Here is a 72,089-nt window from a genome sequence, read left to right on the forward strand (position 1 = left end):
GTGACTCTGTTTCTTTCTTTAATGTACCTGTTTTTAACCATAACCAAGTTTGTTCACTGTCCACTTTATCTTTTATTTTTTCCAGAAATTGACCATGCAGTGCTTTGTTCTGCCAACTCTCCATTCTTGATTTTATCACATCTTTTCTGTATTCTTGTTTTGTCTGTTGGGCCTTCAGTAGATTTTTGTTCTTTACTTCGATTAATAGATGTTCTTGAGTGTCTTTTAAATAATCAGCCAGTGCATGTTTTTCTTCTTCAACTGTTTGCTTCACTTGTAATAATCCTCTGCCACCTGATTTTCGGGGCAGATACAGTCTATCAGTATCACCACGTGAATGTAAACTGTAGTGCATTGTCATTAGTTTCCTGGTTTTTCGGTCCAAAAGGTCCAAATCAGCTTGTGTCCAGTTAACTATGCCAGCTGTGTATCTTATAACTGGTATTGCCCAGGTATTTATGGCCTTGATTGTATTTCCACCATTCAATTTAGATTTCAAAATTTTCCTAACTCTGTTGGTGTACTCTCGCCTGACAATAGTTTTTACTTCTCCATGCTTGATGTTATCCAACTGCAGAATGCCTAAGTATTTGTAGGCTTCATTTTCTTTGCATTTAATTAGTTGGCCATTGGGCATTTCAATTCCCTCAGATGCAGTGATTTTGCCCCTTTTTATGGATACAGTGGCGCATTTTTCCATGCCAAACTGCATTGAAATATCGGTGCTGAATACTCGGACTGTATTTGTCAATGACTGGAAATCATTGAAAACATAAAGATATATTATTATTATTATTATTATTATTATTATTATTATTATTATTATTATTATTATTATTATTATACAATTGTATCACAGCGGCCAGTTGTTTCGTCGGATTTGGCATTGGTTACTAGTCGGGCCCCACCCAGGGGCCTAGGACATCGTAACGTATTTTCGTAATATGCGTGCAGATCCAAGCAGTGCGGCTTTTTGCATTTGACTGATGGTGATTTTGTCAATTTTAAACTGTTTTAAATGTAATTCCAGTGCTTTTGGAATAGTACCCAGTGTGCCAATTACCACTGGAATTACCACTGCTGGTTTGTGCCATAGTCGTTGAATTTCGATTTTTAAGTCCTGGTATCTTGCGATTTTTTCATGTTCCTTCTCGGCGACCCTGCTATCACCTGGTATTGCGATGTCTATGATTGTGACCTTATTTTTCTCAACCAGTGTGATGTCTGGTGTATTATGCGCCAGTATTTTGTCGGTTTGTATACGGAAATCCCACAAGATCTTGACCATCTGATTTTCTGTGACTTTTTCAGGCTGATGTTCCCACCAGTTTGTTGCTGTTTTAATATTATAATTTTTGCACAAATTCCAATGGATCATTTGTGCTACTGAATTGTGCCGCAATTTATAATCAGTCTGCGCGATTTTTTTACAGCAGCTGAGTATGTGATCAACAGTTTCGTCAGCTTCTTTGCAAAGTCTGCATTTGGCATCATCAGAGGATTTTTCGATTTTGGCCTTAATGGCATTTGTGCGGATAGCTTGTTCTTGTGCAGCCAGGATTAGTGACTCTGTTTCTTTCTTTAATGTACCTGTTTTTAACCATAACCAAGTTTGTTCCCTGTCCACTTTATCTTTTATTTTTTCCAGAAATTGACCATGCAGTGCTTTGTTCTGCCAACTCTCCATTCTTGATTTTATCACATCTTTTCTGTATTCTTGTTTTGTCTGTTGGGCCTTCAGTAGATTTTTGTTCTTTACTTCGATTAATAGATGTTCTTGACTTTCTTTTAAATAATCAGCCAGTGCATGTTTTTCTTCTTCAACTGTTTGCTTCACTTGTAATAATCCTCTGCCACCTGATTTTCGGGGCAGATATAGTCTATCAGTATCACAACGTGGATGTAAACTGTAGTGCATTGTCATTAGTTTTCTGGTTTTTCGGTCCAAAAGGTCCAAATCAGTTTGTGTCCAGTTAACTATGCCAGCTGTGTATCTTATAACTGGTATTGCCCAGGTATTTATGGCCTTGATTGTATTTCCACCATTCAATTTAGATTTCAAAATTTTCCTAACTCTGTTGGTGTACTCTCGCCTGACAATAGTTTTTACTTCTCCATGCTTGATGTTATCCAACTGCAGAATGCCTAAGTATTTGTAGGCTTCATTTTCTTTGCATTTAATTAGTTGGCCATTGGGCATTTCAATTCCCTCAGATGCAGTGATTTTGCCCCTTTTTATGGATACAGTGGCACATTTTTCCATGCCAAACTGCATTGAAATATCGGTGCTGAATACTCGGACTGTATTTGTCAATGATTGGATTTCTATTTCTGACTTTCCATAGAGTTTCAAATCATCCATATATAGTAAATGCGAAATTTTTTCAGCTTTTTTGGCTGTTTGGTAGCCTAATTTCATTTTTTTTAAGATTACTGATAGTGGGATCATTGCAATGATGAAGAGAAGAGGTGAAAGTGAATCACCCTGGAAAATTCCTCGCTTGATGTTAACCATTCCGTAGCTCTCATTCCCTACTGCCAACTCAGTTCTCCATTGTTTCATTGCCTTTTCAGTAAAGGATGTAATATTTTTGCTAATGCCAGTTGTTTCTAAGCATTTTATGATCCAACTATGTGGCAGTGAGTCAAATGCCTTTTTGTAATCAATCCAGACCATATTCAAGTTCGTTTTTCTGTTCTTACAATTTTCTAATATCATTTTATCAATTAGAAGCTGATCTTTTGTGCCCCTGCTCCTTCTTTTGTTGCCTTTTTGCTCTACTGGCAAGATGTTGTTTGTTTCCAAATAATCCATCATGTTATCTGCAATAATGCCTGTGAGTAATTTGAAGGTTGTTGGCAAGCATGTTATTGGTCTATAGTTTTCAGGTGTTGTTCCTTTAGTTGGATCTTTCTGAATCAAGTATGTTTTTCCAGTTGTCAACCATTCATCAATTTGGCCCTTTTGTAAAATTTCATTCAGTTGCCTGGCCAATATTGCATGTAAACTGGTCAGATATTTGAACCAGAAACCATGTAATTGGTCCTTTCCAGGTGATGTCCAATTCTTTACCTTTTTAACTCGATTTTTGACCATCTCAGTTATTATTTCTAATACTTGCATTTGTTTGTTGCCAATGCTTTTCTCAAAGTCATGTATCCACTTTGCTTCCTTGTTGTAGTCCTTTGCATTTTCCCACAATTCTTTCCAGAATTCAACTGTGGCCTGTTTTTCTGGTTTTTCACTTTTGGTGTCACCATTTACATTAAGACTTTGATAAAAACGCCGTTGGTCTGATCGAAATTGCTGATTTTGTTTATATTGGATGATTCGTGCCTCATATCTTTCAATTTTTCTAGCTGTTGCTGTTATCTGCTGTTTTACAATCTCTACAGCTTCATTGATGTTTCTTGTATCCAATCTATATCTCCTGATTAGCCGATCTATGATTTTGTTGTTTTTAAGCCGTTGCTCATGCATGTTCTTTAAGTTACTAGCATCTGCCCTTAATTTTTTTATTTTTTGTTCTAAACGGATTTTCCACTTTGGCTTTGATGCTTTTTCTGTTGTATGACTAGGTACTTTAATTTTAATGCCTAGTTCATTAGTGACTATTACAGCTGCGCTGTACATTAACTGGTTTATTTCCAAGATGGATCCCGGTTCAATTGTTGAAAACACTGCATTAACCATTTTCATGATAGGGGCTAAAATTTTCTTCGGCACAGTTTTTAGTGATGGTAAACGTTGCCTTTCCTCATTAAGCAGAAAATGCTCCATGATCTTATCCTTCAATTCTTTTTGTTTTTGAGTTAGTTCATCAGTTGGTTCAGTGATAGCTGGTTCTAGTGGTGGTGATGTTATTTCCTCCCCAAGAGCTTCTTCTGGGAGTTCTACTATAATGTCTTTAGTTGTGTCTTGAATATCAGTTATTTCCGCTTGTGATATTGTTTTTTGGGTTTTGCAATTTGCCTGAATTTCCTCATGTTCAACTTCACTAAACACTTTATTCCGTATAATAAATCGCCTTTGATCTGCTAGTCGTTGTTCACTAACATTTGAATCTGGATATTGTTGTTTCCATAATTCATACATTCGCTTTAAATAACCTCTTTTTTCTGGCTCTGAGTTGTAGTAACAGGTCATTATGGCACGGTTTTCATCTGCACTATATTTTTGTCGTTTTGTTGGCTGGTCCACTTGTAGCCCACTTGTCGACGGATGTCCAGGGACGCCAACATCCGCCGCGGCCCTTGTTAACCCGCGCGACGACCGATGCGGTATGGAATTCTTATTTGTTTTTTTCACCATATTGTATGGGTTGGCGGGGGTTTTTTTACGGGACCAGATGCCAACCTGATCCCAACCGTCCTCCTTTCTCATCCGGGCTTGGGACCGGCAATGGCGGAGTTGTTGTTGTTGTTGTTGTTGTTGTTGTTGTTATTATTATTATTATTATTATTATTATTATTATTATTATTAGATAGATTTAAGATGATATAATGAATTGTTATAATATAAATGAATCCAATACTTAGAATATCTCATTTAAATGAAGGAATAATAGTGATAGTCAAATAAATGAGGTACAATGATAATAATGTATACAAATATATTTGATTTGATAATATGTGATTTCATATAAATTATAAATGATGACTATGGAAAGGATGCACAAATACCTTGTAACCAATCGACACCCTGTATGTAATTGAAGATGGCTTTATGTTTTATGTTTTGTTTGTCTATGTCTGTCTAAAAATAAAAACTTTCTTTAAAAAAAATTATTGGGGCATCCACTATATACATTTTGAAAGTATAAAGCTCTAAAGCTTTCTCTTTTGTTTCTGCAATACTCTAGAATTATGAACTTCGAGGCTATCTTGCCTTTAGAATTTATTCTGTAGCAAAATTGCAGAAATATCCACAGTCCTTGTAACCTTTTGAATGCAAAATAGTTTAGTAGAATAAGGTTGGTGCTCAGAGAGCAGCTTCCCCCCCCCCGGTCAAAATAGCTTTGTATTCCATTCTTATTCTCCCCCTTCCCCGCATTCTCAGGGGTCAAGATAATGTGAGAAAACATACGTTATTGTGACTATTGAAATTAATTGTGCTCTAGAATTGGGCAGAATTTGTTTTGGTTCTTGTATGTTGCCATCTCAGACAGTATTTTCTTTGTGCAGTATTTACAGTCTATCTTTTATTTCTGAATATTTAATTGTTTGCATTGCTGGCGCACACACACACACACACACACACACACACACACACACACACCCCTTGACTTTAAAGTTGGTGCCTGCAATTTTCTGCAACACCTCTAGGGCACAGTGTTTGACTTTCTATAAGTCATCAATTCATTCCCTGAGAAATGCAGATGCTATTTTATTTCTAAATTATTCAACTTCCTGTAATTGGTGTATTACATTACATTTCTCTCTTTCTCAACGTCTGCTTTTCACCTCTTCACATTTCTTATGTGGTTTTCTATGTTTTTGTTCCTAATAATTCCAGTATTTATATGTTGCTTATGTACTAAGTGGAAAAATAATGGATATAATAAATGTATAGCAGCCTGGCCAAGAGAATGCAGCCAAAGGTGGCAGAAGAAACTAACAGATTGGAGTATGACTTAAATTATACTACAGCTTTTAACATTTACATTGATGATGATGCAAAAGGAAAAGCTATTTTTATTTTTAGATGTCAAATCAAATCTTGTGATACTGCCTGAATAAGCACTTTCAATTTTATTTCAACTTGGTAAGGACTTCTGGAACACACCACTTTTGTTTTTCTGTTACCAGTACACTGAGAAGTACTGGTACACTTCTGAAACAAAATCCTGCAAAACCTTATAAAGGCATTTTAAAAACAGATTACTGCAAAGTCAACAGACCACAAAGTGAAGTCTAACAAAACTTAATGCAACTTGAGTAAGATGAGGTCTAAGATGAAAACCATATTTTTCAGCTTAGCATTTCCTAACTAGTGATCTTAACATATTTCATTCTTTGCTGTACTGATACCAACATCTTATCCCATGTTTCCTTGTTATCCTGGATAACAAAATATATTGACTTATGGTAACTGATAACATGGAACGTTTTTGAGAAATGATTGTGAACAACCTGAGTTACAAGGAATCCCTCAAGGACTGAATAAGGTTTGTCTAGCCACATGAGCAGATTTCACTAAAAGAAGGATGGATGCAAGGAAGTTTATTCACCATTGCTTTGTGTTAACTTAAAGAAAAACAACAATTCCCACAGTAGTTAAGTATGTGTAGCACTACCCCCGGAAGGGCTGCTGGGTTCTCCTGGCCCTTTTTGGTATAGCTCCCAGTCCACCCTGGTCCCTCTCTGATGTACTTCTACTTGCCAGGGTCACGAGATGGGGTGGTGATCAGCCTCCTCTCAGCAGGCTGGTCATGTGATGGGGTAATATTCAGGTGGCTGGTTGGACCTTTTTCCTCTTTCTCGCTTTTTACTCTCTCTTGAACTGGCTGCTGGGCTCTCCTTCCACAGCTTCTGCTCCTTTGTTGTTTCCTCTGCTTGCCTCCTTTCACTCAAACTCTTCCTCAGCTTGCCCCAAGGATACCTCTCCTATCCTATCCCCTTATTTCTCTCAGGCTTGCCCCACAGAAGCCTCCCATATCCTAGCCCCTTATCTCCCTCAGGCTTGGCCCATAGAAGCCTCTACTATCCTATTCCTTTATTCCTCCTTTTTTCTAGGTATATCCCACTCCTCTCTCCCAGCTTCCTGCTCCTCCACCCCTTTTCTCCAGCCAAACTCCTCTTTCCTTCTCTTGCACTCCATCTCCTCCCCTCTTGATTGTTTAAATCAGTGATAGTCAACCTGGTCCCTACCACCCACTAGTGGGCGTTCCAGCTTTCATGGTGGGCGGTAGGGGTTTGCTATAACTCTGCTTTATAAATTTTATAAAGTAAAGTTACTTCCCTACTTTATAAATCACCATTAATATGGAACCGGTGGGTGGTTAGAAAATTTTAGTACTAACACAGATATAAAAGTAGGCGGTAGGTATAAAAAGGTTGACTACCCCTGGTTTAAATCAAGGATTGGGAATGAGATCTGGTCTGTACTGTGTTCAAGGGAGAAATCTTGAAATTGCCAGGGTTTTTTTCCTAGCATTGCTACGAACAGGGTCATGCTACTGAAAGACAAAAACAAATTTAGAGAGTTCTTGTGCAGGCCTGGCATCATGTTGATGTGAGACTGCATTTGCAAGAATTGTAGTTGGATGCTGAATCCAGGCCTGCATAATCTCTCCAGAGGTAGGAGATCACTGAGATTACCTATGATTGTGACAATATGGACAGCTGTTCCTTGTGGGTAGATCACAGCATCTGCCTGTTTTGCAGTTGTCTTCTGAATTGAGAGGCTAGAGGTTGGAATTGCATTGTTCACACTGAAAAAAACAGCCTTTTATTGACATTTAAGCTTGACTGACTCTTCATTTCTTGAACAATTTTGGGATTTTTTATTGTACTGGAGAAATTAAAATCCTTCAGACTGGCAAGGTTTTGTTCTATTTATCAGGTGAGTCTTAGAGGAAGGTGGTGCAAATTTGAATTTAAAAGTTTTGGAAATATATTTTTTGGATATGCAGCATAAGGGTGCTTAGAATATAGATTTTGGAAAGTTAACAGCAGAATCTGGAAGAGTCCAGATAAATTTGAAATTATAGCTTTGAATTAATTAGAAGAATTTTTCCCCCCGCCAGAAAATGGTGATTGTTTGCAGTTTTTTTATAATAAGGAAGATTAACATCAGAGAGAGAGATGGACACCAGAGGGAGCTAGAAGATAAAGAAGAATGAAATGGATATCTGTAATAGGTTTTTGAACCCTGGACTGCCAACCTTGTTAACTAGATACATTTCTTGAAAAGTTGGACAGCATATGTAATGAAATTACAGAACACCAAGTTGTAATGGATAATTTTTTTTAATTATTTTGAATATTAAACTTATTGAGAAGGATAGGGGCATTAGAAATAGCACTGATGGTTTTCATTCCCGGAAGAAATTATCAAAACTATTATTACAGGAAATCAAGGAGTTGGGGTAAGGTTTTGAAGGATTTCAATATTAAAAAGGTAAAAGGTAAAAGAGGTAAAAAAAAGGTTCCCTTTGCACATATGTGCTAGTCGTTCCTGACTCTAGGAGGCAGTAATCATCTCCGTTACAAAGTCAAAGAGACAGCGCTGTCCAAACACTTTTCCGTGGTCATGTGGTTGGCATAACTTAATGCCGAAGGCGCACAGAGTGCTGTTACCTTCCCACCAAAGGTGGTTTCTATTTTTCTACTTGCATTTTTACATGCTTTCAAACTGGAAGGTTGGCAGAAGCTGGGACATGTAACGGGAGCTCACTCTGTTATGCGGCACTAGGGATTCGTATTAGTGGCAAACAAAAAGTCAAACTATTCAATTGGATATACTAAAGGTATCTGCAAAACTTCTGAAACATTTCTAGCTTAAAAGACAGGCATTATAAAAAAAAGGCAGAAGAAACTTACTTCAACTTACAAATATTTTTTTCTAAAATTTGAATTAAACCACACGTAAGAAAAAGGAAAATGAGACTCACACAACTCTTTTAATAAAGTAAGATGAGTAGTGTAAAACTTTTAATAAAAGCAGATGTGAGTATCCCATCTATACCTAAATATTTTAAAAGGGTGTGTTTTGAAAAAATGTCCTTCTGGGTTCAGTTCCAGGGGGGGGGGGAGAAACTGGACATTTCTTCCAACAGGCGTGTGCATAGTCATATAGAGAAACACTTATCAGATTTTTGCTCTACAATCTATGGGCAGTGTGGATTCCGATAGAAGAGAATATTTGAAGCAAAGAGTTGAACTGTGAGGTCCTTGGTGCTCTTGGATATTGGTTCTAAAGCAAGAACTGCAGCGTGGACTGGATGATACCAGTGGGCTGATTAAGGGTCACTGGTGCCCTAACCACTAACAAATCTTGGTGATCCCCTCCTTTACAAACACTGTAAAAATCTTTTTTTATACAGTTTTTTTTTTCTTTTTCAACTTTGTGATGCCCTCTTTGAGCTTGATGCCCTTAACACATGCTTAGTCTGCTTAACGGTCAACACACACACTGAAGCAGCCACGCGGTTGGCTGAAGCCAGGGCAATAGACGTTTCCTTCGTCACCTCGGAGAGGATAAAGCGGCGCGTCACATGACGCAGCCCCAGTTCTTCTCCTTTCCATTAATGAAGAAGTGAGGAACCGCTTATTAAATTGGGTGGAACAGCGACAACCGTAAAAGGCAGAAACTAAGCCATCCAACTCGCTTTCCCCCCCCTCCAAGTTGCAACTTCGGAATTCAGGCGGGGGTCGGCCAACACACACAGCCGCCTCAGTTAGTCAGCGGAGCCCCCATCCCTCAGCCCAGCTTTCTTCCCGCCTCCCCCCCCCCTCAGCCTCAAAAATTCCTCGCCTCCCGACCGCCGAATTAGCCTCAATGAGGCGCATGCGCTCTGCTGCTCCTAACGGTACCGAAGGGGGTGAGGAAAGGGGCGTCGGCTTTGACCTCCTCTCTCGGGAAGCTAGATGGGCGGGGACTGGCCAGGTCCCACCCCCTCGTTCGCTACCGCCTTTTTTCCCCTCGCGCCGGCGGCGGCAGTCGAGGCATTCTGGTGGCGGCCGCCGCTGCTGGAAAGAGCAGGAGCCCGGGCAGGCGGGCGGGCGCCGGGTGTGTGCATGTGGGGGTGGGCTGGTGGGAAAATGGCGGTCGTGGCAGCCTGGTTTTGGAACGAGCGCTTCTGGTTTCCGGGCAACGTGACTTGGGCCGAGTTGGAGCGAGAGACCTCCGAGGGATACCGCGCCGGTCACCTTCTAGCGGCGATCCCGCTCGCCGCCGGCCTTTTGGTCCTAAGGCACTTCTTCGAGAGGTAACGACAAGCGGGGAGGTGGTGTCCGGCGGCTCCTCAGAGGACGCAAGGCCGGGTGTGGGATGAGGAACAGGGGCGGCCGTGGCCGACCCGCCCCGTGCGGTGGTGACGATTTGGGTCGGGGGGCCAGGCTTCCGCCCGACAGACCGCTCCTCCCGGATCCGGTTATGGGGCGGGGGCGGCGGCGGCGGCTCACTCTTGACTTCCTCCTCTTGAGCTGTCAGAGGCTCCAGGCGAGGCTGGGGTTTTCCCCCCTTCCTTCCTTCCTTCCCGGGGTTGTGGAGCGATCGTCCGTTCTGGCCTGGCATGAGATTGTCGGGTCTGCGGTTAGCAAAGCACCCCGGCGAGTCTTCCGAATGACTAGCTTCCCTAATGGTTTCGATGAGACGTCCGTAAACGCGGTCGTGCTACCGGATTCCCTTCTGAGGGTGTCGGTCCGAGTGTTCAGCCCGGTCTGCAAATATGAACCTGGCTTCATTTTACTTAGTTTCGATATCCCAAAGGAAGGCGGGGGTGGGGGTGAAGGTTCGCATCTAGCTGGCATCTTTTATCTTACCCTGCACCAATCCTGGAGGGTGAAGATGGGCTGAGAGAAAGAAGGCTTGGAGATGACCTTAGGCCAGTGGGTCTCAACCTTATTTTGGCCATGCTCCATCTAAGCATCTCTAAAATCCTGGAACACGCCCCCCCCCTTATAATTCTTATTTTACTCAAAAAGTGAACTCTACTCACAGCTGAGGAAGCCTAAAAAGCCATTAACTTGGTTTAAACAAAGTTCAACTTGACCCCATTAAAAATCAAATTGCCCCCCTGTGGGACGATGGGTCCACTGCCTTAGACCTTCATGGGGGGAGTTGGAATTTGAACTCGAGTGCCCCCCCCCCCCAGTCATACTTTGCAACTGAATCTGCCTGTAGATGTCTGTAGACTTATTTCTGTTTGTCTCAACATTCATTATTGATGAAGGTGAAGTCAATTTAAAAAAAAATGTTTTATATACTTTGCAGACCAGAAGATGTGCTTTCTTTCTTTCTCTCTTTCTTCATTGAACTTAGTGTTTTAAGATTAGATATGTGCCGAAAAATCCGTGTGGAAAGGAAATGATTAAACAGGATAGATATATAAAACAGGAATGTAAAGATGGTGGGGAAGAGAGAGAGCCCTCTAATTTATGAAATGATTTGTTAAAGCCCAAGTTTTAAAGCCCAAGTTTAACTAAAACTGTGCAGCTCATAGATATATTTTGGTGAGAGCATTTGATGCACTGTTTTGGGTTAAGCATTCTAGTAATTAAATCCTCAAGATATGGGTGCGTGCTGTTCTGGGCCAAGACAGTCGTGGGCCTTAATGACCCACTTTGTGTCTGCAAGGAAGCAATGAAGAGATCACAATTGAACTCATTTCTGTTCTTCTTCTCAGTCTGAATGTTTGGTTTATGAGATCTGAGATACTGCCAAACCTTTATGTTCTTTCCTGTGTTCGATTTTTTTTTTTTTTGATGTAGGAATTATTTTTTGTTGAAAATGCTCTGTTCCCGAAATACGCCTGGAATAAAATGTTCATAACTATTTGAAATAGTGATTTACATGAGAACATTTATTGGCAAATAGTTATCTGCTATAATGATTCATAAACAATGGCTATAAGTGGACTGTTAACTGTAGTTTAAACTGGATTGGCAATCCCTTCATTTTCTAGTCTGGGACTGAACATGCATTTTTCTCATATAAATTATTTGTGTTTTATGTTATTTTTATTAATGTAAATCAAGCTATACTTTTAGAAATGGAGTAATAAATATATAGGCAGTCCTCGACTTACAATATGTTTAGTGACCCTTCGAAGTTACAATGGCACTGAAAAAAATAACATGACCGCTTTTCACACTACTGTTGCAGCATCCCTATGGTCATGTGATTAAAGTTTAGACACTTGGCAACTGACTCTATTTATGATGGTTTCAGTATCCCATATGATCACCTTTTACGACCTTCTGACAAGGAAAGTCAATAGGGAAGCCAGATTCACTTAACCATGTTACTAACTTAACTACTGCAGTAATTCATTGAACAACTGCAGCAAGAAAGGTATATGGGGCAAAACTCATTTTACAAATGTTTCACTTAGCAACAGAAATGTTGGGCTCAATTTTAATCATAAGTCAAGGACTACCTGTATTGTAATAACACTTTCATAATACAGCTGTTTCAGCTTTTACAGTCTTATTTTTATTCATATCAAAAATTTAGTATGTATATATAGAAAATTGGCATGCCAGGAGAAAGATTAGAATTCAATTTTGTAGTTTTCTGTTTCCAATGATTTTTTCCCACTCATAAGAATGATCTATGGTCGTGATGGCGAACCTATGGCACATGTGCCACAGTTGGCACGTGGAGCCATTTAGGACGACATGCAAGGCATTATTACCCTGTCAGCTCCGCTGATTTCTGCCATGATTTTCTGCCATTTTTCGCCCTTCTCTGAAGCCTCTGGAGGGTGAAAAACAGCTCAACGGACAAACCAGAAGTTGGAAAATGGGCCGTTTCTGTCCTCTGGAGGGCCTCTGGGTGGGGGGGTTGCTCTCCCCAGGCTCCTAGAAAGCCTCTGGAGCCTGGGGAGAGCAAAAAACGGGTCCACTATGCCATTGCACGGCAAGAGCAGGGGGTGATGTCGCGCAAGCATGCACAGAGGAGAGTGCATAGAATTATAGGTGTGGGCATGCGCACGCACGACCCTCCCCCCCGCTCCCCTTGCTTTTGGCATGCCATAGCAAAAAGGTTAGCCATCACTGATCTATGGCATGAATGGCAACTCCCAGCAATCCTAGCCACATCATGGCAAATAATAACTCCTGGGAGTCGTAGTTTAGCAACATCCAAAGGGCTAAAGAGATTCCTCTATGAGGAATACTGAAAATTTTGAAGCCAGTTTTCTTTTGAAAAGTACATTTATTACTAAAAATTTATAGTTATTTGTATCCAGCTGAATTTTTCAAATATGAACATCTTATTTATCCTGAAACTAATTTCAATACATTTTAGGAAAGGCTTTTATCAAGTAACAACATAAAACAGAGATACTATACTTAAATCAACTAATACCTAACAACTTTGCTGAGCTGTATTGTTTCCTTCCATTGTTTTCGGTCATCAGACTGAAATCTTGGGAAAGCAACTTCAGCACTTTGGTTGGAATAGAAGGGTGTGGAAACATGTAGCGAATGGTGTTGGTGTACAGTAAGTTCAGTATTTTCTTTGTTTCTAGCTTATGATTTGAATTTCTTCTCACTATTTCTTATTATACTTTTTGTTGCATTTACATAGTGTTGCTTATATTGAAGGAATAATATGAAATTGTTATGAAACTTCAATTTTTGAGGTTTTACTAATCTGCTGGTAAGGTAACTCAGAGTGACAAAAGATTCCCCCCCCCCCCTCTTAGGACAATGGAGATTTTGTTATTTTATTATGACACATACTCAATATTTTTGGTGTAGGAAAAAACTTCACCGAAATATTTTCTAAAGCTGCAGGAAGATCCCTTAATGCACAAACATAATTATAAATGTAGGGGAATGCTACAAAACTTGCAATTATTTTATTCTTCATGTCCCATGACCTCCTCTTGCTTTTTGGAATTATTTTCCCCTAAGTTTCTTTCCTGCTTGGGAAAGAGTATTTCTTATTTATTTACATTTTTAAATGTATATATTGTAGTTTTTTTAAGTTTAATGATTAAATTGTTATCCTGCCTTTTTAGGAGAGAGAGAGAGAGACTGGCCCAAAGTCACCCAGATGGCTTTCATGCCTAAAGCAGGCATAGAAATTGGCTTTCTGGTTTCTAGGTCACTACTTTAGCCAGTGCACCAAACTGCTTCTTGTTTTTATTTACAGCTAATTGGAAGTTCTCTATTGAGATACAATATTATGTCTTTACTAAAATCTGTTTGGTGGAAAGTGTTAAGATTTCTTTTCTATTTCCATTTTGTTTAAACAGAAGAAGAAAAGTAGCAAATATTTACCTCATTAAATTAGATCTTGTCCACTAAGGAAGAATGCAAAATGTTAATCGTTCTTAACTTATTATGGAGAACAGGGAGCATTGCCCAACTGGGAGCAAAACACTACATCTGCATGTTGACCTTAACTTCCTTAGGAAATTAGAAAACCATAATTTCTGTGGGGCAGTTAATACAGACTGGGATTTTCATAAGCAACTGTGCTGATCATGATACACTATTGGTGCTATGAAGTGTATTGCTATTATAGTATGGGTTTTTTAAAAAAATCAGTTAAGATATTCAGTTATTGATCAGCCTTCATTTCAGCCTATAATGTTAAAAGTTTAAATTTGATTGTAAAAAAATCATTTTTTGTCTCAGCTACTGACTTTCACAGTTTTAATTCAACTTCTGTGGACCTCACATTTAATTTAAAAAATTAAAGAAATTCCTAAGAGGATGTGTGTAAGTGCACTAAAGTGCCTATCACATTGTATTTTTTTTCATTTTGCTCATTTGAATTTGTAATTTTTGTTGAAGAATAATAAAAATCAAAACAAAACACTCAAACACACACACACACACTAACTTAAAGCACCCATTACAGGTAGTCCTTGACTTACAATGGTTTGTTTAATGACCATTCATAGTTACAACAGCGTTGAAAAAGTGACTTATGACTGTTTTTTACACTTATAACTATTGTGGCGTTCCATGGTCATGTGATCAAAATTAAGATGCTTGAGAGTTGCAAGTCACATGTCCCAAGGTCACATGTCCCAGGATCATGAGATCACCTTTTGCAACCTTTGGGCAAGCAAAGTCAAGATTTGGAGAAGCCAGATTCACTTAACTGTGTTACTAACTTAACAGCTCCAATGATTCATTTAATAACTGGCAAGAAGGGTTCTAAAATGGGGAAAATTCACTTGGCAAATGTCTCACTTAGCAACAGAAATTTGAGGCTCGACTATGGTCATAAATCAAGGATTACCCGAAATAGCTTTTTAAAAATCCAAAACTGCAAGACAGGCCAAGATTTATACCAGCTGCCAAAAAGAAAAGAAAGCAAATGCCATGAAAACCTCTTCAAGGAAAAAAATTCTGAAGACAGAGCATTATTTAAAAGGCCCCGATTCCTCTCTCTGATTGGTCTCTGTTTTTCTTTCTTTTCTCCTCTCCTCCCACACATTCACACAAAGGGAAAGATGCCCTTGAGAGAATCCCTGCCTTGGAAATTAACACTGAATATTCATTTAGTCTTTTTGATAACATACCGTCTCAGAATAAGATGCATTTGAAGCAGTTCCTCAGAGTGGAATCTCATTTGTAGAACATGTTCTTAGACCTTTACATATCAGAACCAGAATTTTAACCTCTATTGATTCGTAAGGGTACACATGGAATAAATGAATAAATCTTAGAAACGTACTGCAAACTGTTTGGAACCCCATGATAATAGCTGTTTTAAATGCAATGACAAATTCAGTGTAATTCCCAGTTGCCAGATAATTGTCAAAGACACAAAACCTTAATAACTTAATAGAAGAAACCTGCTGCAGTGGTCTCTGTGACATATTTCTGCTGTATATGTTGTTGTAGTTAGCAATAAGTGATGTTGTTAAACTCAGATTGTGAAAATTACTCTGTCTCGTTAAGGATTCTGAAAAAGAACAGTTACAGTTTTCTCTTGACTGCAGAAGGCTTTATGAGGCTAGGTACTATACATACACTATGTATAAATGTTAATTTATAGGCTGTGAGTGATATAACATTTGTTTCCTTTCTTAAAGGAGAGCTAAAGGTGGTAATTTGTCTGGATTTCCTACTAGAAACTTCAGATCTAGAGTTGTATAATTTTTAACATTATACAGTGATCATCACTACTGATCACTAGGAGGCATTAGATACCGTATATACTTGAGTATAGGCCGACCCGAATATAAGCCGAGGCACCTAATTTTACCACAAAAAACTGGAAAAGTTATTGACTCGAGTATAAGCCTAGGGTGGGAAATGCAGCAGCTACCAGTAAATTTCAAAAATAAAAATAGATACCAATAATGTGTTTGAATATTTATTTCAAAGAAAAACAGTAAACTAGCTCTGTAAGTGGAAAAGAGGGTCAATAAAAACAATATGGTATCAACAATAACTTTAAAAGTACAAAAACCTTAGCTCATTCAGCAACCAAGCTAAAACACAAGAGTTAAAATCCTTCAAAACTGGATTCCTCCTCATCATCCGTATGTCCAAACAGAGCTTCAGCATTAGCTGGTGTGAGGTTATCAGCATAGACATTGTCATCATCACTGAGTTCGCAGTCATCACCATCACAGCTGTCGTTCTCATACAAAGCGCTGTCTTCACTGCCATCCATAGCATTACTAATGTAACTGTGTTAGGGCTCATAATATACATTCTACCAGTGTCCACCACATTTCTTGAAGGCGTGTTGCACCATGTCCTCCGGAATCTCTTCCCATGCATCACAAACCCACTTTGCTATCAATTCTATGTCGGGCTTCATCAGATTTCCACCTTTTGTCAGTCGGGCTTGACCAGATGACATCCATTCATGCCACATCTTTCTCACATGGTCTTTAAAAGGTTTATTTAAACACACATCTAGCGGTTGCAATACAGATGTAAGCCCACCTGGAATAACGGCCAAAGAAACTTGAGAAGATTTTGCCATTTTTTTTATGTCATCAGATGTGTGGGCTCTGAACATATCCCAAACTAGCAATGATGGTTTTTTCTTTAAGGCTGCTCCTGGTCGTTCTTTCCAAATTTCTTCCAGCCATTTTTTTGTTCCGTCTTCATCCATCCAGCCTTTCATATGTGCGCGCACTGTAATTCGTGGTGGGAATTTGACCTTTTTAGGCAAGGTCTTTCTTTTAAAAATAATGACAGGCCGCAGCTTAGTTCCATTAGCCAAACATGATAGAACAACTGTGAAATGTTTTTTTTCATTTCCTGTGGTTCTGAGAAAAATAGTTTTGTCTCCCAAACTTGCCACAGTTTTGTTGCTTGGAAGATCAAAGGTCATAGGTGTTTCATCCATATTTCCAATATCTCCCAGGTCATAGTTATGGATCCTTCTTTGTTTTATGATGAATGAATGGAATGACATCACTTTTTCATCAAGGTCTTTTGGCAACTTCTGTGAAATCTTTGTTCTTTGCCGCAAACATAGGGCAAACCTATTCATGAAGCGGGTACACCATCCTGCTGACGCAACAAATTTTTCAATGCCTGGTGCTTTTAATTTGTCATCTTGTGCCATTTGAAGGGCACGTAAGCGAATTCCCATGCGTGTTACGCAGTAACCATTTCGACGACACTCTATAACCCATTCATACAATTCAGTCTCTAGAGCCCCATATGAAGTTGTTAAACCACGTTGAGCTTTTTTTGACTTTGGAATCTTTTCCAAGTCAGCTTTCTTTTTCCGCCATTCCCTCACTTGTTTTTCATCAACACAAAATTCCCTACTTGCAATACTGTTATTGCTTTCTTCTGCTCTTGACACAACCTTAAGTTTGAAACCAGCTTCGAATGACCTGCGTTTTTCTTTTGGCCGAGGATTACCGGTAGAAGTATTGGGATCCATTTCTAACAGGATTAAAAAAAAAAAAGACTTGTTCGGGTACCGTACCTTTTGAGGCCTAATGCAGGCTGATATTACAGAAAGTGATGACATGACTGTTTGCATAGAGCAGCCTGTGTTAGGGCTCATAATATACATTCTACCAGTGTCCTGCCTGTGCCCATTAAATATACAGCCTGCCTGTGCCCATTGAATATACAACCTGCCCTGTGTCCATTAATTATACAGCCTGCCTATCTGTCTATCTAGTTATGGTCTCGCTTTCTCTCTCTCCCTCTCCCTCCCTCATCTCATCATCTATCTCAGTGTTTCTCCACCTTGAAGACTTGAAAGTATGTGGACTTCAACTCCCAGAATTCTGGGAGTTGAAGTCCACACACATTCAAGTCTCCAAGGTGGAGAAACACTGATCTATCTAATTAATATAATTATTTCTCCCTCTCTTTTTCACTCTCTCTCCAGCGCACACATGCAAATGCATAGGGCAGCCCAACTGAGTCAATAAAATCATATGCCATGCCAAAACTATTTTAAATAAAGATATGAAATTAATCAAGTATTGCATTTATTTTTCAAAATGAATGTACAATTTTTTTATTATTTAAGTTTTGTACCCCATCAAGGTATTCAAAGCAGTTAACGGATTTTTTTAAAATTGAAATCTACTTAAAAACTGGTGTTAATTTAATTCAAAAAGCCTGGCTAAAAAGGGAATTATCCTTTTCTAAAACCAAAAAAGAAAGAACTGCCACAGGATTGTATTCCGTAGTATTTAATCAATGCATAGCTTTCAAATGTAATCCAAATTATATATCTAAACAAATTATAAATCATTTAAATATCAGAAGATTCGAGCATTGTTTTTTCTGATCTCTTGGCAGAAAGAATTTGTACTGGCATTTTATAGAATTTAAAATGATTAAGTCCATGACACAAATTGCACAATAGGAAATCCAGGCCAGAATTCATTTAACTCATTGTATCACCAGGGACTAGAATTTAGCAGGCCCAGGAAAAAAAAGTAGGTAAAGCCACTTTATAGCTAAATTTGATACCATTAAAAATTAAATAGGATTAAAATCTGTGGTTTATAATTTACCAGTTGTGTCCACCTCACTCCTTTCACCGGCGTTAGCCCGCTGCACCAAGGGGAGCATATAAAAGGAAGGGGAAAAAACAAGAGGAGATATGGCCACAGCTAAGCACGCAGCAATCTCGACGTCTAAGTGGGCGAGTCCACAGCATGCGCGCCCGCACGTCTGAGACAGGGCATAAAAAGGGAAGAAAAGGCGTGATGATTGGACCCAGCTCTGTTTGGGGCGCCGGCGTGGCGCGGAGGACTTTCTTCCAACCAGCGGAACCCCCTGGCGCAATTGGGCTGCGATCGGCGGCCGTCCTTGCTACAATCCGCACTGCCTGCCACATCAGCGGAATCTAATTCAAGAGATCTTAATCTTGATAGCGTTGGGATCTGCGGTGAAGAAATTACTTTAATCAGTGGGGTAAAGTTCTTTCTTTCGCTCGCCCGAGCTCTGATGAGGGGGAAAGAGAGGACTTTTCTTGCGCCTGCATCAGAGCTGGGGGGGGGGGGGAGAAAGGACTTTACCCCACTGATTAAAGTAATTTCACCGCAGATCCCAACAATGCTGTCAAGATTAAGATCTCTTGAATTACGGTAGATTCCGGCTGATGCGGCAGGGGCTGCGCTGGCGGGGACGGGCGGAGGGGATGGGACTTGGAGTCCTACGATCTTGGCGAGTGGGGAGTCCCATCCCACCCCGCCCCGCCCGTCCCCGCCAGCGCAGCCAGGCTGCAATCGGTGGTCATCCCTGCTACAATCCGCGCCGCCCGCCTCATCAGCGGAATCTAATTCAAGAGATCTTAATCTTGACAGCGTTGTTGGGATCTGCGGGTGAAATTACTTTAATCAATGGGGTAAAGTCCTTTCTCCCACCCCCCCACCCCCCAGCTCTGATGCGGGCGTAAGGAAAGTCCTCTCTTTCCCCCTCATCAGAGCACAAGCCTGGGAAGCGAGTGGAAGTTCTCTGCGCGACTGAAACGGAAGCCGCGGCAGGAGAGCGAGGCTGCTGCCGGCCGTTTCACCTCGTGCAGAGAACTTCCACTGGGTCTTGTGTATAAGCCGAGGCGGCTTTTTTCAGCCCAAAAAGTGGGCTGAAAAACTCGGCCTATACTCGAGTATATACAGTAACAGATTTTGGTGGGTTTTTTGGTAACTTGTGAGGCATAAGAAGCCCTCATTTAAAAAGAAGAAAAAATTGGGTTGTACATACAATGCATATAACACCTAATCAGGGCTGCAAGATCCAACATGAATGAAACTGCCCATCTAGTCTGTCCCAGTGGTGAATATTTATATTGCTGTAATACAAAATACATATCTATTTTATTTCCCAGATACTTCTATGAACATTTTTCTCTCTTGGGTCTGGAAGAAATATGCAGTATATTTGTATTTTTTTTTTTAAATCTTTCAAATACATGTAACTTTGCTGAAGAAATTTGTTTAACCTTAAAAATAATGTGTGGTCATATCACTAAATACAGTTTGTCTTCATACTGAAGTGAATATAAGCAATAGCTGAAATTATAGATTTTTGATAAAGCATTTCTCTCGTTGACAATATATTGTTACATTAAGGCATATGTGCTTTTAATAAGAGATCCTAGTAGGAGATTCCATTTACAATGGGGCAAAAAAGTATTTAGTCAGCCACCAATTGTGCAAGTTCTCCCACTTAAAAAGATGAGAAAGGCTTGTAATTGACATCATAGATAGAACTCAACTTTGAGAGAGAAAATGAGGAAACAAATCCAGACAATCACATTTGGAAAGATATTTTTTTTTCAAATTATGGTGGAAAATAAGTATTTGGTCAAGATCAAAAGTTCATCTCAATACTTTGTTATATATCCTTTGTTGGCAATGACAGAGGTCAAACATTTTCTGTAAGTCTTCACAAGGTTGGCACACCCTGTTGCTGGTATGTTGGCCCATTCCTCCATGCAGATCTCCTCTAGAGCAGTGATGTTTGGGGGCTATCGCTGGGCAACACGGACTTTCAACTCCCTCCAAAGGTTTTCTATGGGGTTGAGATCTGGAGACTGGCTAGGCCACTCCAGGACCTTGAAATGCCTCTTACGAAGCCACTCCTTCATTGCCCGGGCAGTGTGTTTGGGATCATTGTCATGCTGAAAGACCCAGCCACGTTTCATCTTTATTGCCCTTGCTGATGGAAGGAGGTTTGCGCTCAAAATCTCACGATACATGGCCCCATTCATTCTTTCCTATACACGGATAAGTCATCCTGGTCCCTTTGCAGAGAAACAGCCCCAAAGCATGATGTTGCCACCCCTGTGCTTCATAGTAGATATGGTGTTCTTTGGATGCAACTCAGCATTCTCGCTCCTCCAAACACAACGAGTTTTGTTTCTACCAAACAGTTCTACTTTGGTTTCATCTGACCATATGACATTCTCCCAATCCTCTTCTGGATCATCCAAATGCTCTCTAGCAAACTTCAGACGGGCCCGGACATGTACTGGCTTAAGCAGGGGGCCACGTCTGGCACTGCAGGATCTGAGTCCCTGGCGGTGTAGTGTGTTACTGATGGTAGCCTTTGTTACGTAGTCCCAGCAGGTCATTCACTAGGTCCCCCGTCCCCCCCCCCCCGTGATTCTGGGATTTTTGCTCACTGTTCTTGTGATCATTTTGACCCCACGGGGTGAGATCTTGCATGAAGCCCCAGATCGAGGAAGATTATCAGTGGTCTTGTATGTCTTCCATTTTCTAATTATTGCTCCCACAGTTGATTTCTTCACACCAGGTTGCTTGCCTATTGCAGATTCAGTCTTCCCAGCCTGGTGCAGGTCTACAATTTTGTTTCTGGTGTTCTTTGACAGCTCTTTGGTTTTCACCATAGTGGAGTTTGGAGTGTGACACTTTGAGGTTGTGGACAGGTGTCTTTTATACTGCTAACAAGTTCAAACAAGTGCCATTAATACAGGTAATGAGTGGAGGTCAGAGGAGCCTCTTAAAGAAGAAGTTACAGGTCTGTGAGAGCCAGAAATCTTGCTTGTTTGTAGGTGACCAAATACTTATTTTCCACCATAATTTGCAAAAAAAATAATTCTTTCCAAATCAGACAATGTGATTGTCTGGATTGGTTTCTCATTTTGTCTCTCATAGCTGAGGTCTACCTATGATGTCAATTACAGGCCTCTCTCATCTTTTTAAGTGGGAGAACTTCCACAATTGGTGGCTGACTAAATACTTTTTTGCTCCACTGTATGCACTGTACATATGCATCAAAGACAAATTCCTTGTGTGTCCAATTACACTTGGCCAATAAATAATTACGTTCTATTTTATTCTTATTAGCAGTACATACATTGGCTACATTTGGCTGTGGAAAATAAATACATGTACAGATGAGGCATGGCAACTGGATTTCTTTTCTTGTTGGTTCAAAAAGTTTCACTGCTTATTTAAGTAGCTTCTTCAATTTTAAATAAGCAGCAAAACCCTTCACACCAACAAGAAAATAAGTGCAGTTGCCATTATTCAACTTCCAGACAACTCTACCTGGATGACTGAGAAACTTCATTAATACACGTACAGATACTCCTTCAGCAGTGACAGCTTGAAACAGCTTTTGTAGTGGCCGGGACCCTTATAAAACATGCTGCAGTCCATTCTTTTACAGGTCAATGCAGAGAAAATCGAAAGTGTAGACCTGCTGATAGAACTTTGTATGATTAGTGTCCAATGGGTAAATATTTCTGATTCCCTGTGGTAAACAACAACCTAGTGACTTTGCAGATGGGATGAAAACTAAGGAGTTTATTTTCAGGACAACAAGCTCAATTGTGATACTAAAAATGAGTATTTTCATATACGTACGTACGTACATACATACATACATACATAACTCTAATTAAAAAAGATTACTAAACCAGATATCTGTCCAACTATAGTTGGATGCTGGTCTGTAGTGCATGAAGATTGTCTCAGTAACTATTTCTTTGAGTTCTTGTAAGGTTATGATTGTGTTGTGAATGGTAATAGCAAACCATCTTACTTCCTGTCAGCCAGTTTCCTGAATACTTTCATTTTTTCCAACTATGCTTAAGACACTTTAGACTTTTGCTTTCACATTATATATCCCAAACATATAAGCTTTGCTGTAGTATTTCTCTTTCACCACAATAAAAAGGAACATAAACAGGAAGCTTCTTTTTATTTAATCTTTTGTGGTGGTGCCCATTTTTTGTCAAATATTCCAACTGGGAATAACCTTGGCCTTGATGATGTATAGCTGTGTTGACCTTGTAATGATTCTGCACTTTAATGTTTTCACTAACTCTGTCTTTCACTAAAGTCTATCTTTTACCAAAGAAACAAACTTCTCTTTATTTCATGGCTAGAGTCACCATATAATTTTTTGAGCCTATGAAGACAAAGTTCATTGTTACTTCTTTACTTATATGCGTTGGATTGGCCTGCCTGTTAACATACTCTTATTTTTTTATATTGAGCAATAGGACAGGTTTTGCACTTCTTTCTTCCTTAAGTCTTTCTTGCCCCCAGCCATCACTGTGGTATCATTAATATATCTGAGGTTGTTGAAATTTGTTCTAGGAGTTTTAACCAAAATTCTAACCAAAAGATTACAAATATAATCTCAAATATGTCCCTTCCATCATGCTTCTCCCTTTTTGGTTAAGAAATGTTATATAAATCATAGTAAGAAATAGTATATCAAAAATTAAGGCATAACAAAAGAAAATGAACTAAATGGAAATAATAGGAACAAACTTTGCTATATCTCTCCATACCTTTTATCCTTGCAAAGAATCTTTGCTCTCATTACACTGATATACTGCTTTATACAGGGACTTCCAGGGAAGAAATTGTAAACTGAAAACAGAGCCAGGGAAGACAGAACCAATAAAGCCACAGCAGAATGAAGAGCTGGCAAATAGCTCACCTTTTTGTAATTAATGAGGGCATCTTTTGGAAACCTCACACCTTTCTGGACAAGGAGACTACTTGAGGTCGCCCACAAGTACTCCATATAGTTGGTCCTCCTGAAGAAACTGCAAGACAACAGTCCCTGATAGATTTAGATTACTGAGAGATGAGGGAAAGCATATTTCATTCAAATTGCAGTTGGCACCTTTCAGAAGGTCAATGGGTTTGCACAGTTGACAGTTTCTTTTCTAATCACTTTTGGAAATTACTGGTTAAATTCTTTTCAGATTTTAGAAATCTGTTTATTGACAAGTTTGAATCACTGAGTGAGTTTCCTTCAATCCTTATGAAGGGAAGTTTTAAATGCAAGTTTAAGGACTTAAATTCTTTTGAAATAAACAGCAAAAGTGTAATTAGAACTTTGATTTTGGAATGTGACAAGCAGACAACAGGTTGAGACAGATTTGAAATAAAATTTTGGAATTAATTATAATAAAACGTTTCCATGTCAAAGGAGAATTCCATGGTAGGATGATATTTTGAAGGTTAGACATGAGAGGGAACCAGAAGGAACTAAGGTTACAACTAAAGGAGAACAACACTTGAATTTGACTTACAAAATAGAATGGAGCAAAATATCATAACCTTCAACTTACTAAATGATATTTTGGGGCAACCAGAAGTTAATCTTAATTGTGACTGCCTCTATAGATAGACTATGTTTAAAAGATGTTATAGAAAGAAGACTAATCTGAAAGTGGATTTAAAAATGACAGGTTACAAGAATGATATGGAAAAGGATGCTACACTGGATAAATGAAACTAGTTGATTTCTTAATACCATATTTTTGGGAGTATAAGAAGCACCTATATTTTGGGGAGGAAAACAAGGGGGGGAAATCTGCCTCTGCCTCCCAACAATTTGCCTCCTTGCAAAAACAGCAAACAGTACAGATAATATACACTGTTTGTTGTGTATTTGTGTGCATGTGTGCCTAACCCATAGAAATAGCAAAGAATTGGAGAAATGTACATTATGGCAGTATATTAATACCAGAAAGTTTTCTTAAATGTAGTCACATAACTGCTCTCAATTATTTAAATAGATCTACTCCAAACATGACTAAGTCAGGGTCTAATTAGACAACAGGACACTGTTACATTTCAGACTATACTTGTACAGAAACTGTTAAAATTGATGTGGCTTTCTGGAAGTATATGTTATTCTCTGCTGTTTAAAAGACGATAAATAGCACTGGGCCTTTTCAGATCAAGCATTTATTTTAAAAAGCTTTTTCATTTTGTTAAGTTGTCTAGAACAATAATAAAGAAGTCTTTAAAAAATAAGTCTAAAAATTGAACCTTCTATAGGCATTTATAGTTATTGACTTACCTCCTTGCAGCAAACAGCCTGATTAGCATAGGGAAAAAAATCGACATTTGCCTCCCTGCAGCAAATAGCAAGTTTCACTTTCAATTTCAGCATGGGCCTCCTGATCATCAGCTGTTTCAGGCTGCAGGGATTGCCATAGCCTATTGCCGCCTTTGCAAGCCCCATTTTCCCCATTTGCTGGGAGGCAGAGGCCAAAGGGTGGGGGCCAATGGGCGTGGGGGCCTACATTCAGTATATAAGACGCACCCAAATTTTCACCCTCTTTTAGGGGGGAATAAGGTGCATCTTATATTCTGAAAAATATGGTAATTAAAATAAACCAAAAGAGTGACTTGGATAACTTTCCTATATTGGGATTACAAAAGAAACTTATTAAAGGTTTGAAGAATTTTATGAGAAGTAACAAAACATGAAAAAAACCAAGTTCTAGATCCAGAACACTTTTGAAAGATTTAAGGATTAAAATTTTTAAAAGTAAAAACAAGGAATATAAACTTGGCTTATTTGATCAAAGTTAAAAAAGATGTTTCACTATTTTTCTTCTATTTTTTTGAAATTTTTTCTTTTCAATTGCAATTTTTAGTAATATTACTATTAAAAAGATGTACTGATTCATAAATTGGCTTTTATTCTTTAAACTTTTCATTGCTTTTTTTGAGGATTTCATCAGCCCCATCCAGCTGCAATTTTCTTGGCCTTCCCCTTCCTCCCTTCATATTTCCTGCATATATTTGTTTGGAATTCAGTCCATTGTCTCTGTTTAATCAACATATCATATTTTTGGTGTATAAGATGCACCTTTCTCCCCCCCCAAAAAGAGGGTGAAAATCTGGGTGTGTTTTATATACTGAATACAGCATTTTTGGCCTCCCGAACCCACCCACCCCTTCACAAAAATGGACGTGCATAGGCTTGGGGAGGCCTGCAAAGTGATCCTGAAGGCTGGGGAGGGCAAAAACGAGTGAAAAACGGGCCACGTTTTGCTTGTTTTTGCCACCCCAGAAGCACTCTACAAGCCTCCCAAAGCCTATGCAATGCCCTGGTTATTTTTGCAAAAAAATGGGCCCATTTTTGCGTAAAACTGGCCTCTTTTATTTTTGCTCTATCTAGCCCCTAAGAGCACTTTGCAGGCCTCTCAAACTTTCAGCATGCCCAGTTTTTCACAGAAAACACGTGCAGAGGGTTACGGAGGCCTACAGAGTACAAAAACGTTTAAAAAAAAATTTCCTCTTCAAAATCTTGGTGTATCTTATATTCTGATGCATCTTATAGTCCAAAAATACGGTACTTCTTCATGCTGGTCATTTTTTATCTAATCCATTTTCATTCATTGGCCATTCATATTCTTGCTTTAACACACACACTGCTAAAATACCATATATCCACTGCATTCAGTTTATCAGGGGAGATGGATAATTAATGAATCAGTCATAGGAATGGCTTGTAAAGGGATAACAATCCTACAAAAAAGAAAGGAGAAAATCAAGCAACCGGGCAGAGAAGCAGAAGAATGTAACATAAATGTCCAGTCCTCTTAGGAGGTTTATTACTGAATGAATTCCAGGGCCTCGCCATTGATGTTTTTAGACTCCTGGGTGAAGAACAAGAAGCTTTGGTGATTAAGGAAATCTTCCCTGAAGATTCTGCAAAGGCTTTTGACAAATATTTCTTCCTGTAGATCCATGTGGAAACAAATGACACAGCCTTGAAGACACTTCAAGACACTGATACATTGGGCAGGAAGATAAAGTAAACAGAGGCACAAGGTGTATCTTAATTATTTATTTCACCCTGCCAAATAATAGGATTCAGGAAGAAGAATTGGAAATAAACAACTGACTATGGAGATGATGCCCTTATAAATAGTTTGGATTCTTTGCCAAAATGCATTTCTGAAGTGTAGAATTTCAAGCAAGAGAATCTCTCAGGAAAACCAGAAAGAATATATTTTGGAAGATGCCCTGTAAATCTTATTTTGGAGGTGGGGGGAATTTTAAAACAACCCTGTGGAAAAACCGGGTGGGGGAGAGGGAGATGCTGGAAAACAGTACAGTGTCAAGAATTGGGGCTTGGAAGAATAGGCAACATATGAAGGCATTGAAAAAAGAGCATGTAAGCAGAAGAAGGAATAGTCCAGTTATATGATCAAAAGATTCCTTTCTTCTTATACAAATTCACAGGGCATAGGAAACAAACAAGATCTACATGTCTTAGTGCAGAGAGGCAAACGTGTTTTAGTAGATATTATTGAAAGCAGGTAGGATGAATTTCATGAGTGGACTACAAGAACTTAGAGCCGTGATGGCGAACACAGGTGGCATGCAGCGCCCTCTGTGGCATGTGAGCTGTCGCATTAGTTCAGCTCCACCTCACATGCGCTTGTGCCTCCTGCCAGCCAGATGGTCCTTAGGGGTCTGCTGTGCATGTGCAGGGCACACGCGTGTACGGGGGCAAGAGGTGTGTGTGCACATTGCATTTTGGGGGTTTGGGTGCACGCATGCACACACGCTTTGGGCACTCACTCCAGAAAAGGTTAGCCATCACTGACTTAGAGTATATTTTATTCAAGAAGAATAGACAAAAATAAGATTAGGCATATATGAAGGAACAGTACATCTGTGTTAACTGCAGTCAAAACGACTCACTAGCTTGCAATCTATATGTTCAAAAATTAAAACATCCACAATTAGGTTAAAGCCAATCCAAAACATAATAAGGGCAGCAGTAAGAATTACACCAGTTCCCACCTTAAAGCAGCAGAAAGTAAAAGCAGAAAGCAAGATGACATTGGATATATCTTAGGGAAAGGCTCTCTGGAATGTGTTTGGAAACTGCAGCAGGAGCTAAATATTACAGCTAGACTTGGGCCCTCTGCAGACTATTATAGGGTCTCCTTTATATTCCAGACACAACTTTATAGTTTAAATGCCCTACATAGTTTTGGATAGAATTGCTTCACTTGGATCTTCCCACTATCAATGGCATTGTTGTAGAGCACATTACTTGGAAAGGCTGTTTATGGGATTTCTCCCCTCTTGCCAATGAATTTTAAAATGGTTGTTACATTGTATATCATTACAGTAGTCAAGTAGATAGCATGATGAATCAAAGGATTAATTAATGATTAGGTGTAAGCGGTGGTTCGTAACATTTCAATCAAATAATTTAGGCTTTAGACAAATTTTACAAGTTTTAAAATCTTCAGAAATAAAACATTTTCAAATGTTAACATTTTAAATTTCATGTGGATGAGCTCTTAACCATGTAGCTATTGTTGTGATGTCCAGCATGTAATTGAGAATGTTTAAATGTTCATGTTACCTTTTCACAATATTGGTAGTATTTTGTGTATGATTGTTTCTCTGGAATTGGGTCCCCAGGTTTCTTGCCAAACCCTGTGCTGTGCATGTTGACATTCAAGACAATAAACCACGCAGAGCTCAATCTAATGCAATTTTAGAAAAAGTGTTTACATCCATCACTAAAGTAAGTTGTTCTGCATTTAGTTCCTTGGGGCAAGTGCTATGATATAAAATGATTTGGTATTCTTTTCTTATTGTGGAATTGTAGTATGGAAGAAGTATGTAAGCTTTTAAATTATTTAAAATTAATTTAAGTTGGTCTAAATAATTACTTTTATCTTTTAATTCACTCCTTTAATTTATTCTTTTGTTTTTTGTTACTGCCTATTCTCTGCCCTCCCTCAATGTCAGACTCATATTGTATATATGTATGTTGTAAGAGTCTAGTAAATATTTAATAACTAATTATTCTTAAAATAAGGATTTCTAACTGCATTAGATAGAGGGGGAAAGATAGGAAGTTTTTTGTGTAGGCTTCCTGCTTATGTGGAACATGCAAATACATGTGCTTCTTTTGCACATCTATAGTCTTTATACTGTTTATGCTATATATATCATAGTTGGGGTTGCCCTGTATCATTTTTGCTTAGTGGAGAAATAAGATTTTAATCTAGTGCAACAAGAGACCTGAAACCCACTTCCATAGACGCCCCAAAAACAAAAACTCCATACCTCTGCCTGAGTATTACATCCAGATTTTGCTGAGAAAATTGCAGGTACAGTAATCAGAATGATTTACTTGGAGAAGTGTCTGTAATTGTGAAGAAAAGACTTCAGCAGTACTGAATATATAGGTAACCCTCGACTTACAACCATTAGTTTAGTGCCTGCTCAAAGTTACAATAGCACTGAAAAAAGTGACCTATAACCATTTTTATACTTACAACCATTGCAGCATCCCCATGATCATGTGATCAAAATGTTGATGCTTGACAACTGGCTCATATTTATGATGGCTGCCTTGTCCCAGGTCACATAATCAGCTTTTGTGACCTTCTGATACACAGTCAATGGGAAAGCCATATTTACTTTACAACTGTGTTACTAACTTAACTATTGCAGCGATTCACTTATTGTGGCAATAAAAGTAATTAAATGGAGCAAAATTCACTTAACAACTATCTTGCTTAGCAACAGAAATGTTGGGCTCAATTGTCATAAGTTGAGGACTACCTGCTTTTGAAAATAGTTGGAAGTTTTTCTGGTATAATTGTGCAAGGACTTTGTTTCTCAGACTGAGTATTTCCTCTGTTTGCCTTTCCTAGCAAAACATACAGTTCCAGGTAATATCCAGCAGGTTGCGGACTGAAAGGCAATTGGGCAGAACCTATTTTAGAAATGTGATAAGCCAAACAAAAGAGAGCTCTTTTTATACCTGTTTGATCATCTCCTAGTGTCCAGATGCAAGACGGTTAGAAGGTTTGTCCAAACAACTAGATTGGGATGTCCGAAAAATCCAGCGCTGGTTTCGTCACCGGAGGAACCAGGATAAACCAAGCACCCTTACAAAGTTCTGTGAGAGCATGTAGGTTTGTGTGAAGAGTTTGAATTCTTTATTTTAAAAGTAAAATAGATCAAATAGAATTTCAGAATATAGAATTAGTAATGCATAATATAAAAAATAGTATCTTTATAACATTTATACCAGTAGAGATACCTAGAGTGGTAAAGACACCCTCAACAGAAAGAACTGTTGAAGACACAATCCTATATCTGGATCTCTTCCACATTATCCAAACTGTGGTATATCTTAGTTAATGCTATCTCTTCTTAGTTATTCAGTAGAATTTACAGCTATAAAAACATCTAACTATTTATTTGCAGGATTTGTGTCTTTTATCAAGTTGCCTTTTACTGTCTGGGGTTATTTTCCTAAGCATTCTTTTTTATAGACTCTTGTCTCTGTCTTTTCTGTCCTACTTAAATTTATTTTCTCACTTTTTTAATGCATGGCTTGTATCACTATAGTATCTGAGCATTTTGCCTTCCTGCCTGCTGCCTCTATGGCTTCTGCCTCTCTTCCTCATTGACTACTTCCCCAAGATATATACCATAGGTGAGTGGGACTCTCCATCTTCTGTGCACTATAAAAATCTGTTTGATAAATAATAAGAGTTTTCAAAAATTAAAGACATTTTGAATCTGAAATTTTGATTGGGCAAACATTTTCTCTTAGCATGAAGAGATTTACTTTATTATATAACAGGTTTTTTGCTCTTATTAGATCAATATTTGTATGCCATATATTCTTGTTTTTTAATTCTAGGTGGAGGCTTACATTTTATTTATCTATTTTTATATATGGACTCAGATTTCTTTGGTCGGTGAGTATGTTGGACATCTTTAAATTATGTTTAATGAAATGATAATAACTTAATTGCAGGAGTTGATACTTGGTGCTTTTCCCTAGTGTTTTTATTTGGATGCTCAGTTTTTATTTAATTGTTTTAACAGAACTGGAAAAGTAGTTTTCAGTTATGCTTTGTCATAGAAATTCATTTATATTTTTTTATTATAGAACCAGTAGGACTTGTTTGAGAGTTGCAATACATTATTCCTTATAGATCTATAGCACACAAGCATATAGATTTCCCAGTGTCTTGTATGACTGTATCTGCATGTAATTCATTATTAAAGCATTATACTTATATATTGCTCTTCGGTGGTTTAAAGAAAATGCTGAGATTAGATATAAATATATTAAAATTTGATGAAAATATCATTGCTATCCGATTATGGGAGATGTCATACCTTTAAAATGTAATGTTTGTTGATAGGGCTGAATGGATAATTTAAAGGAAATAAGTAACTTGATTTTTAAGTATAATTAAACACTTCCAATCTGAGTTAAACTAAGAAATCAAAACATCTTTCTGAAGCAACCATTTAGATGTTGAAATCCTGAATGCTCTGTATTACTCTATTTTTATTTTTATTGTAGTCACCCTGGTTGTGGGATATACAACAATGCTGGTATAGCTATCCTTTTCAGGTATCCATTTTCTTTAATAATATTTGTTGCAATGCCAATATAATGCTAATTTAATGTTTTATATTGTTGTTTTTATGGTGTTGTAAACTACTGTACTCACTTGATCGTAAAGATGGGTGGCATATAAATTAAATTAATACATAAATACTTTCATAAGATAATTTGGTTTAGGTGCTGTTGCATTTGTGCTGACTATAAATATGTCATTTCCAACATTTCCCCAGCCCCCACTAAAATTCTGAGCTAGCACTGTGTCACTGTAACATTGATAGAGATACTGAGCTTCATGAGTGTCATGAAGTAGTTACAGTGTACCATGATGCTTGAGCACATTAATTTGGACATATTTGATTTTAAAATATATGTGACTTACTATATTAATCATTAAAGTAAATCTGTGGTTCAATATATCTTTTTAATTAGTTCATTTTTTAAAATTAATAAACTGTAACAACATAAAAAATAAAGATACATCAGTGATTCTAGAGTGAAAAAGTGACATACATTATGGTGCTTAAACTGAGCATAAATGAAGAAAAAGTAACTCCATGTACGGTAGTCTTCGAACTAACAACCATTCATTTAGTGACCAACAATATGATCTTGTTGAACAAGGAGACTAACGGCCATTGCCACATCTCCACGATGATGTGATCACAATTTGGGAGGCAATTGTGATGGGTAGCAGTGTCTTATGGATACATGTATGTCATTTGCAATCTTCACTGCTGACTTTCGACAAGCAAAGTCAAGAGGAAGCTGGCAGGAAATCGAAAATAATTGCAAATAAAGATTGACATTGCAAAGTGTACAAGCTTTATGCGATTCGTTTAATAACTGCAATTGCTGGTGTAAGTTGGCACTTTATGACTACATTCTTCATGATGGAGTTGCCAAGGGCCATCTGTAATGAAAGCAGGGGAAGGAGATCTATGTCGTCTCAACAGAAGATTAATTCAACCCTGAAATATATTTTTAAATCTAGATCATGTTGAAATTAATTGCTCCTCCTCCTAATTTTAGAATGTAAACAAAAAAGGGGCAATAAATGCAGATTATTATGGGGTGTGTGTGTTGTATTGTCACTGTAAGAAATTTGAGATCTCTTTAACTTAACATGATTCGTTGTTGTCCAGCCACAGCTTCCTTTTGATTTTATGCTATGGTATACACCATGTGCACAATTATTCCGCAAGTTAATATTTTGACCATATCATCCTTTGTATGCATATTGTCCACTTTCAAGCTGTATAAACATAAATGCTTAGTGAATATAAGCAGATCAGGTGATGTGTATTTGTGTAACAAGGGAGGGTGTGGCCTAAGGAGAGCAACACTATATCAAGGTGTGCATAATTATTAGGCAATTTTTTTGCTCAGGCAAAATGGGCTAAAGAAGAGATTTAACTGAAAAGTCAAAAATTGTAAAAAGTCTTTCAAAAGGATGCAGCACTCTTGAAATTGGTAAGATATTTGGCCGTGATCATAGAACCATCAAACGTTTTGTTGCAAATAGTCAACAGTTGCAAGAAACGTGTTGAGAAAAAAAGACTGCCAAAGATTTGAGCAGAATCAAACATGAAATTACCAGGAACCCATTATCCTCCAGAGCTGTCATATTTCAGAACTGCAACCTACCTGAACTGCCCAGAAGTATAAGATGTTCAGTGCTCAGAGACATGGCCAAGGTAAGGAAGGCTGAAATCCGAACACCACTGAACAAGACACATCAGTTGAAACAGCTGTGCCAAGAAATATCTGAAGACAGATTTCTCAAAGGTTTAGCGGACTGATGAGATGAGAGTGATTCTTGACGGACTAGATGCTCCACTTCAGCTCAGATGCCAGCAAGGTGGAAGCGGGGTACTGGTATGGGCTTGTGAAAGATGAGCTAGTTGGACCTTTTTGGGTTGAAGATGGACTCAAAATCAACTCCCAAACCTACTGCCAGTTTTTTTTTTTTGCATAATATTTTTATTTCCGTTTCATTCTATACAATCACATGTTTACTGTGCATAACCAGGGCATATAACATTGAGTAATAACCACAACCCTCACTTATATAGAAAGTGTCCCCTACAATACAAACCGAATATACCACCTTGACCCACCATACACCCTCTTTCAACCCCCTCCAACTTTCATTCTTCCTTCTCACATACCCCTCTACACCTACTTCCCCTCCCCTCTATCTAACCCTGACCCTATCACTCCCTCTCTTAATCCATTCCCTCCCTTCCTTCTCCTCCTCCTCTCTCTCACTCTCTCCACCCTCCTTCTTCTTTCACTCAGCTCCTCCCTTCGGTATACTTCTATTACCTTCCAATATATTCGGTTTGTTCTGTTTTAACACTAACATTAAAAAGCCACAGTATACAAGTGCAATCATGTACCTTAAAGTTTAACACATATTATGTTTTCCCCCTCCCCCTAGATCCCCACCTCCCTTCCCTCCTCCCGACTTCCCAGAGACCATACATGGTATAACTTTTTGACAATCACCGTCTAGAATATCTCTACATTGATCTCAGCTTCCCTACTGCCAGTTTTTAGAAAACACTTTCTTCAAGCAGTGGTACAGGAAAAAGATTGCATCTTTCAAGAAGACTGATTTTTATGCAGGACAATGCTTCATTGCATGCATTAAAGTACTCTACTGCGTGGCTAACCAGTAAAGGCCTTAAAGAGGAAACAATAATGACATCCCCCCCCCTTCCTCACTTGACCTAAACCCTATTGAGAACTTGTGAGCCCTTCTTAAACGGGAGATTTATGGTGAAAGAAAATAGTACACCTCTCTAAACAGTGTCTGAGAGGCTGTGGTTGCTGCTGCACAAAAAGTTTATCAGTCAACAGATCAAGAAACTGACAGACTCCATGAGTGGAAGGCTTATGACTGTTATTGAAAAGAAGAGTGGCTATATCGGTCACTGGTATTCTTTTTTGAACTGTCAGAAATTTTTATTTGTAAATCTTGAGTCGTTTGTTTATTATTCTCACTTTAACAGATGAAAATAAATGAGTGAGATGGGAAATTTTTAATTTAATTGCATAATGATTCTGCACACTAATAGTTGCCCAATAATTGTGCACCCATAGATATTCTCCTAAGAAAGCCATAACCTCACTTTTACTTTCTTAAATATTCAGGTTTGAGGTTTATTAACATTTTGGATTGATCGAGAACACTGTAGTTGTTTAATAATAAAATTAATCCTCCAAAATACATCTTACCTAATAATTGTGCACATAGTGTGTGTTAACATGCTGCTGAAAAAAATACAGTAGTTACAGATGTAAATGTGATACTGAATTATACTCCTAAAATATGGGGTTTGACATTTTATGAAGAGCTTTGGCTTTATTGAGCTTGGAACGCAGCTGAGAGAATAGTTCTATATAAGAATTGGATATCTGGTTTAATACAGGGGCCAGCAACCCATGGCTTTGGAGCCACATTCATCCCTCTTCTGTAGCTCCCTGTTGCTGGTCAGCTCCAAAATTGATAGGGTTTTCAGTTAGGATAGGTAGAGGAAAAAGGATACCACGCTACGAGGAGACTCTATGGTGGGGGAACCAGACTTCCAGTTGGCAGAGGAAAAAGGATGCTGCACTAGGAGGAGACTCTGTGGTGGGGGAACCGGAGTTGGCTCCAGAATTGAAGGGGGGGTGCTTCCATTTAGGACCTTTGTGGCTCTTTGAATGTTTAAGGTTGCCAACCCCTGGTTTAATTCATCTTGGTTTAGGGGACCTCTAATATCAAGCATACATTTTTCATCCAGCCTCCCTATTTAATAACTCACCCTTCAAATTGAAGGGCTTTCCATTGAGTTAAAGGTAAAGGTTCCCCTTGCACTTATGTGGTAGTCGTTTCCGGCTCTAGGGGACGGTGCTCATCTCCATTTCAAAGCCGAAGAGCCAGCGCTGTCCAAAGACGTCTCCGTGGTCATGTGGCCGGCATAACTAAACTCCCAAGGTTCACGAAACACTGTTAGCTTCCCACCAAAGGTGGTTCCTATTTTTCTACTTACATTTTTACATGCTTTCGAACTTCTAGGTTGGCAGAAGCTAGGATAAGTAACAGGAGCTCACTCCATTACGCGGCGCTAGGGATTTGAACCACCAAACTGCCGATCGACGAGTTCAGCCTCTTAGCCACTGAGCCACCGCATCCCCTTTTCCATTGAGTTAAAGATCCATTAAATTGAAGTTTGGCTGCAAATAGTTTTATCAATTTGATCATTGTGCAAATAATGCAAATGAACACAAATGATATAAGGTTAGATTTAATGGAACTGCCTCCTTTCCCTGAATGATTCATTAAATTAGAGGAAATAGGGCTGGAGGTTTTCTTTGGGTTATGCATTTAACTAGTGGCGTTTTCATTTCATATCATTCACTCAAACAACTCACGTAAAAATTGTTCGTGCAGAAGAATTTCAAGAAAATATTAAAATTTTGATGTTGAATGCTGCTTGGTATTTTCTTTTTAAAATATGTTTTGAAAGGGAATACTCAGCCATCCAAAGCAAACACAGGACATTAATATGCCTCTTTTCATGGTCCTCAGTTAAATGAAACAAGCATTGTTAATTACTAGTCAGGCATATTGTGTTTAATGAGCTAAGGAAGATATGCAAGTACATTCTTTCTTCCAACCATTTTCCTGTTATTCTTCCATCTCCTATTCTCACATCCTTTATTGCCTTAGAGATGGCTGAGTTCATTTTTTTTGTACATCCTTTTGCTCCCTAGTCAGCATTGAAACACATATTTCAGGGATGAGGATAAATAAGTGCCTCCCTCCGCTTTATTTCAGTTAGTTCTGAAAGGGGTAAATGCTCTCTAAAGATATTACTCGACTTACAAACTTTTGAGTTGTGAACTTTTGCTGATATGAACAAACATGTCCTCAGTTCTAATTTAGAAAGTCCCAGAAGTCAGGAGAAGGTGGGACAGGGTTAGTTTATGATGTACTTCATACGTATGCTTGGCAGTACTGTTGCATGAACCATCTGTTGAGAAGGACAGCTACATCCCACATCTGAGGTCATGGAGCCAATGTCAGCTCATGAGGGCGGAAGTGGACAAGGACTTGCCCAAAAGAGGGTCTGGGCACCCTAGGCAGGGAGAGGGTCACCAAGGTGAGGAATACCTGCTTGAATACCAATCTGAGTGGGTTGGTCTGCAGAGTCCACAGTTGATCAGGTGGTGAAGTAAAAAAACAAGTTGAGGTGCACCATGCCCACATCTCTCCTGAATACCCCCAGAGAGGCTTTCAGTAGGGAAATGCCCCACCATCATCAGGAGAATGTCCACTTGGACATTCTGTGTGAGAGACAAGAGGAAGCCAAGAGTAACTCTGCCTGTTTTTAATGCTTGTTGTGAACAAAATGAACTTATTAACAGCCTCTAGGAACATAACCCATTCGTAAGTAGAGCAACATCTCTATTGCCATGCTCATCCTGTATCATGAAGTTCTGTGGGGAAGGCATTGCAAACATCAATTTTCACCTGCTCACCAAGAGCTTTTAATAGGAAAGAAGATGCTGCTTTGCTTTTTTGCTTTTGCCATCTATGATATACCATGTTTTTTGGAGTATAAGACACCTTTTCCCCCCCAAAGGGTGAAAATTTGGGTGTGTCTTATACACTGAATACAGCATTTTTGGCCTCCCGAAACCCCACCCCATGCATCCCGTTTTTCACAAAAAATGGATGTGCAGATGATTTAGGAGGCCTGCAAAGTGCTCCTGGGGGCTGGAGAGGGGCAAAAATGAGGGGAAAACGGGCCTATTTTTTGCAAAAACGGGGTGTTTTTGCCCTCCCCAACTCCCAAGAGCACTCTGCAGGCCTCCCCAAAACTGCATGCCCCATTTTTCACAAAAAAATCAGGCATGCAGAGGGTTTGGGAGCCCTGCAGAGTGCTCCTGGCGGCTGGAGAAGGCAAAAACATTTTTTTTAAAATTTACATCTTCAACATCTTGGTGCATCTTATACTCCGGTCCGTCTTACACTCCGAAAAATACAGTAGATATATTTTCTTACATCTTAACATCATTTCAGAAGAATATTATGGTTGTGATCCTACCTCCCACTATTTAAAGACTGATAGCAGTTTTTGCACAGATAAGAATAAGACAGATTTAATAAATAAGAGATTTTATTTTATTTAGTTTTATCCCACTTTTATTATTGTTATAAATAAACCAAGACTGTGAACACATTTAATATTCTTTCCTCCTATTTTTTCTTCAACTATCCTGAGATAGTAACTGACCCAAAGTCACCCTGCTGGTTTTTCATGCCTAAAGTGGAATTAGAACTCCTAGTTTCTCGCTTGATGCCTTAACTAATGGACCAATCTATGTTGGACGAGCCATGTAAATAAAATTACTTTTCTGTTTTTCAGCCGATAACAGCTGGCATTTATTACTATTATGTCATCGAACTGGCCTTTTACACGTCTCTTATGTATTCACAGTTTACTGATATTAAACGAAAGGTAAGAAACAAGTTTTTTTCTAAGCACCTAAAGGAATCCTTTTTAGTTAGTTAGGTTGAAAAAAATCTGACCATAATAATAGCAATACAACTGTTTGTCCTTGATTAAATACTATAGCAGATTACACCACAAGTCAGAAGGGTTAAAATATCTCAATTTGGCTAAAGCAGTAATTCTAAAAGTTACATCTGGAGTATTCGGCTGTAGCACTAAATAAATTGCTTAATTCTTTTTCAGAAAATGTCTGCTACCGTAGATGTTTTAATTTTTTTTTAAAAAAAATTCACTAAGTTTAAATCAGGGAGGCTGATTTAAGATGAGCGTTGTAGGATTGGTGTTTCTCATTCTTTAACATTACTAAAATTGCAAAGGTTGTGAGCAGTCTTCCTTCTTCAGAAGGGATTTCTAATGTTGGACACTTATTTCAGGACAAACCTATGAAAGGCTATCCAACATTCACACAAACTCCACAAGTAAGATTGGTGGGCTCTTAAAGAAAGATCAATAGTCCCGCTCTTCCATCAGAGGTTTTCTCCCATAAAATGAAATGCTACCCTCTTCAAACTAACTGCCTTGATAAAGAGAAAATAATTATATTCTGGGATTAGGATTGTTTTCTGACTCCTTGCAGCAGAGGAACTACCTAAAAGTCATTTTTTTCTCCACAAAATACTAAAGAGCTTTGAAAACTTAATCACGCTTTGGAAACTAGTCAGGGCTTCTGTCATACCTTTATAGGAAATAGTATAGTCTCTTAAGAGCATAACTGAGTAAGATTTGAAAACCAGCTCTTGGTAATTAGTCTTAACTTGAAAGTATATTTTTGTGCCATCCAGCAGTTAGCACGCCATAAAACCTTTTCAAACTTGGGTTATTCTGAATGCTTCTTTTTGTCAGAGTACATTAATTCCTTGATCATTATAGCTATTTCTATCCTGTTTCCTCTAAATTCAGGATTTCTTCATGATGTTTGTCCATCATGTGGCTACTGTTGCACTCATTATCTTCTCCTACATAAACCATATGGTGCGAGTAGGTACTTTGGTCTTATGTCTCCATGATTCAGCAGATATATTATTAGAAGTGAGTACTCCAGGTTTTATTATTTAATACCATAATTCAGTCTACCGTATTGCTTTCCTTACCATTAATTTTTATGAGATTTTTGTTCCCTCACAAAAAAGAGAGATTAAAACAATGTGCTATACTATGTATACATAGCATGATTATTTGTAAGTAGTCCATTTAAGGCAAGAGTGCCCTTTAGAAATAATTTGTGAATGGCTTAGTACTTAAGGCACCAGGCTAGAAAACTAGAGATCAGGAGTTCAAGTGCTACTTTAGCCATGAAGGCCAGCTGGGTGACCTTGGGCCAGTCACTCTCTCAGTCCAACCCATCTCACAGGGTTGTTGTTATGGAGAAAATAGGAGAAGATGTGTAGGATATGTTTATCACTTTGGGTTGTTTGTAAAAATAATAAAGATGGGATACAAATAGATAATCATCTAAACATGCTTAAATGACCCTTCATCAGAGGTGGGTTCTACTAGTTCGGACTGGTTCAGCTGAGTAGGTAGTAACTCGGCCTGCCACACCCCCGAACCGGTTCTATCGGCGGTGCCATAGGCGACACCATCTTGTTTTTTGCTTCTGCGCATGCGCAAAAGCATTTTTATAGTGCTGCACATGCATGCATAGCACACGCATGCATTGCGTTCCGGAGTGAACCCGCAGTAAAAGCAGCCAAAAACTACCCCTGCCCTCCATGTCAATCACTATTAACAGCAAATACTTTGATACGTAAGGAGCATTTGTTTAGAATATATACTGTCACTACAGGTAGTCCTCATTTAGCCACTGCTTTATTTAACAGCCATTTGCAGTGATGAAAAGGCAATTTGGCAACCAGTCCTCGCATTTATGGCCTTTGCAGGTCTGTAAAGCAAAATAAAGCTGAGTTAAAATGATAAACACAGGAAGGAGAGAAGGAGAGAAGGAAGGAGGGAATGTAGGAGGGAAGGAAGGAGGAAAGGAAGGGGGAAAGGAAGGAGAGAAGAAAGGAAGGAGAGAAGAAAGGAGGGAGGGAAGGCGGAAGGAGGGAGGGAAGGAAGGAGAGTAGGAGAGAAGAAACGAGGGAAGGAAAGAGGGAGGGAAGAAGAAGTAGGACCGTTGTAAGATAAGATGGATCTATGGGATGGTAAGAAAGCAATTTTCAAGTATATTGCCAACTGTAGGGAAAAAATTGTTATAAATACATATTATTAATAACAGTTATGAGATCATATAATTGTGAATGTATAGATGAAATTGATAAAATAAAAAATTGGAAAAAAAATGATAAACACAGTCATGCTTTCACTTAATGACCAAGTTGCCAGTCCCAATTATGGTTGCTAAACAAGGCTTGCCTGTACTAGTAACTGATTCTGACTGATATTACTGGATAACACCAGGCCTGAAACTTCTCAATTTGAGAGGCTGTTATTTGAGAGTTCTTGATCTTTGCCATAGTTGTTTTCTATTAGTTCTTTCTAAACTTGTATTTTGAAAATAAAGAATATTGGGCTATTTTGTATTTTTTCTGAAGAAAATCAGATTCATAGTTACTTTTTCTCTTAAAAAAGAAAATCAGTAGAATCTGTTTTCTAAATGATAATTTTGTTAGATGTGTAGCTAGAGTTGTTTTAATGCTTTCTGTTTTTCCAAGCTTGCAAAATTGTTCAACTATGCGAAGTATCAGCGACTCTGTGATGCCACCTTTGTATTATTTAGTGTGGCGTTTCTTATTACCCGCTTGGGGATGTTTCCTGTCTGGTAAGTATGATGAGGGACACCCAGCTGTAAATTATATACATTGGAAAGATCAAGGAAGTGGTTTGGTGAAGACTTAATAGTGCAGTGTTCTCAAAGGTAGAAATAGTAAACAGGTTATTTAAATTGTATAATTTTTATTTGTGAAATATAACAAACAGAAAAATAATATGTCAATAATGGTTCAATTAAAATTATACTTAATGATCCTGAAAGTTAAATTTTAAGAGAATATATATATATATATATATATATATATATATATATATATATATATATATATATATATATATATATATATCCATAAAATTTTCATTAAAAATTGTCCAATAATATTAAATCAAAGCTGTATAGAAAGTTGTCTTCTCAGTTTTCAAATATAAAAGCATTTCAAACATTAATCAAGAATACATCTCTTAACTTCAGTGTAATTTTTTTTCCATCTATGGGATAATTCTCTTTATTGAATCATAGGCTTGATAAATCCAGATGTTGAATTTCATAATTTTGGAGTATAATTCAGCATGACCTATATAACTACTATACACCCCCCACCCCCGGGGTTTATTGTACATGCATGCAGGCAAACATACATTGATTTAGGACCAGAAGAGAGTCATGGAAGAACATGGCCAAATTATGTGGTCAAAAGTCATCAAATATCTTACAGTGCCAAAACAGAAACTCATTAAAAATATATATATATTTGAGAAGTCCAATAAACACAAAGTTTTCTGAGAAATTGATTTCAAGTCTTAGTCACAAGAAGTCCTATTTTACATTTTTTAAACTGTCACCCATTGATTTTGGAACTGAATATTCCAATTCCTTATTCCACATATAAACATTACTCTTTTCATCATTCACAGAAAATTATAATAGCTTTAAACTATTACCTAGGGGCATGTAGGATCTGTGAAGGTTACTAATTCCTGAATTAATTGAATATGGTTTGTTGATTTCTTCCTGAATTTTTTACTGTATTGTTTCAAGAATTCCACTTAGCCTTGATTAATTCTTACAGGAATCCCTATAATTTGTGAGCCAAAGGTGGAAAGAAACATTTTCCTTATGTAGCTTGCTATTAGTTATCTCGGGCTACAGAGTCACTCCACAAGGCCCGATGAAACTCTTTTATCACTTGTCCAGTCTCACTGGTTTTGTAGTTTCATGTTCAATGATGCTTATGTTGCTGTGCTACCATTCTGACTAAAAATGGGAAATTCAGGAAAATGGGCCAGTAAGTTTTGGAACTTGGTAGTAGCTCCAATACATTTTCTTGTAAAAAGAGAATTAGTGCCTTCTATGAATTTAACAAATAATTAAATCCTTAATAATTATATGAGCTCATCAATAGATATAGAATCCATGGGCCCTTAGATGACCCCACAAGACAGATGTTTCAGTTACTGATCTGATGGATTTTCTATTGTTGATTATAGCTAGACTGTTAACCAGTTATCAGATTTTAGAAGATGGATGTATACTTTTGTCTTTGTTCTTAGTAATAGTTTTACAGGTAATTCTCAATTTAATAGCAGTAGACTTATATACCGCTTCATAGGCCTTTCAGGCCTCTCTAAGCGGTTTACAGAGAGTCAGCATATTGCCCCCAACAATCTGGGTCCTCATTTTACCCACCTCGGAAGGATGGAAGGCTGAGTCAACCCTGAGCCGGTGAGATTTGAACCGCTGACCTGCTGATCTAGCAGTAGCCTGCAGTGCTGCATTTAACCACTGCGCCACCTTGGCTCTTGGAATGATTTAAGATCATTCTGTGACCATTCAAAATTATGAAGATGCTAAATGAAAGGATCTATGACATCTGCCTGAAGATCATATAAATAAAATTTTGACCCCTGGCAATCTGCCCACTTTTACAACTGAGTACAGCAGGGACGTGCAGTCATTAGAGGCAAGGGAGGCGGAGCCTCACCAGTCTCCTCAGGAAAAAGAAAGAAATTTAAATATTTTTTTTTAAATAATTAAAGCCAAGATAGTTGCTATCAGATTCCAGGTCACAGTGGCTTGGTGTCTGCTTAGTGTTAACCAAAGCAGGAGGCGAGAGAACTCGGGGCCTCCTTTCCATAGGGAATTCTTCGCCTTCTAAAAGTTAAAAAAGAGTTAAAAGGCAAAAAAGTTCAGATGCAAAAGAGGCACTAATTCTCCCGCCTCCTGATCTGGAAGCAGCGAATCATATCTTCTTGAGCACGCTTACGTTGGGCGGGGCGTGCTTCAGAGGAGAGAGGAGTGGGCGAGAAGGAGGAGGCTGGCTCTTTGCTGCAGACCTGGGCGCTTGGCAGCTCCCGCGATGCAAAGTGCCCCGCCGCTCCCGATGCTGCCGCCCACCCGCTGCCCCGGCCTGCTTCTCCAGGCTCCACTGCTGGAAGTCCCGGATCGCCTCTGGGGGAAGGCTGGGTGAGAAGCGGAGCGAAGCTTCTCCGCGGCCTCCTGGCGCTGCACAGAGGCTCTCGCAAGAGCGAGTGTCGGCGGCCGGCGGCCAGGAGCGGCCCCGACTGCGAGACAAGACAGCGCTTAAAGCAGCCGCTGCCGCCGCCACCACCCCTCCTTTGCCCGGCGGGGCAGCGGCTGCTTTAAGCGCTGCCTTGTCTCGCAGCCGGGGCCGCTCCGGGCCGCCGGCTGCTGGCACGCACTCCTACGAGAGCCTCTGCGTAGTGCCGGGAGGCCGCAGAGAAGCTTCGCTCCGCTTCTCACACAGCCTTCCCCCAGAGGCGATCTGGGACTTCCAGCGGCAGAGCTTGGAAAAGCAGCAGCCGCAGGCCGGGGCAGCGGGTGGGTGGCGGCATCGGGGGCAGCAGGGCACTTTGCATCGCGGGAGCCGCCAAGCGCCTTTGCTGCAGACCCGGGTGCTTGGCTGCTCCCGCAATGCAAATTCTCTCCCCCCCCCCCCCGGCCGAGGCCGACCGCTACCCTGCTGAGCTGCTTCGCAAAAGGATGCCCAGCTGAGCCTCACCAGGTATAAACCTCACTGCACGTCACTGGAGTACAGGAATGATCTAGCAACTGTCCATCTACACTCCCCCCATCCCCAAATTCTGCACTACAGGATAGCCTCAGGCCTTGGGCTTGTTTCCTACCCTGCTGGGTCTCATGCTCTTCTCCCCATCCACCCTCATCATGGCTCAGTCCACTTACTTTTTCCATAGATCTTCAGGAAGCAGTTGATCTGCCTCTGGATACAGTACAGAGGCCGCATGGCACTGTCTTAGAAACAGGTGCCATTTGGGGAATGAATTGTGGCCACTCTAAAATAGTGCCCACTCTGAGATTTCGCTACATCCTCTCCATAAAAACAGCAATGTATGAACTGGGGCACTAGGCCTCCCAGGAACTCTCACAAGGCACCCCATGCTCCACTGAATAATATTTGCTCCTCGAGAATAATGTTGATCTGAGGAGTAATTAAATTTACATGTAGATGGATCCAAATTGACTCGTTGTTGGTGGTGCTTTTTAGTTTTGAGCAACATACCAAACATTCCTGCCTCCTGTTTAAATCCGGATAGACGAGAAGTCCTCAGGCAAGAAAGTTGCACTGAATCCTTGGAAGACCTGCTTCTTGCCCAAGATAGTTATATTTTAGTTTGAAGAGAAATATGTCTTCAATATTCAGTTCCGATGATAAGCTTTTCCTTGAGTTTAGAAAGGAGTGCACTGAGATTCTATTGCCTAGTTAATTTTCTTGGAACTCTGGGTATTTGCATATAAGGACTTTTTTTTTACTATATGTGCCAGTCTTAATGATTAGGCCATATTATTTGCTATATCACTAAGCAAGCCATTAGTGGATAGTAGGAAAGCAGTGAATTTTCACTACCCTTATTTTAATCCCCTGATTTCCTAATGGAGTCCGTTTCTCTTAGATTACCACTGGGAAGTAGCTCTGCTATTCTTTTGCTATGTATTTTGTAATATCATATGGTTCACCTTAGATTGCAAAGAATGAGCTAATGTTTCCCTCTCCTGGCAAAAAGGTCTCCTCAAAAAAAATCAGGAGGCAAACGTAGTTAGTGAAGACTGGCAGGAGAGGAGCTGCCAAGTCTCGCAAGCTCCCTCTACAAAAAGAAGCTGACTCCATTAGTTTCCTCTTCAACTTTCTGTGTGGCTCTTTTTGAAGCTATCTAGGCAATGGAAAGCCTACTATAGGTTGATCACACTTTTTTTTTTTTAAAGATTTGTATAGTTACCTATCTTAAACAACTTTTCTAATTCTGTGAGACTTATGACTTCCAAATCCTGAAAATCATTTAACAAAATAAATCAGACCATTTTCACTGTTCTTATCTAAGAAATTGGTAAGCAATTCACCAGATTTGGGAGAAAACAAAGTAGAGAGGAAACTTGTATCTCTTCAGAGTTACCTGCTGAGATTTGAAGCATTTTCATTCTTTTTTTTTGGGGGGGGGGGATGTAATGGGTGAGAAGTTTCCCTGATTTAGATAACTGGTTTCCAGTCTAGAATTTGGGTCTTGTTAAAGTTCAGATTAAGACAATGAATGCAAACCTCTTCTTGTTTGATTTCTAGGATACTGAATACTACTATGTTTGAAAGCTGGGAACTAATTGGCCCCTACCCATCCTGGTGGTTGTTCAATGGCCTTCTCTTAACAATACAAGTATTACATATCAAATGGTCCTACTTCATCATTCGCATTGCCTACAAAGCTATGGCACGAGGAAAGGTATGCATGACTAATTTCATTACCACAAAAATGAATATGGCTTTCATTTTCTTCACAATGTCTTTTGAGTCGATCACTCTGAAGAAAGAGGGTTGCCACCTCACTGAAGGTTGCCATCCTAAATTATACTATAATGCATACATTAGTTACATTCTGTATTGTAATACTCAGCAAAGGTTATTTCAGACAAACATGACTCTAGTAAATACTAAGGTTCATTAATATTGTTTTCTTGACAACACAATGGAAATGGTCTGCCACAACTTTCTTCCATATTTTTTTTCAACTTCGCATATTAATCTTCAGCATTGATATTTCCTGACAGTATTTCATCCAAGTGTAAACAAGGTTCAACTTGTAGGGCTTGTACATTTATTTGTTTTTTGAGATCATCAAGGTCAGCTAGATTGTGTCATCTAGACTACTTTGCAAGTCAGATCAGTTTTTCATGCCTTTTAGTCATGTATGTGGGACCCAAGTTGAGTTTATTAAAAATACCTGGTTTTCACAGTACTTTATTGTACTAGGAAAGGAAATGGGGGCAGGAAAGGTAGACATAAGTAGTTGCAAGGGTATGATCATGGGGAAGGATTCCTCATTGATTAATGTATTATGAAATATAAATAACATATAAAATGTATAGACACTTGCTTATGAAACCATTACAGTCTGGAAATATTGAGTAATTCTGTTTTTTAAAATAATCTGGAATTGAATCAGCTGTCCTCCAAACATTGTGTAAAAGAATGATAACTGGTGATATTTTATTCATATTCTGGGCCAAGCCCACCAGATGCAGGCTATGGCTAACTTCATATGAAGGGGGATGAGACTCCTTCAGCTATCCCTGAACTCCTTGCTGCATTCTCTCTGTTTCATTTTTGGAAATGCAATCCTAGTGCTCACTCCTTGGACAGGGAAAGATGCCACTTCTCCTTGCGTGCTTAGAGGTCTGTGTAAAGTTGAGTTAATATAAGGCAAGCTTATGTAATTAGAGTACCTGATGTTTTCTGTAGCATCAATTATCTAGAAAGAACAAGTTGCGCTGATAGAAAGAGTTACAAACCTATGCTGGGTTATGCGAGTCACTGAAGCTATGTCTTTTGCTTGGAAACAATGCTTATCGATTCCGCCTTTCCCTTTGGATTCTTACATATTTTCAAACCAAGCTTTTAAAATAATGATTGTGAAAAACAAGCTCCAAAGCGTCAAATACTGTGAAATTACAAACTATACATGGGACATCATGTAGAGCCGTGGTGGTGAAATTGTTAGAATGCAGTACTGCAGGCTAACTCACCACTCACTCTGAGAGTTCGATTCTCAAGGTCCTTCCGAGGTGAGTAAAATGAGGACCCAGATTGTTGGGGGAAATATGCTGACTCTGTAAACAGCATAGAGAGGGCTGTAAAGCAATGTGAAGCAGTATATAAATCTAAGTGCTATTGCTATCATGCCAAACAGCTACCCCGATCAAATTTTAAAAAAATGAAGATTACATGGCAAAAATGTTTAAATTCAGATTTTATACTATCAGGAGAGGGAGGGGACTCTCACTGAAAAGTCACAATGCATGCTTATCTTGTGTGAAATTTTTGCTTTTATATAAAAAGAATTCTTCCAGATTAATTATTCTCTTTCATGCTTCTAATTATTAAAAAAATGAAGAGATTTAGAGTTAATCTGAAAACTTCATCTACTTGCTGATGAGACAAGGACCATAACTGCTAATGTACAAGAAAAAGAAAATATTTTTTGAAAGCTTTTATGAGAAGAGAGAAATATTATCTCCATAATAATAAACACAGTGCAGTTTATTGAAGCATTATGTAAGAATCGCCTATGTAAAAACTACATTTCTCATTTCAAGATAATCTCTCAGGAATTTGTGCCATGAGAATACCTAAATCACACTTAGTTTACGTCTGAATACAAGAGGGAAATAAAGCTTCTGATAAACAAACCAAAACATCTTGCTACTGAACCCTCCTTCCCTTTGTATAGTGACTATTTCAGGACTGTGTCTGCAGTGGTGCTGTTAAAAATGAGATTCTTTACATCTGCAACCTGTAAAATTGCTTGCTTTGGTTACAGCTCCTTGAGACAGTAGTTTTACTTCTTTTTTCCTGAGATAAATAAGTGAGAGCAGAGACAATGGGGTTTTATACATTAAATCTCCTGATACAGTAGAGAGGTGGTTTAGCTAAACACGGCATTAAAAAAAAGCTTTAAGCATCTGATGTAATGTAGGACAGGGCTTATTTGTAATGTGGGAAAGGGATTGTACAATTTACAATCATTGAATTCATCATTTAATACAGGAATCTAAATGACTTATGATTAGAGTGTTGGACTATAGTCTCAGAAACCAATATTTTTACAAATACATTTATGTTTGGATGATTTTTCTGTATTGTGTATTCAAATTATCTTTATTTTTTGTTTGTATCTTCCTATTTTGCTTTCTCTAATTTTATTTCATAGTTACTAATTTAAAAGTGTATGTGTGTATTTTTGCTGAATGGCTACAAATAATTTCCAAGTTGGGGGGGTTCTCTTTGGTTTTCTCTCCTGATCAGGTTCCTAGTCAGGAGTGGACTCTTCTCTGTAATCTCCATCCTCTTTCATTCCTTTTCTCTGTACCAGACTGAAGCTGTCTCTCTTCTTTTTTATGTAAGTGCCATCTCTGCTACAGTTGTAGGGAAATGGGGAGGGCTACCTTCCCCCTCCACTTCTGGGCTTTAAATGCTATCATCAGAAATTAAATCTCAGAGCTGCCTAATGTCAAGTGGAAACTGCTTCACACATCTCTTTTAAATTGTTATTATTCTGAAAGCCGCTTGAAGGAAAATCAAAGCTTAAACTAGAAAGTTATAATCTTCAGTATTATTCACCTCTGTAACTATTTGTTGTATTGATTTTAAAGTTATTTTTATTTAATAAATCTTTTTTTTTAAAGAAAAAAAGTAATTAGGAAGGCCAGGCACAGTAAAATGTTAAAATATTTTATTTTAGATCAGATAAGCTTTATGATGAAAAACTATAATGTGCAAAATATAAAATCCTAGTCATCTCATTGCTTCTCAAAATAATACTTTTGTTCATCTTGGGAAGATGAGATTTTATCTAACAGGCTGTATAGGGCCCACAATTCCAGGTCTCCTCCTGATGATATAAGAAGGTGAGGGAACTATCATAATGCCCTCAGCACATTGGACCAAGGGAACATCGCATTTAAAAGTTATTGGGACAGCTTGTAATTGGAATTGGCACAGAATTCCAGAATATAAATGCTTTAAAGCATTTTCCAATAGCTTTCTTACAGTTGCTTCAGGAAAACAATACTCATAAATTAACAATCGATCACAGTCCATTTTTTTCTGTTTTCTCTTGTGCAAAAAATGTCAGGCAAGAGCAGGATATTTACAGCTCAAGTAGGTCTCTCCAATTGGCCTAAACAATCATTAACTTGCCACTGGTAGGGCCTTATTCTGATTTTTATGTGCCTTGCTTAGGCTGTTCAAAGTGCATACACCTGGCTAACAGTAATCCGGGGTGAGGCTAGTCTGAACATATCCTACCCTTCTTAGCCTTGCTAAATCAGAGGTATACCTGCCCTTGGCAAGTGTTCAAATCATAATATAAAATCATTGTTGGCTCTTTAGGATCTTAGCAGTTCAGCCTTGCTTATTAATCTCAATTAATGATTTTCCTTTTCTTTCAGCAGTGATATATTGCCACCTTGTGGCAAGCCAACTGCTAAAACTATGAGGTTTATGGAATTCTGCTTTCTTTCCCTCTTTCAGTCCAATATAATCACTTTTGAATTATTATACTGGGAAACATTGCTATATTTAGATCATTTTTAGTGATTTGGAATGCAAAGCCTATTTCCTCCAACATTTGATACAACTGACATTATAATTTTATTAGCAGGTTACATTTTCTTACGTCATATGGCACCATTTACAATAAGGACTATCAAATTCATTCATAGAAGATGATATTCAGGAAAATAAATGGCATGCATAATGTTTCTATTTTATTCAGGTTGTTTCCATTTCAGTTAAATGTCTCTCTTGGTCTCTTTATTGTGTTTGTCTTTATTATATCAAAATATTGGTGTCTTATAGTTTATCTTAACTGTCTCAGTTATTCACATTTTTGCAATTTCTTTGAGATAAAGTAATTATCAAAGTGATATTATAGTGAGAATTAGAAGAAGAGACAACTTCTTCATCACCAGGGTCGGCCAGGAGCTGATCATGCTAAATATATCCTATCATGTAAATTATTTTCAGATTTGTGAATTTGATAGCTGTGAATTTATTGCAGAATATTTTTGTTCAGCTTTAAATTACCATATTTTTCGGAGTATAAGACACACCTTTCCCCCCCTAAAAGAATGTGGAAATATTGGTGCATCTTAGACATAGAATACAGCCATTTTTGGCTTCCCGAAGCCCTACCCCCGCATCCCATTTTTGTGAAAAACTGACTTTTTTTTTTTTGTTGTTGCAAAAACAGAGACTTTTTTTGCCTTCTCTCAGCCCCTAGCAGCATTCTGCAGGCTTCAGCAAGGCTGGGACAAGGCAAAAATGCTCCCATTTTTGTGAAAAATGGGCCTGAAAAATACGGTAGTATTTATAGTCTGAAAAATACAGTAAATTTGGTGGATATGTTCAGTTCTTTTTCCTTTCCCAATTTAATGCATGTTGATTCTGAACTGATCATGTATACCTAATAAAAAATTGTACTCCAGGGTATTCTGATAATACAAACATGATAAGAATAGAAATACTATCAGATATTTTTCTGTAGTTCTAGGCTGTCGTTAACAAATTCTTCAACAGTTATTTATTATTCTACAGCTACTTGCTTTTTTTGTATTGCAAGCTGAGATATGTTCTCTGTTTCAGGCCAGTCTTTTCTCATTTGCTTTGTATCTGATTATTTTATGGCAACATTGCTCTGCGGTTCCCATGATTCTTTCATTGACTTGCTTAATATAAAAATGGGAAAAGATAAAAGTGTCAGGAGATGGGCTATTTTTTCCATAACTTTGTTTGAATACCCTACGGTGAAAGAGATGAGTTCAACTCAGAATAATGGTTAGAAATTACCTATCTTCTCTTATGATATTGCTTTTTTTCAAGATAAATTCTGGAGTATCCTCTCTTTCATCTGAAATGTTTTGTCGGGCAGGTTATGGAACGCTGTATCTTGGCAGATCAATCTGACGCCTTTAATTTTAGTATCAGCTATTTTAAAGATACTTTAAATATACTTAAGAACATTAAATCTATTTATTTTTTAAGGCTAATTTTTAGTAGTAGTACATTTATTACTAGTATATTAACATTTTGATTGTTAGCTATAATTAATACTATCTGCTCTGTTCACTATAATAGAATGATCTAAACTAGCATGTACCTCTATGATTCTGCCTCCCTCAAAAAAAATTTCATTTTTTGGGCAAACCTTGCTCTCAAAGAAAGCTTATTTCTGAGGACGTCTAGCTTCCTGGTGCTGTTGGTTTTTTTAAAAGTTCTTTAGTTCCATAATTAAATGTCTAAACCATACCATTTAAAGAACGTGTCTACTGTATATGAGCTTGTTTTAGCTATTTTTTTAAAGTCCTTATTTGTGGTATATTTCTGCTTCTTTTTATCAGGTATCAAAAGATGAGCGCAGCGATGTGGAGAGCAGCTCTGAAGATGATGGTGGGACATCAAACAACAGAAAAGGAATTATTAACACTTCAAGCAATGATCACAATCGGATCAATGGCCATGTAACTAGTGACCAGTGGGCAGAAGAATAAAAACAGGGGACAGCTGCTCCACAATCCAAAGATTTGAACTCAATTATCTAGAAATGCCCAGTTACAAGAAATTTTTAATCAACTGTCTCACCACTCCCAAACCCTCCAACGAATCTGAAACAGGACAACACAGGCAGTTTTGCACAGGATGAAGAAGCTGTTTACTAGTGCAAAACCTTTTTCAACTTTAATGTTTAAAAAAATAAGCCATTTTGTATTTAATGTTTGTTGAAATATGTAAGAGGAGAAAAAGTAGGCTTCAGGTGGGGTTTTTGGGGGGAGTTAAGCTTGATCATCAACAGATTCTTTGTTTTATGATATTCCAGAATTTTTGGACAACGATCTATCAATCCATATTTCTTCTAGGATCTACTGGGCTACACCTAAACAACCTGGGGATTGTGGTACAGATAGAGTGAACGGTTTACTTATTAGAGCATGGCATATCAATGACCAATATTTTTTTCCTCATGTCATCTTACTGAGTGATAAGAAAGATGAAGCTGACATTTATTTTCCTTGAGTGGTACAGCATTTCCAAAGTCTTCATTGTGATTTCTTACACAATCCTGCTTTTCGTACCAATTCTGGATTTGAGTTCATTTAAAAATTACAAAACGAGTAGTTTTCGGCAATAGTATTATAGATAGGGATGACCAGTGTTTGTTGGTGATTGTCCCATAAAGCTAAGTTGCAAACGTTCCCATGTTTTCAGAAAAGTGATACCCTGGATGAACCTCAATCTTGTATGATACTGCTGGGATGCAATGGCTATCTCACAGGGACTGGATGGGTCTCCTGCCCCCACTTGCCTTTTATTCAATGGTACTTCAAAGAAGATGGAAGATGGGGAAGTGTTGATAGGACTTGGGCTTTGGAAATCCCCTGAATTATCATTTTATATTATTGTTTACTCTGTGATTAAAAAATCCTTGATGAATAGGATCTATGGATTTTGTTTTATTGAAAAAGGTAATTTTCACTGTGGTCTTGACAACATTGCTTGCTGTTGTTAAGATTCAGTGACGAAAAAGAACTTACTTTGACTTTGAAAAACAAATAGCTCATGTTTGTGTCTCAGTAGGTATGATTGCTGATCTAAACCTAAGCATGATCTTCTGCTGCTGTGGATGATGATCCTATATTGGCTCTCGGACTGTTTAAATATAATTTTCTTCATTACTTTTTATTTTTATTCTGGTGCAATGGAAATGGATAGCAAACCCATTTGCATGCTAGGTAGCACAATAGATTTAAAGGACTGATGGAATAGAAGGATCCAGCTATAATCAACTGAAGAATGGTCAGGGAATAAATCATCCAAGAAATTCACATCTTTCAAGAGCTACTTAAGCTATTCCCTATGCCAGAAGAAACAACTTGTTTGAGATGTGAGATACAGACATTGTTTTAAAATTGGGACAGGAAGTGGGTAAGAATGAAAACCTTACTCTGGTCTAATGATTCTATTTGAGGGGCGGGCGGGTTTAAGGCCAGAAAGAAATAATGTAAATTATCTGTAAATAAATCTTTAATGTGGTTGCTTAACAATTTCTACTGTAGGATTGAGAGAAACTGAGCGAAGAATCAAATGACTAGAATCAAACACTTCCACTTTTTCAACACAATTTGAAATTCCCATTCTTCACGGCAGAAAATCCCAGAGGTTTCTGATAAAGCACACCAGCCTTCCATTCCATATGAGATGTTGAGTGTTCATTGCTTAGCATCATCAGCATTTATCCCTTGTTCCTTCAGTCGCTTATTTCTCTGATATGCTTGATATACACCATTACTCAGGAGGTAGCCACCATATAGAGTAAGAAGCATCATGGAGCTCGAAAATGTTTTGTAGCCAAGGTCAGCCAGCTGCTTTGCAGAAATCATTTTTACTGGGAGGGAAAAGCGAAGAAAAATCATAATTAGGGCACCTCCCTCTGGATTATAGGGATGCTAGGACAAAAGACTTCTCACCAAAGACAGTTAAGAAAAGAACTATTTTTGCCTTTTAAGGCCACGTGATATTGACTGGTGGGTCAGGAGGCCTAATAGATGCACAGGACGGTGGAGGACGGAGCTGGAAAGCAGGATAGTGAAGGGATGTGGCTGCCTTGGGAGGGGTGTGTGTGTGTGTGTGTGTGTGTTTGAGGGGGGGGGCACGGAAAGAACATTGCTGGCAGCTCTGGATAACTCCTGGAGGTTGGATCGGATTTCTCTCTCTCTCTCTCTCTCTCTCTCTCTCTCTCACACACACACACACAGTTCTTTCTTTGGGACCACAGCACAGACACTCCTCCCTTCAGATTGCAAGGCTGAATGCTTCAGATGGAACATTTTGGGGCTGTGTGTTTGTGCTGCCATCCCAAGTAAAGAATGATTGGCAGGAAAAGGGGAAGGAGGCCAGCAGCTGGGGAGGTGCTCTGGCGATCTGGACCAAGTTGCACAGTCCTTACTTCATAAGCAGGCAGCAATTAAGGGGCTAAACCTCCATGAGGTGATCCTAGCAATTTTAGACTGGGGACCACAGAAGCAAGAGTTGTAAAGAGTAACTTTCACAATTTTATTTGTTTGGACTTTCTAATAATCATACTAATATCAATTTAGTCTAACCAGATTCCTTAGCAGAAAGTCAACCTGGTGACCCTGGGCCAGTCACACACACACTGAACCCTAGATCATTTATCTCCAGTCTACCACAGAGTCCTTTCAACAGTCCCAAGAAGGCTCCACATTCATTGGCACCAGTGACCCTGAGGACACAGATAAACCTCCAGGTGGCCACAAGGACTCTCAAGGATGCAAATGAGGAGCTGTCTGCAAGGAGTATAAATCTTTCCATTCCCCACCACCATCCAGTCAGAACTGTGGAAGATTCTCGGATGCGAAGCGAAACGTCTTCAAAGTAAAACCAGAAAGTCGAGTTGCCTCTTGGAAAATTAAAATAAAGCACCTTTGGGACGTACAGGAGGAAGGAGACACGAGCAAGTCGCTTCCAAAAGCTTGACACCCCACCCTACCCCCAATTATAATCTTGAGGGGCTTTTCTGTATGGTCACCAAGACTGACTCAAAGGCGCAGCCCTCCGCGCCCCCCCCCTCAATAAAGCCTAACGGGGCTTTCTGACCGCACGGATCAGAAGCGCCTCTTCCCTCCCCACCCAGCTCCCACCGTCACGAGGATTAACTCCGGCAGGGGTTTTCCCCACGTCTCGTGACGCCCAGGCTGCGACCGCGAGCATCTTACAATCTTCTCGGCCGGGGGCTCCGGGTGATATTTGTATCAGGCTTTCACTCCACCCTCCGTTATAGCCCGCCAGTCCCAAACATACCCGCAAAGCTTTTCTGCCGCCGCTTGGCTTTCTTTGCGACTTTGCAACGCCAGGCTTCTTGCACTTCCGAGTTCAACGCGGCTGCGGAGTAAGTCTCGCTCGGCTATCTCGACCAAAGGGCTTTTCCGATCAGGAGGACCGCCGTGGTTTGCATAGACGTAGGAAAAAGTGGAGATCTCCCTACCTACCTTGTCTGCCAACGGAAAAACGTCTGAGAAACGACCGTTCGCTCGTTCTCCTTTTCCTCCAGCCTTCCTCCGGAACAGGATCGTGAAACGATGCTTCTAAAATTTAGAATCTTAAATGGACCTGGGTTTATTTTGAATCAGAATACAGCTGGAAGGGACTTTGGGAGGTCTTCTAGTCCAACCCCTTGCTCAAGCAGGAGATCCTATGCCATCCTATGCCAGATGGCTGTCCAGTCTTTTCTTAAACACCCCCCCCCCCAGTGAATTAAAAGTTGGAGTTTTAGAAACAATTGATTCTCTGGTGACCCTCCAGTGTTCAATGCCCCCCTCCTGCCCCCATGAAATTTGGGAAACGCTGACTTGGGGTTTGATTCCCCCCCTTCCCTTCTGAGACCCCCGTCTGTGGGGTGGAAGAGCCACTGGCCCATTGGGTCTCCCTCTGCCGCCCCCTCCTTTCATAACCCCCCCTTCTCCCTCTCCCCCATTCCCCCCGCCCTCTCGTGCAAACTCAAAGACAGCAACCAAGAAGGGATTGCTTAGGAATTACTTGAGGAAATGTTTTTTTAAAAAAATTAAAGCAGCCTACTAGGCAATGCTTTTCTCGAATTAGACGCTGAAGCCGCTGCAATGTACAAAGGCCTCAAACGAAAGCAGCCTTTTTGACTTCCTCGGCCCAACCTCGTGTTCCACGCCCAGAACGTGAAAATCGGTCGTCCGTGCCAAATTGCACACACTCGTGTGTCTTATGAGCTTTACAACATTAATTTACGTGCCATCGGAGTCCTTTTTCCTGACGACCGCATAGGTTTTCTCCATGATTGCCATTTTAAAGTGGCGGTTTATTATGTATTAATCTGTAATATATTTTAACCAGGAGGCAAGATACGATGCTACTCGATGCATTATTTATACTTTTTCATTTATTAGATTCCTTTGCCTCCCGTCTCGTTGCGAAGCCACTCTGGACGGCTTGCAGCATTAAAAGCTTTTTTTCTAGTCAGCCTCCCCAGGGATCCACATCTATAAGGCACGGCTTCTAAAGGCGATAATATATTGTAATCCATGGTTGAGTCTTAGCGCTATAACTCTATATGCGCCGGTGTCTTTTCACGAGGCTTGTAATTAGGTTGTACCGATGCTGTGGTGCATACTGGGGCTTGTAGTTTTTAATGAGTTTACCAGCCCTCAGGATCTCCGATTCCATGTGGGTGGGGATGTGTTAAAATAGGGATACTGTGCCTGATGCGCAATATACAGACAGATCACGAGCTGGTAATAGATTTGTTCCTATAACCAATATTTGTCCCTTATTGGTATTGCAGGAAGTTATCACCCAGCCCTTTCTCAGAAAAATGAAATATCCTAGGAAATATTGAAAAGGCAGAATATTTCTCTGGATGTAAAAAGAAAGAAACATGTTTTAAAAGACAGAATAGCTGCCTGTAGCTTCCTGCCCATCCCCACTTTATCAATGGGCCATTAAGAAGGCCAAGCTAGTCTCTTTACATAATAAAGACTTCTCCACTGCAGCTCCAGGGGGATGGGAGTAAAAGCATGATAATATTGGCCCTTTACTCAACTGACCACATGGCATCTGAGAACTCAACCAAACCTGCCTTCAAAACACAGCCTAGAGAGTAGCCCCTGCATGGACCCATGGGAGTCTGACAACCAATCAGAATACATTTCTTACACAGGAACAGGAAACAGAGGTGGGACTGAACAGGTTATAAAAAGCCTAACAAGCCCCTCCCTCAGCCCATCTCTTCTTCTCATCTCCACCAACATTGAAGCATGTGATCACCGTGGTCCTGTCCACCAATAAACCATCTTTCCAAGCAGCCTCCATGTCTCCAGTGCCTTTTTCCCCACTTGGAGCCGAACCCAGAAGGACATTTCTTTCATCAGTATCTCGCGGTCCGCTCCCCCCCCCAATATAAATAGCCCTAGTTAAGCGCAGCAATACCGCTGGAGTGACCTAGCGTTTTACACCCAAGTAGAAACGGAGGGAACACAGGGAAGTTATTCTTTTAGGACCACAAGTTAGGAAGTCCAAAACGAAAAAGGAACACTTACTGAAAGTGTTATGTTCGGGTGAGAATGGAAGCTGAGTCAGAGTGATTTCAGCAAAGCTCTCTCTTTATTAGTTCATCCGAACAACAGCAAACTCAATTATAGATACAAACTCAGGGTAAACCGCACCAAACTCTATTGCAGAAAATACGACTTCAGCAACAGAGCGGTCAGTGCCTGGGATGGACTACCTGACTCTGTTGTTACATCCTGAAGCCCCCATAACTTTAGCCTTAAACTGTCTATGTTGACCTCACCAGTGGTGGGTTCCTACCGATTCGGACCAGTTCGCCTGAACCAGTAGTACTTTGGTGGCCTGGGTCGCTGGAACTGGCAGCAGCCCAGTCCTGCCACATCCCCGAAGCGACTCTCTTGGCGGTGTCTATCTTGTTTTTTGCTTCTGCGCAGAGCAACTTTTATTGCTCTGAGCTGGCACGCACATAAGCGAACCGACAGTAGTGACTGCCGGAACCCACCCCTGGACCTCACCCCATTCCTAAGAAGTCAGTAGAGGTGTGCATAAGCACACCACCGTGCCTACCATCCCTGTGCTACTATCCCCATTTATTTGTACCCATTTCCTGTGTTCTTATTCATGTTTATTCTTATTCCTGTTATCTTGTACATGAGCGACTAAATAAAAAAAAAATAACAAAAATAACAAAACAAAATAAAAGGAGGCTGGAGGCTGGTAGCAGGTCAACCAATTATAACAACGTACTTTTCCCTTCTTCAATAGCAGACCTGAGTGAGAACTTCAGGAAGCTACTTACGTATTTCAATACGTAACAGAAAGGTATTGCATAGGCTGATTTATCCCGGTGAGTGAGGACTCTTAGATTATGTTGAGGTACCCTCAAGTCATTTACAACTTCTAGCAACCATATCCAGTAGGTAGATTTTCTCTGTGATGCTTTATCCTTAACCTGGGTTTCCAGGTCATTCATCACCACTGTAACTGGGATGTGGAGGGTTGGCTCACGTTTACATTATAACAAAATGGATGCTATTGCCATGATATTTTTTACGATTACTTGTGGATTTTCCTAGCATTGGTCTGGAATAGGATTACGGCTACTGTCCATGTTGGAGTTGCAAAAATCCAGACACTGCAAGGATGCAAGAGACTCTCTTTGTTCCCACCATGTGGTGGATGTGGATTTTTCCCTGGCTCTGTTTTATCCAAACCACTTCCGACTGAGCCCTGAGACTGAATTTTAATACTCAGATATTTCATATTTCTTTATCATTTACTTGAAACTAGCATAAACATGGTCTGGCTGCTAGCCTCCAGTGAGCAAAACGACATCCTTTAAGCCATGCCTTAAGAGTCCTTTTGTTTACAATGGGATATGGTTAACATACATGGAAAATGCACTACCTTAAATGTGTCCAATATTATTAATATTGTAACATATCATTAATGGGATTGGGAAAAATTTGAGGCTACTTATATCAGTCCAACCTTCACAATGATAATGCGCTAGGAATAATAAAAAGTAGAAAAGTTACAAGAACTTTTAAAGTGAAAGCTGAATATTCCAAGAACATGCTTTTTGTTACAACAGTCTAATACTGTCACATCTCTAGAAATTAATAATGTACTGAGGAAGTCTATTGAATCTTTGAAGCTTTCCTTTCCACATGCTCCCTCACCTGGCAACAGCCACCTATCTGGCCTCTGGCCTGCTTGCAAGCCACCTGGGACTTGCAGTTTCCCACTGGCTTCCCCATTGATTTTGCTTGTTGGAAGTTGTGAGGAAGGGCTTGCTCAAGCACCACGAAGGGGACTGCCAGGACTGCTGTTGCTAAGCAATGTCATCATGTGATCTCACCCTTTACAACCACATTGCTTAGCAATGGAATTTCTGGTCCCAGTTACCATTGTTAAGAAAGGGCTACCTATAGCTACCCTTAAAGCTTGATATATATTTATATATATTTGCCATTCCAGAGCCATTCAATACTTCTCTACAGTGGTGAAATCTGACACACACACACCGTTCTGTGGGCGTGGCTTGGTGGTGGTGGTGATCATGTGACTGGGTGGGCGTGGTCTTTCCCCCCCCACTTTTAGCTATTGTTTTAGCTTTTTAAAGCATTTTTCCCCCTGCTGGTTTGGCTGAATTTGCAGGGGGGGAAATGCATTAAAAAGCTTTAAAAAATAGCTTCCAACGATTGCGTGGCTCACAGCTGAGCCGCACGCTCCTCGGAATATTTTTTTTTTACTACCGGTTCGCAGAACCAAGGACAATCTTACCTACCAGTTCAGCTGAATTAGGCCGAACCGGGAGGCTTTCACCCTGCTTCTCTGGCAGCTGAGAGCTCAGTGACATATATGAAAGGGATATGGTGGTTTGGAAAGAAGATTGGTAACATTACTTTCCTACAACAACCAGTCTCTGCCCCCGCCCCCATCTCTTTCTAAATACCATGGATGTCTACTTCGAAGACGTTTAGAAATTACATGCATACTGAGAGATACTTACTACATCTCAAAAACCTGAGGCCTGCATTCATAACTCGGAGCATGTAGTTTTGCTCATCTGCCTTGTATCAATTATCTCACTTCTGTCACCGAGGAACAGTCATGGAAGTGTAAGGATATTTTTAATTATGTGTTGACAGAGAACAAGATCTATTTATGCTTGTTTTTGCAGGCTTCTCTGGTTCTGCTCTAGCATGATGCTTGCTTTTTTTTCTTCTAAAAACAGTTTTACTTATTCTTCACCTTGGAAACAATGAAACAGGGTAATTTGGTCTTCTCAACACTGTCTTTCATTAAACAGATCCACACCTTCTAAAAATATATAGCCTTGTGATGCAGTTTTTGCTTGATTAAATGATCATTTGCAGATTCTGAGAAAGAAGGGATCTAACTCTGGTGTTTTTATCCTCCCAAGTTCAACAAATACTGGATTGTGTAGCTTACACTGTCCAGTTTTTTTCTCTCCCAAGACAGAGAACAGCCCTTAACAGACTGCTGTGCTGGCAGAACATAACTCCAAATGGCAAAGGGAACTTTTTATAGCAACAGCAAAGGGCAGGAGAATTGCTATCTAGACCTAGGAGTATTTCAGAGCACAGCTTTCTCCATTTGGGCAGTTCATCATTTCCCTTAAGTAACTGTTATTTCTCAGCTGTGGTCAGCATTAAGATAATTTCCCCCTCAACTACTAGTATAATTGAAAGCCAGTTAGAATTGTCAAATTAAAAAGCAAATCTCCTATAGCTTTCATAAGCAGTAAGTCACAAAAAGAATTTGGGAATTTATCATTGAGTGGTTCAGAAACATATATTTATATCTTAAATCCCTGCTCAATATGAATAATTTTACTAGAAAGATCTCTTTCCAACTGACCGCCCTAAATACTTGCACAATATCCCTGGTGCCTTGTTCAAGACAATTATAATAACAAACATCAATCGGATAAATCATTTGTGAGCATGGCTGGAAATATTACAGACATTAATAGCCAGTCACATATTTTTAAATTGTCTAAAGTCTGAGATACCTAACTAAATGATTTTGCCATTTGGAAAAAAATCACACATTGTATTCTATAATGTTCAGGAAGGTTAGATTCTGGATATATTGTAGCTAAAGTTTACTAATCTGGTTAATCTGAAGCCACTGTAGAAATGGCATTTTCAGCTGAAATATGATTAAGGTTACTTCCTTTGAATAATAACCAAGTTCAAGTTTCATGTAAAAAGGGCATTTGGTTGATCCCATTTCATAAGCTAATTGGCTGCAATATTCTTCAATATATACCTGAAGACCCAAGAACAGTTGGCATACAGAGAAAATGGGTATTTTTTTTCAAATAATGTCTATTTTGTTAAACGTGGCAATAGAAGCACACGTTTTCCATTTACTGTTTTTGAAATTTTGATTTAAAAAAAACTGATGGGGCGAGGACTGTTTTTATGGTTCTGTGAAAATCCCATGTATGTTTTCTGAGCTGCATAATGAATATGTTGCCAGACCTACTTTTAAATGCCATTTGGAAAAATGATTCACCAAGGCTGTATGTTTGTTTTGAAGGGGAGGGCGTTCTAGGGGTTCCCTACAAAAATTTGCTATGCAGAAGTGTGCCTTGTCCTTTTGCTAAATCAGAAGAAAGAGAGAAAATAGGCTGAAATTAAGAATGCCCTAAGCTAGTCCTCTGTAGATCATCTTGCTAAAAACAGCATGGCTGAAATCATTCATCATTTGGCTGGAGGTCCTCCTCAAACTAATTACTAGACTGTAACTAACTGATGTCTTTTTCTTGGGTGGTGGCAGGGGAGGTTCGCAGGGGTTTGGGAGAACTTCTAGCTAAGATTCTGTGCAGTTCAGAGAACCCCCAAACTACTGGTAGTTCGTGAAGGCTGGAAACTGGCCTCCAGAACCTGGGGAGGCCGTTTTTACCCTCCCAGAGGCTCAAGGAAAGCCTCCGGAGCTTGGGGAGAGCAAAAATGCCCCCCCCCATGGTGCAGGAGGCAGACCCACCATAGCCATTCCCACCCAGCAACCGGGCAGAGAACCCCTTGCTAAAATTTTTAAAGCCCATCGCTGGGGGGGGGGGCGCGGGGAGGGAGGAATAATTTTTGAGATAACACTGAGGATAACTTGGAAGAAGTCCCTCTAGCATGGTTATGGCTCTTTGGAAGTGTTGTAAGATTTTAGGGCCAGTCAAATTTTTCAGCTTTCAATTGCCAAACATGAGGGGTGCTCAAAAGTTGTGACATAACAGATATTTTGGTTATCTTTATATAATTTAGATGTGCTTGGTAGGTAACTACATACAGTAAATATCCTAACTTTTTAACATTTTGTTTGTTTCATTTGATCATCCAAATTCCCTTAAGTCTTCATAGCATGATGTTATATTGTTTCATACACTCACATACAGGGTTTACCTGATTTTCCCTGGTGTGTGTGTATGTGTGGAATTTTAATAATTGTGCTTTCTATTACAGTAATTCTAGAGAAGTTAGTAGAATCGTATGAATTGTATGAATTGATGAAGTCCCATGAATCGTATGAATCCACCGGCAGAAATTGTGAGGCCACACATATTCTCCTCCCTCCCCTTTAATTTAATTCTTTTAACTGACTGATTAAAAGGTCAAATAGTGTCTTGAGTGTCTAATAAAAGGCATGACTTCTGCCCTATCAGCAGATTAAATTGCTATTGGGAGACAGGCAGGACTGAAAAGGTCACTTCAGAAAGGGGAAAGACATCTAGCAAAAATGGTGGGAAAGCCTTCTGCCGTTAGGAAATCCACCTTCTATTCTCCGGTGCCAAGTCTGGAGCCTAAAAGCTTCTGAGAACTTTTCTGGCACCTGGTATCCAGGTACTTTGTGCTCTCTTTTGTTCTCATCTTTACAGTTTAACAGAGTTGGAAGGGACCTTGTAGGTCATCTAATCCAATCCCTGCCCAAGCAGGAGACCCTACACCATTTCTGACAAATGGCAGTCCAGTCTCTTCTTGAAAGCCTCCAGTGATGAAGCTCCCACATCTGCTAAGGGAACTTCTGTTCCAAGGGTTGATTGTTCTCACTGTCAGAAAGTTCATCCTTTTTTCTAGGTTGAATCTCTCCTTGATCAGTTTCCATCCCTTATTCCTTGTCTGGCCTTCAGGTGCTTTGGAAAATAGCTTGACCCCCTCCTCTCTGTGGCAGGCTCTCAAATATTGCAAGACTGTTATCGTACCTGGCAATCTTGAGAATCTCCATTTTATAGCAAGTACAGAAAGAAGAAAAGTGTCTGGAAATCTCTGAAGGGACAGCATTACCGTTTTGATTAACTACAGTAATTCAGAAGATCCCTAATGCTGGGTGCTACCAAATGCAGTAAGTATAATAAGTACAGTAAATTCTTAAGACTTAACTGTATTTAATAGGACATTCTCAAATGTCACCTCAGCCTCCAAGAATACATGTTAAGGGTATTTTCACATGACTGAAGAGGACATCCGTTTACTTGCCAGAATCTTGTATCTGTATTACAAATGCCTCTCTTTCACTTTCTTAACCTCTCATGTAAAAGACAGTTTAGCTCCTACAATTATAGTGTTGAAATATTCCTTCTATGTTGATTTGTCCTCTTTCCCTTTCAAAATTATGCTGCTGAGGAGCTTAGTATCATCCTCTCAGTCTTGGCCTGTATATAGTCCAGAGGCCAGGAATCAAACATTTCTCATTTCAAGATTTATTCTTCAAAATAACAAGATTCACATTCGCTTTCCCATACCTACGGATATCAAGAACTCTGAGATTTTGCACCTTGTCATGAAAAAAAGGACCCAGGAATGAGCTTTTAGTGTTAAATATGGCTGGCACAGTACTTCTGATCTGAGGCGCAAAATAAGAATTTACTCCATGGTTTTAACAGCTTTTTAGCCAGGTAAAACTATCAAGAATCCAGTTTGCACCCAGTTAAACTCAGGTCAGAGAAATGGAGCAGAAATGAGGCAGGGCAAGGAAACGTTTCTTTAAGAGAGAAGGTAAGGATCCAAAGCTGCTGTGGATATTACGAAAGGAAGGATGGGGTTTACTCCAACAAGAACTGAGAGCTAATGAGACAGGCAGGATTGTCAGCCTAGGCAATTCAGCAGATACCGAAGTCAGGCCTGGAAAAGGATAGGAATCTCCTCCTTTCATCCAGAGTTCTATGGCTGGTGAGCATTGGATGCCTCGCAAGCATGCTTTGCTTAAGACTGCCATGGTTGTTGTTGGTTCCTTTCCCTTGTTAGGGTGGCAGTTGTGAAGCTGGTGGGGAGACAGATCTTTCTACTTCTTGCTGGAGAGAAGTTAAAGGCAGTCACAAGTGTTCAGGGTGGTCCTGAAGACATGTAATGAACTCAGAAACAGGTTTGTTTTTGTAGCAGATCTCATAGACAGCGGTAAAGAGGGGAAATCTGCAAGGGAAAGATACAGGTAACAAACTGAAGAAAAATGATCAAAAAGAGACCAAAAGAGAACCTTTCTTAAATGTCCCATCCCAACAAGAAAGGCTAGACAGAAAGAACAAAATTATTTTTCATTACAAAGTTATTTGGAGGGGGGGGAAGACCTAGACTTTCTTTCAGGTAAATATAGTTATATTAAATAAACCAGATGACATTTCCTCCTATATAGAAATAATAACTTTTTGTTTATTAATGAAGATAGTCTGGATATCTATAATCTAATGCTAATGTCCTGAATGATTGACTAATCGACTAAAGAGCTGGTAGTTGCTAGTCGCATATTGTTTAACTGGCTAGCCATTCTACAAACTGGCCGGCACTCTTACCAGGTAAATGTTCCCCTCGCATATCTGTGCTAGTCATTCCTGACTCTAGGGGGTGGTGGTCATCTCCATTTCAAAGCCGAAGAGCCAGCGCTATCTGAAAACGTCTCTGTGGTCATGTGGCCAGCATGACTAAATGCCGAAGGCACATGGAACACTGTTACCTTCCCACCAAAGATGGTTCCTCTTTTTCTACTTGAATTTTTATGCGCTTTCGAACTGCTAGGTTGGCAGAAGCTGGGACAAGTCATGGGAGCTCACTCCATTATGCAGCACTAGGGATTCGAACTGCCAAACTGCTGACCTTTCTGATCAACAAGCTCAGCGTCTTAGCCACTGAGCCACCGCATCCCTCTATGTTAAAAACTCTTACCAAGCATCACACAAATTTGCAGGGTGTCAGCATAGCCCAGTTACTGATGCCAAGCAAAATGGGAAGGCAGGCTGCTAAACTTACTTGTCTGTCAGATTCCTGTGCTTCAGAATGTGATGCAGCTCTGCTGAGGTCTGAGGACCTTGCAGTTTCTGTCCATGGAGCATCTCATTTTCCAGTTGCTCGATAGACTGTGAAATACAAGACAAAGCCCCACTTGTGAGTGATGGTCTGGATATTCCAAGTAGCTTTTATTGAGTCTTTATTGGTGACTCTCTAAGGGGAAAATTTACAGTGGCTTCCTTTGCTTTGGACAAACCTAAACTCCACATGTCTTCATTTCTCTTTAGGGGCAGCCCATGGTTTAGTAATAAAAAACTATGCTTGCATATATGATCTGGATCAGGGGTCTCCAAATTTGGCAACTTTAAGACTTGTGGACTTCAACACTGAGAATTTCTGAGGGTTGAAGTCCACAGGTCTTAAGAGTTGCCAAATTTGAAGACCCTTGGTGTAGAGAACACTGGAGTACAGGTTTTGGCATCCTTAGTGACCATGATTTCCAGAATGTTTATGAAAAGTCATAGCAGTAGCAAAACATAAACAAACATGAATGGATAACTCGTCTTAGAATGGTCAACCTAAAAGTTGGGGTTGCACAGACAGAACTGTAAGTATACTTTGTATAAGTATAATAAAAACTGTAAGCATGTTTACCACCGCCCCAATTCCTGCACAGTAACCAGGAAACTCATGAAAATTGCATCATCCTAAAATAGTTTCAATATAATTTAAATATGCAGGCATGGTAAAAAAAAAAAAAAAGAAATCCTATTCCCACCTAGATGCATAATCTAGCCCCACTGACCTCATCATCTCCTCAGTGCAGGTTTCCTTCTCCTCAAAAATCAATACACATGGTCTCTAGCCACCCAGAGATTGCACATTGTTGCTTTATAGCAGAACAATGCTTCTATTTTGGAGTTTAAAAAATAAAGTTGAAGATGAAATTAGCCAATGCTCTCCAAGGCCGGAGTTTAGAATTACTTCTCATTTGGGGCCAGATTAAAGAGGATGAACTCAAGTTGTACCCCCTATAAGTTTCAAGAGACATGGTACAGGATTTTTTTCTCACAATATTGCAGAAGATCCTCTATGCCATCTGAAAGATGCTTTCCAACTTCTGCAGCCCTGCAAAGCAGCTTACGTTATGCCACCATATATTGGTTCACTAACAGCCTTGCTGCCTGAAACCGAGGTGTTTACTCTTTCTGTGCTTTTCAGCCACTTCTGATGTCAGGCTTCTTTCAGCCAAATTTTACTGACCTTGCAATCCAGTTCCAGGCCTTGTCCTTTGTCCCAATTCAGATTTGACATAAATACTAGTTTTTGTGAAATCCTCAATGTTGCAATCAGAACAACAATTAATTGTGGTTAACACTGCAACAATTATATATATATGCATGCCCTTGGCAAAATGTATTGATATCTTTGCAGATCAAGTACTGCAGTATGAATCTCTTTCTGAAATACTTGCAATCTGCAAGGGAGGAAAAATCTCCACTTCAGCCATTACTCTTTGGCAGCCATTGAGTTTCATACATATACCTACCTACCTACCTACCTACCTACCTACCTACCTACCTACCTACCTACCTACCTACCTGGAATCTGTTCAGCTGTTCTCAGTTGCTATAGTACAACCTTCCTGTCCTTCGTGCCCTTAAATCCAAAGCCCTTTAATTCTAGATGCCCTTTTCAGGTTCCTTTTGTTTCCTATTAATACAATACAATACAATAGCAAAGTTGGAAGGGACCTTGGAGGTCTTTTAGTCCAACCCCCTGCCTAGGCAGGAAACCCTACACCATTTCAGACAAATGGCTATCCAACATCTTCTTAAAGACTTCCAGTGTTGGAGCATTCACAACTTATGGAGGCAAGCTGTTCCACTGATTACTGTGCATTTTCGCCTCCTAATAATTCCAGTTGTTCATATAAGTATTTCAGTTTTTCCCCAAATGCTATCACTCTGCTAAATAACTAATTCCCACAACACTATCAAATTATTTACTAAGACTGTATTACTATTCTTTTCTTCCTTCCTAGTACCTATCTCTTTCCATATATGATTATAACCATGTTGCTTGTATCTTTAAAATTTGTATTGTTTTATTTGTTTCCTAGTATAATTTGATTGCTTATTAGTAACCCATGACTAGCACTAAGTGTTGTATCATGATTCTTGATATTTTCTTTATGTACATGAGAACATAAGCACAAATTCCTTGTGTGTTCAATCACACTTGGCCAATAAAGAATTCTATTCAATTCTATTTTAAGTGAGCTGAACTATTATACCATGATTTCACCAGGCCTTTCCCTATAGTTAGGCAAAGCCCTCAAGAGTCTCAACTATTTTTCCAACATTGCTGGTCGATCAAGGTATCACATTCTGGTTCTAGACTATTATATAAGTTCATCCTTCAAAGACCCTATTTAGAAATTGAGACTCATTTCCTAGTCACGGGCAAGTTGCTACACTTGGTGAAATGATTCAACTAAGTTAATGCATCTGTCCCCAAAGCTATGCCACACTAGTGGTACAGTCATTCCAAAGAGAAGAGAAAAGGTTGTAGGAGGAATTGATTTCCCCCCTCACATACTAGCAGAAATTAGGATGTGAGGACACCTGGAAAGTTGGCAGTGAACATAACGAGATGTGTGATGGAATTGTGTCAAATGTCCAAATAAATCTTGGCACATTTACCAGCATTCCCTCCCTGATACAATTGCTGCCTCAGACATTTTGGGGTGGACTCAACTAACAGTGATTTATTCCAGAAACTATGTCTTAGGTAGTCATATATTACCACTGAATCATAAAACCACCTTGATGGCTTGGCTAGCTTACCTTGCCAGTCTTGGCAAATGCCTCCGCTACTTTGCGGTTACGGCCTCCATAACAGGTGGTAATCAGATCAGCAACCCCACAACTCTCTAGGAAGGTGGAAGAAGTGACAGGTCCCTTGCAGAAGAGCTTGGCAAAGGCAATCATCTCCATCAGGCCCAGACGGATGACAGCTGCCTTGGTGTTGTCTCCAAAGCCTAACCCATCACAGAATCCAGCTCCAACAGCCACCACGTTCTGGGAGAAAGAAGGGACGCAAAGTGTTGGTAACTAGGAAAGGTTCGGTACTTAGCTAGCTTTGAAGATCAATTCAACACAGCAGCCTTTGGTAGACAAAATAAAGTTACAAATGAGCCCACTGAGATGACACTGTTTGAGAACCCCACATTCTAGCCTATCTTGTATCTTTCCTCTGCTCCCTACCATCTCCAGGCATGGTAGATAAAATAGTGGCCTTAACCAAACTCCTCCTGAACGATAGCTTGAGATTTGCTTCTGACCATTTATCTGTCAACCAAAAGGGGGAAATTAATTCCTATACCTTGAGAGCACCACAGATCTCTACTGTGTCTGCTTCCTGCACCACTGTGATTCGGAAGTTGGGTGTCTGCATCAGTTCCTTCAGAATCTGTCCATGCTGTAGGTTCTTGCAGCCTAAAAAATACATATACATACATACATACATACATACATACATACATACATACATACATACATACGTACGTACGTACGTATAAGAAATAAAGATAAAATATTGTGAGGATCCAAATATTGCACGCCAATGAAAAGATGGGGAGGGCAGGAGTAGGATGGGGGGAGGTGGGATCTATTGTTAAAGTATCAACTACCTCCACCATGATACTCTCTCACCAGAGCCCCAAGGCAGCTGATAACGTAGATGTTCTTTATCTCTATGTGCCTGCTGATTGCTGATTTCTCTGAGGGCCATGCTTCTAGGAACTCTCTTAACATTTTTGGATTTGGCTTGATCTAGGATGCTTATTGTTTCCCAGTTGAAACTATGGTTAAGTCTATCCATGTGTTATGAAATTAAGGAGTTTTCATCATGTGACCTAACTGCTAATTGGTGTTCATTAATGCACTTTGCTGGTCTTCTGCATGTTTGTCCTACATAGCGGCTGTTATAGTTCTTAACTGTATGTTGTAGATGACTCCTGTCTTTTCTTTTGGGGCTGCTGCAGAGGTGGTATTCAGCAGGTTCTGACCTGCTGTTCTGAGAACCAGTAGCGGAAATTTTGAGTAGTTTGGAGAACCGGTAAATACCACCTCTGACTGGCCCTGCCCCCATCTATTCTCTGCTTCCCGAGTCCCAGCTGATCGGGAGGGAATGGGAATTTTGTAGTAACCCTCCCCTGGAGTGGGGAGGGAATGGAGATTTTACAGTGTCCTTCCCTTGCCATGCCCACCAAGCCATGCCACACCCACAAAGCCACGCCCACAGAGCCGGTAGTAAAAAAATTTGAATCCCACCACTGGGATGCTGGTCTTTTTTTTTACTTAGGGTGTTTTGGAGGGCTTTATCCTTTTTTATATCATCCTTGTGCTGGTTGTGATGTAAGGAAATAGATAACCTATACAACATCTTCCAATAAAATGGATGTATATCCATGCAACTTTATCAAAAAGTGCCTGACCACTCAACCCCTATATAGCACAACCAACACAAGTGGTAAAAAGGTTAACACTGCCATACATATCCCAAAGGTGCTTTTTCAAGAGGCAACTGGACTTTCTGGTTTTTCTTTGAAGACGTTTTGCTTCTCATCCAAGACGCTTCTTCAGCTCTGAAACTTCTTCGGGTTCTTCAGAGCTGAAGAAGCTTCTTGGATGAGAAGCGAAATGTCTTCAAAGAAAAACCAGAAAGTCCAGTTGCCTCTTGAAAAAGCACCTTTGGGACAACCATGACCTGGATGACTGAGAATCTCCACAGACATTTAACTGCCATACATTAAAAAAAAAATAATTCAAAAATCACCAACAGACAACAAAAACCATGGTACTACCACAGCACACAAACCAACTAAAGCCCTCCAAAACATCGTAAGTAAACCAAAAGACCTAGCAGCCCTGGGGAAAAAAAGACAATACTAGAGAAAAAATGTGATGGCAGTCAAGGCTGGGCTGATCAGATGTACACAGTTCCCCCCAAAAAGCAGGAAAGCACAGTGACATAGTGATACATTAAATGTGGAACTTTGCTCTATCATTAGGCGGTGGCTTGTCCCTTGGAAACTGTCAGCACTAAGAAAGGCAGAGAGAAGTGCTGTTGAGTCCCTGAGATCCAAGGAAAAGTGGGGGCAGAACAGATGCATACACAGCTAAAGACATCTTGGATGGTTTAGGGCTGCTTTTTTCCAGAGGTGAAATACTGTCCTTTACCAGTAACAGAATTTGAAATCATGTGAAGTATTAGTACCACTTTATAAAACCTTAGCAAAACCACACCTGGAATACTGTAACAAATTTTGGTCACCATTCTACAAAAAAAAGTGTTGAGACTTTGGAAAAAGTTAAAAGAAGAGCAACTAGGATGATCAAAGGCCTGGAGACTAAAACATATGAAGAGTGGCTGCAGGATTGGAAAAAGTTAAAAGAAGAGCAACTAGGATGATCAAAGGCCTGGAGACTAAAACATATGAAGAATGGCTGCAGGATTTGGAGTTGGCTAGTCTAAAGAAAAGAAGAATTAGGGGTGACATAATAGCAGCATTCCAGTATTTGAGGGGCTGCCACAAAGAAGAGGGGATCAAATTATTCCACAAAGCACCAGAGGGCAGGACAAGAAATAATGGTTGGAAATTAATCAAAGAGAGAAGCAACCTGGAATTAAGGAAAAACTTTCTAACTATGAGAAAAATTAACCAGTGGAACAGCTTGCATCCAGAAATTGTGGGTGCTCCATCATTGGATATTTTTTTAAAGAGTCTAGATAATCACTTCTCTGAAATAGTATAGGTTCTCCTGCTTGAGCAGTGGGCTGGACTAGAAGACCTCCACGGTCCCTTCCAGCTCATTCATTCTATTCTAAATGAAGCAATAGCAGTTAGACTTATATACCGCTTCATAGGGCTTTCAGCCCTCTCTAAGCGGTTTACAGAGTCAGCATATTGCCCCCAACAACAATCCGGGTTCTCATTTTACCCACCTCGGAAGGATGGAAGGCTGAGTCAACCCTGAGCCGGTGAGATTTGAACAGCCTGCAGAACTGCAGTCAGCTGAAATAGCCTGCAGTGCTGCATTTAACCACTGCACCACCTCAGCTCTTCTCAGCAATGAATTATCGGCACCATTCAAAGCCATCTGATTAGCTAATGAAACATGCAATCAATATGATGTTAACCATTGATTTCTGCATTGGTTTCTTCCCTAGCACCAAGCAAAGTGATCTCTCAAACTAAGAAGTATTATTGGACAATCACCTATCCAGAAGAGGAATAGGAGAAAATCCAAACATTTGCTTTATAATGGGGAATGGTTCAGCAGAAGGGCATTTGGGTCAACAACAAATCTTTATTAATCCTGAAGGTGCTAAAAGTCTTCGTTGGGGAAGGAGGAGCTGCAACCAGCCTAAATATGACTCTGAAAATTGCATTGCATTGCACTGTGGTACCTCGTTATTTCTGCAGCAATCATGCAACAGGATCTGACAGTGTGATCCAACTGGTTGTGGAAAATGTATATGCAGCGGTGTAAGGTCTCATGGCTGAGTCTAATATTACTACTGCCTTCGCCTGATATCAGATACGTAGTAAGAGAGAAGGTGGCCAGGGCTGTCCGGCTCCCAACCTGTTGCTGTCATTTGCTTTCTCGCTGCTATGCGACCTATCTGGATGCCTGCATGCCAGAGAAAATGAGTGACAGAAGAATGGAAGTGCATCTCTGCACAGCCCTCCCTCCCCCTGACCAGAGGTGGTATTCAGTAGGTTCTGGAGAACCGGTAGCAGAAATTTTGAGTAGTTTGGAGAACTGGTAAATACCACCTCTGACTGGCCCCGCCCCCATCTATTCTTCTGAGTCCCAGCTGATCGGGAGGGAATGGGGATTTTGCAGTATCCTTCCCCTGCCATGCCCACCAAGCCAGGCCCTCCAAGCCACACCACACCCACCAAGCCACGCCCACAGAACTGGTAATAAAAAAAAGAATCCTACCACTGCCCCCAACTAACCCTTAGCAAGAATGGGGGAATCTCTCTCGATTGCAAGTGTAATCTAACGTAGACTGAGCCTGCAATGGGTCTTGAGAGAAGACTTTCACCCTCCCTTCCAGTCTGACAATGTCTCTCTTTGTTTGAACTATGCCTGGTTCCTTTCCCTTTAAGAAAGCAAAGCAAAGCACTAGACCATGGGGGAACATTCTGTGCATTCCTTGTTTACCAATCTGTTGGCTCAGCTGATGCAAATCTTCTCTACCAGCAGAAGACAAGTGCTTTATGAAACTGAGCAAGGTGACTTTCCCTGTCCTGCACGACATTTTTCTCCTTACCACTTACCCGTGGTAAGAGCCGTGGTGGCGCAGTGATTAGAATGCAATACTGGAGCGCTCAATTCTGAGCAGCTCAAGGTTGACTCAGCCTTCCATGGTCAATAAAATGAGGACCCAGATTGTTGGGGGCAATGTGCTGTCTCTGTAAACCGCTCAGAGAGGGCTGTAAAGCATTGTGAAACGGTATATAAGTCTTATGTGCTATTGCTACTCACAGGAGTAGCTACTCACAATAGTAGAATGATGGAACTACTGCCATCTCAATGGGAGATTTAAACATACATCTTTAATGTATGGGC

The 72,089-nt window shown here is 39.6% G+C and overlaps 3 protein-coding genes across 4 annotated transcripts in view; 1 reads left to right on the forward strand and 2 right to left on the reverse strand.

Moving 5' to 3' along the window:
• The first annotated feature begins 9,655 nt into the window (after window positions 1–9,655).
• On the forward strand, window positions 9,656–52,077 carry CERS5 (ceramide synthase 5). The gene is made up of 10 exons (XM_087710379.1): window positions 9,656–9,932; window positions 28,314–28,419; window positions 29,690–29,820; window positions 30,562–30,619; window positions 31,237–31,287; window positions 37,701–37,793; window positions 38,748–38,876; window positions 40,502–40,608; window positions 45,152–45,308; window positions 50,983–52,077. Exons 1-10 carry the CDS (start codon window positions 9,742–9,744, stop codon window positions 51,130–51,132), a joined length of 1,173 nt encoding a protein of 390 aa, XP_087566505.1. The 5' UTR covers window positions 9,656–9,741; the 3' UTR covers window positions 51,133–52,077.
• A 568-nt stretch (window positions 52,078–52,645) lies between these two features.
• On the reverse strand, window positions 52,646–54,888 carry COX14 (cytochrome c oxidase assembly factor COX14). 2 transcript variants are annotated; one of them, XM_087710381.1, is made up of 2 exons: window positions 54,376–54,888; window positions 52,646–53,024 (listed from the first exon to the last, which is right to left on the reverse strand). In XM_087710381.1, exon 2 carries the CDS (start codon window positions 53,017–53,019, stop codon window positions 52,849–52,851), a length of 171 nt encoding a protein of 56 aa, XP_087566507.1. In that variant the 5' UTR covers window positions 53,020–53,024; window positions 54,376–54,888; the 3' UTR covers window positions 52,646–52,848. The 2 variants fall into 2 exon arrangements, with proteins under 2 accessions (XP_087566507.1, XP_087566506.1); XM_087710380.1 differs by having other exon boundaries at window positions 54,461–54,852.
• Window positions 54,889–62,586: 7,698 nt separating this feature from the next.
• GPD1 (glycerol-3-phosphate dehydrogenase 1) overlaps window positions 62,587–72,089 on the reverse strand; it is a 19,288-nt gene continuing 9,785 nt past the window's right edge. The window contains exons 5-8 of the mRNA XM_014061801.2: window positions 67,828–67,940; window positions 67,290–67,523; window positions 64,462–64,568; window positions 62,587–63,630 (exon numbers count right to left, since the gene is read on the reverse strand). Of these exons, the coding sequence (XP_013917276.2) occupies window positions 63,534–63,630; window positions 64,462–64,568; window positions 67,290–67,523; window positions 67,828–67,940 (551 nt within the window). The 3' untranslated portion in view covers window positions 62,587–63,533. The remainder of the gene's footprint in view (window positions 63,631–64,461; window positions 64,569–67,289; window positions 67,524–67,827; window positions 67,941–72,089) is intronic.

This window comes from Thamnophis sirtalis, unplaced genomic scaffold (genome assembly GCF_051295495.1).
Source record: "Thamnophis sirtalis isolate CommonGarterSnake01/CBP01778 unplaced genomic scaffold, rThaSir2_p1.2 scaffold_3, whole genome shotgun sequence".
NCBI classification, from domain to species: Eukaryota; Metazoa; Chordata; class Lepidosauria; order Squamata; family Natricidae; genus Thamnophis; species Thamnophis sirtalis.

Bases quoted from the DNA above. Each gene is read 5' to 3' on its own strand.
- CERS5 (XM_087710379.1), top strand. From the start codon at position 9,742: ATGTGGGGGTGGGCTGGTGGGAAAATGGCGGTCGTGGCAGCCTGGTTT. The intron at 30,620-31,236 runs GTGAGTATGTTG...TTTTTATTGTAG, and splicing joins GACTCAGATTTCTTTGGTCG to TCACCCTGGTTGTGGGATAT. The intron at 38,877-40,501 runs GTGAGTACTCCA...TGTTTTTCCAAG, and splicing joins CAGCAGATATATTATTAGAA to CTTGCAAAATTGTTCAACTA.
- COX14 (XM_087710381.1), bottom strand. From the start codon at position 53,019: ATGATTTCTGCAAAGCAGCTGGCTGACCTTGGCTACAAAACATTTTCG.